Source organism: Hevea brasiliensis, chromosome 5 (assembly GCF_030052815.1).
Source record: "Hevea brasiliensis isolate MT/VB/25A 57/8 chromosome 5, ASM3005281v1, whole genome shotgun sequence".
Taxonomy (NCBI): Eukaryota; Viridiplantae; Streptophyta; class Magnoliopsida; order Malpighiales; family Euphorbiaceae; genus Hevea; species Hevea brasiliensis.
In genome coordinates, this window is record NC_079497.1 from 81,838,077 (window position 1) to 81,910,165 (window position 72,089).

General features: G+C 35.5%; 1 protein-coding gene across 2 annotated transcripts; it reads left to right on the top strand.

Annotated features, from left to right (window-relative positions):
* Positions 1-24,617: 24,617 nt before the first annotated feature.
* LOC110654185 (probable E3 ubiquitin-protein ligase RHC1A) lies at positions 24,618-38,807 on the top strand. 2 transcript variants are annotated; one of them, XM_058147208.1, is made up of 3 exons: positions 24,619-24,764; positions 31,875-32,211; positions 37,491-38,807. In XM_058147208.1, the coding sequence occupies exon 3, from the start codon at positions 37,589-37,591 to the stop codon at positions 38,507-38,509; it is 921 nt and encodes a 306-aa protein (XP_058003191.1). In that variant the 5' UTR covers positions 24,619-24,764; positions 31,875-32,211; positions 37,491-37,588; the 3' UTR covers positions 38,510-38,807. The 2 variants fall into 2 exon arrangements, with proteins under 2 accessions (XP_021665781.1, XP_058003191.1); XM_021810089.2 differs by lacking the exon at positions 31,875-32,211 and having other exon boundaries at positions 24,618-24,764.
* Positions 38,808-72,089: the final 33,282 nt, after the last annotated feature.

Consider the following 72,089-nt stretch of genomic DNA (forward strand, 5'->3'; position numbering starts at 1 on the left):
TCATTTAAGTCAATTATTGACATTATAATTTATTTGAGGTTCCGAAAATTTTTAAAGAAAATCCGGCAGAGTACCGGCTAAAAATGGAGGAAACAATTCTTCGGAACCTGTGAAAAATACTTCCAATAATCATATTCAATCATCTCAACTCAAATATCACAATCTCCATATTTTTCAATTTCATTTCTCAATCATTCATCTCATGTGATAATCATGTACAAGTCACAGATAGATATTCACTTTTCCATTCACAAATACAATTCTCATTATTTACATGAACATCAAAATACATTACATAAGTTCAATTACATATGATAAAATAAAAATTAGTTACAAAATACCAAAATGAAACCTAGTGTCCTACCAATGCACTGTAGAAGGTGAGGTGACACGGACACTATGCAGAGCTGCAGGATGGTCTCACCTAGTCTACGGTCTACTGGGCTCTCGATTAGTATCTCCAGAACCTACGCGTGGCAAAAGTAACGCGCTAAGCAATAATGCTTAGTGGTGTAATAATAAAATAAAAGGAATAGCAGAAAATAAATATGTATTGAATGTATCGATGTTTTACTGGTTTTGTTCTTGTTATAATCATTTATTTTGTTAACTTTATCCACTTTCATTCTTTTGGTTGCCCAAGTAACCTATACTGGACGACTGGACTAGATAAACGGGTATACTGGCGCTGGGTATCTAGTACCTCGGGCCGTCACACCATCGGTCACGTATGCATCTCCCGGCAGGCAATGTAACGACTAATAAGTCAGAATGACCATAGGCACAAGGCCAAATATCAACACAATGTCAGAATGGCCAAAAGCCATGAAATCACAAAATGGCATAATACCATGTGCAGTACTGCTAGCTGAACCCTATTGGCATGCCAAACTATCCAAACCAATCTTGTTAGGTATACTAAGGCATTTGATACTTTTGAATTCTTCAAGAATTTCAAGTTTTGGTGTCACTATTCACTTCATTGGTTAACAAAAATGTTGACTTTTGGATAGAAAATAGGTACATTGGTTTTAACACCCCCAATGTACCATATTTTGCATTCAAAACTTGTTGGAATTAATCACCAATACCATTTCTAAGCTTAGAACTAAGGGAGCAGAATTTTCAGTTTTTGTACCCTAACTTTACTGTTCCATTAGTGACTGTTACAGTGGGAATTTGAGGAAATGGCAAACATGAAAGTTGTTCCTTATTTTGTCTAGTAGAATTTCCTTTTTTGAATCACTCCATTTGGAGTTTTGTAACTCCAGTTATGGTCCAAAAACCACAGCTGGCCGGATTGAAAAACTGCAAAATTGACCATATCTACAGTGCAGTGAACAGTGATTGCCACTGCCTTGTTGGATAGGTTCTGGTCATAATTTGGGGTAAGTTTCTTCATGAAAGTTGTTTGTCTATATCTTAGCTTGTTGCTGTAAAAATTTCAGGTCAATTGACCCATTCTACAATGAGTTATGGCCAATGAACAATTACTGTTCATTTGGTCATTCTGCAGATTCTGGTTGTAGGGTATCCGGATTGGGGCCAGTTTTTGGTCCACTTGCTTTGGTCTTTTGGGCATGGTTTCTTCAGAAAAATTGTGCCATTATGTGTCTAGTTTCATGTCTAATTGGCCAAATACCAATTAAACCTACACAACCAAAGATATGGCAGTCCAAACAGGCTGGACTCACAGCCTCACCTGCTGCTGTCACTAGGCAGCCTACCAATTTGGTTTATAACACTCTAGTTCACTTCAAATTATGGTCAACTTACCTCAAATGGTCACTAATTGACCATTAGAATGTTCACTCGTCATTTCATAAGCCAAGTCCAAATTTCACTCCCAAAACCCTAATTTCCCATTATGATTCACACCACACACCTTAGTTAACACTTTCATTCCTTATATATATATATATATATATATATATATATATATATACACTTTAAACACCCTCTCTAATCCACTCTAAGCCCATCTAAACCATCAAAGTCATAACCCTCACTAGGAAGCTGAATTCCATGGTATACATACACATGAGTTTTAGTCCATTTACTTCACAATTTCATATTAATTTCAAGTCCCTAACATGGAATAAAAGAAATATATGCATAAATAAGCACTAACCTCTTGTAGGGTAGAATTTTCCAAACTTAAACTTCACTTTCTTTCCTTTTCTAGGCTGCCAAACACTTTCCCAAGAGGTATGGACAAGTTTTAATGAAAGGTGTCTAGGGTTTAGTAGTGAAACAAAGAGAGAAAGGGAGCTTTGGTTGAGAATCAATGGAGGGAGAGGGGAGAAGGGTTTCAGCTGGCTGATGGAGAAGAAGAAGACCAGATTTTTTTTTCGGTCTATTTTGACTCTTTTAAGTGTTTTAAGAATACTTGTTAACTTGTGATTGGTTGGGAGTAAGATAATGACATCATGTGATGTCATTATCCCTAATTTTCTTTATTTTTCTTTTCTTTTCATCTCTACTCATTTTCAATTTAATTTTTAGTAATGTTTATTCATATTTTATGTCATAATAATTATTTACTTAACTGGACAAGTCGGCCAAAAATTGTCTCTGAAGGCGAAATAACCAAAATGCCCTCCGTTTGGCTTAACGGGTCAAAATTGTCTGTACCGATTGAAAAATTTTTCTAAATATTTTCTTGGCATTCTAATGCCATAGCAACCTCAATGACCCTTCTCTGGAGTCCCAAAAATTATTTTATGAATTTTCTCTCGGGTCTAGGGCTCCTAGTTGCGAGAACCACAACTTCCCATTGGGTTACCCATCGCTTAGGCACTGGCTCATTTGACTTAGTTGTATTTTATTTCTAAAATTTTTACTAAATTTTTCTTATTAATATTTGAGTTAATTATGGTTCCTCACTTTAGTTTAAATATTTTTCCGGACGTTCTAGCTGTCCGGACCGACACTGGTCATCGGAACAGTAGAATGTACGGAGTTGCTATAGGGAGGGTGTTACACCTGAGGTGTAAGCACTAGCTAAAGCACTTGAATAGTTTAAGAACCTACAATTGCATCTGTATGAGTCATAGGATTAATACTTCCAATAATCTAGGTGGGACTGTCACACCCTACCCCTCCGTAAGGCATAACATGATCCCGTAGTATAGCTAATGAATTACCAACTTCGTCTCCTGATAACCCATTAAATACAGTACAAGGGATTTTAAAACTTTTCTTACTTCTTTTTACAGTGGCGAGCACTATTTACAGGTGTTAAAAAATTTTTTGAACTGAAGTAAAATAGCTAACACATTTGAATAATTAACAATTTCTACAAAAATTTTCGCAGAGTGCCCTTTGTAATTTGAATAAAACAGTTCTTCAAAAAGCTGTAAAAAGCACTTCAAATATATTTCTCAATCTCAAACTCCAACATCCAAATCAACATAATAAGTTTCTCAACATTTGTCTACTCAATCCACAATAATTTTCCAGTGTTTTCAAAAGCTGAGATAAAAGAAATATATCATAATATTTACAAACCAAAATAATTTACAAATTTAGTTTACAACTTTGATATACAATTTTAATTTACAATTGCTCAAAACCAAGAATACTATATATATACAATGAACATACATTACAATACAAAATGTAAAATATGGTATACTCAATATACCCGATGAACTCTCAATATAGCATTAGCAGCCTAGTCTGCTGCCCTGTCAGTCTGTCTACCTGCGACAACAATGAAAAGCTATCGCTGACTAAAATTTACTCAGTAGTGCACAATAACAATTTGAAATGCGATATATAAATATTTTATTGACAATTCACAAATCTGATAATTCACAATTCCATTTCACAATTTACAAAGTTCATATAACACAAATTTGATCAAACAATTGAATAACACAGTTTTGCCAATCAATAACACCATTTGATCAAATAATTGAATAATACAGTTTTGCCAATCAATAACACCATTTGATCAAATAACTGAATAATACAGTGTTGCCAATCAATAACACCATTTGATCAAATAACTGAATAATACAGTTTTGCCAATCAATAACACCATTTGATCAAATAACTGAATAATACAGTGTTGCCAATCAATAACACAATTTAGGCCATGACACAATTTTTCCGCACATGCTGTGTTGTACACCACGACAAGGCACACTTACCCCAATAATCGAAATCAATGAGGGAGGAAGCTAGCTAAATAATGAGTACTCATCCACACTCACCTCAGACTAGCAAGTCAAAGAGGGAGGAACATAATAATAATGTCATGCCAAGTGTGAATCAAAACAATTCCAAATCACAATATTTCATACAATTCCCAAATCACATTTTATCTCAAATATTTCATTTGCAAAGTAGGCAACACAATAATTTCCAAATAAGATTCTCAAAGCCAAAACAATAAAAAATTATTCATAACTCATTTCTCTAAATAAATTTTCTAGTAAAAGCAGTGAATATAAAAAGTATTGTGCACAGACACAATTTAAAACTATAATGTTCAAATAAATTTTTAAGTAGAAAATAAGAAATCAAAATTATTGTGCACAAACACAATTTAAAACAATAACATACAAATAATTATAATTTATTTCAATTGAAAAATTCAAAAGAAATAACTATTGTGCACAAACCTCTAATACATGCCTCTTGGCCCTGACTCAGTGTTCCTTATGCTTCTCAATATCCTTTTCAACTAAAACACACAATTTAAAGTATTTCAGTACTCAATGAATTTGTTTCTAACAATAAAATCCAATATTTAAATTTTCTTGGTACTATTCCCTTCAATTCATTTCATTAGTCAACCTATAATATTGACCCTTGATGCACTCTAAGTGAGTCAATTCTAATGTTACCAATATGTCACATTTAATAGCCTTTTAGTGTTGGTATATGTTACCAAATTCATTTTCAAGTATATTGCATTTTATTGCAATTTGTCGGATTTCGGTATACTAAATTGACCTAGCCGGATGACCTAGTTCCCTCTTTTTTCGGGTTTCCGTCCAAACTACAAACTTATAGGTCTATGTCTTATTGCACGCGGGGCAAAGTTTTAGGTCATTCTGAGTTGTGTAGACCAAGTTATGGTCAATCTACCAATGCTGGATAGAATGTACCAAAATGGTAGCTTTATGTCATTTTTAGGTCACTTTTGGTTCAGCCAGTTTTTGGACCTGAACTTGTGCAAGCTATTTAGCTTGGCTCTGGCCATTTCTGGGCTTTGGTGTCTTCATAAGAATTGTAGATATATGTCTCAACTATTCATGGTAAAAATTTCAAGTCAATTGGACTTGTTTTGAGTGAGTTATGGCCAAAACACTAACTAATGCCCAAATGGTCAATTTTCAGATTTTCAAAGCACTAATCCGGATTTGGTCATTTTTCAAGTCACCTTCTAAGCAGAATTTTGATAAGCTTCTTTCATGAAAGTTGGCACATTTTGTGCCTACTTTTACCTCCAATTGGTCTTATACCAATTGGAGCCACACATTTAAGGTTTTAAGCCAAAACATACATTGCTCTATTACACATTGTTCATCACTCATCAATTACACATCTTATGCTTACCAAGTTAACTCTTCCATGTCATTTCTGTTTTGTACCTTACCATTAACACATTTCACAACACATTTTTGGTCATTTTGGCAGCTTATAATCATTCTCAATATGCACACTATAAACCAGAATTTTCTAAGTCCAATTACAACAATTAAACACATGAACGCACCTCATTTACATGTCCAAATTCAAACCTTAATATACACATACATGCTGCAATCCATAGCAACATAATTCAACAATATAATTCTATAAATCAAACCATGAAACAACACATTTTGATCATCTTCATAAGGCTTCCACAAGTTTACACACACCCATTAATTTTCACTTTCACTTTTCAAGCTTACAATTCAAACATTACACATGGGATTCAACTTCAATACAATTAAACATTTCAATCATCATTCAAATCAATATTTTCATGCAAGAATAAACTGTTCTTATTGAAGTTCCATAGCTGCCAAAATGTACCTCTCCATTAACTCATCAAACTTCAAAAATCATTCCACAAATCAACTACCCACAACACCCATTCAAAGTTTAATGAAACAAGAATTAAAAATATATACTTACCACTTTTGAAATTCTTCAGAACCTCACCAAAACTTAATTTTCTTGCTGCTTATCTACTGTCCAAGTTGTGTAGAACAACTTTAGTAAAGGAAAATGCAAGGATCATGGCTTGAAGATGGGAGAGTGAAGCTTGCATGGTTGGCCATCCATGGAGGTTTTGAGAGTTTTTTTTCTTCAATTCGGCAAGGTGAGAGAGGTTGAAGAAGATGAGTGATCTGTTGTCCACAATATGTTTAATGGTCCACTTTAGTGGAGTTAGTGGAGCACTAATAGAATTAAAAGCATTTTTTTATGTTAAACTTCCATAATTTGCACATTTTCCTCCTATCTTTTGCTATTTAGATTTTGTACCACTATTTTAATTTTTCATGACATTTTCAAGTGTAATATCATTTATTTTTAATGGAAATTTAGGTCAAAAGACAACTCGGGGTGTCAAATGACCACAATGCCCCTGTTCGGGTTGCATTCTTGATTTTTTGGTAACACTGAGTTTTATCGTTTTCTCGATTTCTCGTTTTTCTTTGTACTAATTAATTAATTTTTCTTTGATCTTTCTAATGATATTTATACTTCAATAGACATTTATTTAAGTCCTACAAATATTTTCCAGGGTTTTCCGCGGTCTAGAGCTAGTCAACGGTCAACGCCGTAACTTCCCGGTGCGGTCACCCATCGCTATGGTTCTCGGCTTATTTAACTTGGTTACATTTCATTGCTATTATTTTTCCTTTGTTTTTCTTGTCTTTTCTTTTCTTGTATTTCATTATTCTATGTCTCCTCACTAATATTTAAATATAGTTCTAGGCCTTTTAGCTATCCGGACAGACACTGATCACCGGAGCAGTAGAACGCACTATTGAACATAGGGGTGTTACAGGGAGCACCTGTTCTACCATCAAGATGGCTGACTTGTACCGATGCTATGGATTTGCCTGCCATCTACTCATCTCTCTTATGAGGTGGCTAGTACCTTTTTTCAGTTTGAACTCGGCCTCCATTAGTATTGGTTTGGGGGTTTATGGCAAAGACTGCCTTTTAATATCCCCCAGCACTCTCGGATGTTGAATCGAACTCCTCTGGCCTAGGAACTTGGCCATCAGTAAGTAGCATAAAAATTAGAATGTTATAAACTTAGAAGATTTCTCCACACGATGAATTAATACCTTTTACCAAGCATTTGTGATAGTTGATGCTAGTTTTTCTATATTAAAAACATTATTAACTATCCCACCCTGCTCCTAAATTGGATCACCAAGTAAGGTAAGTAGAGTCTCTGTTGCATCTAGAATCTATACTTCTTCTCTTTATTATGGTTGCCTCTTGAATTGTTTCACCATGAGTAGAATCTGCAAATTTACACCATGTCACACCCTACCCCTCTGTAAGGCATAACATGATCCCGTAGTATATCTAATGAATTACCAACTCCATCTATTGATAACCTATTAAATACACTACAAGGGATTTTAAAAACTTTTCTTACTTATTTTACAATGGTGAGCACTGTTTACAGGTGTTAAAAACCTTTTTGAACTGAAGTGATAGAACTAACACATTTGAATTATTTGGAATTTCTGTAAAAATTTTGGCAGAGTGCTATCTGTATTTTAGATAAAACAGTTCTTCAGAAAACCTGTAAAAAAACACTTCAATATATTTCCAAATCTCAACTCCAACATATATCTCATCACAACATATTTCTCAACTCAAATCCACAGTGATTTTTCAAAGACTGAGATACAAGAAATATAATACAATTTTTACAAGCCAAAATAACTCATAATTATTTTACAACTTTAATGTACAATTTGAATTTACAACTGCTCAAAACCAAGAACACTATGTACATATAGTGGTCATACATTACAGTACAAAATGCGACATGTGGTATACTCATTATACCCGATAATCTCTCGCTGGATGTACTAGCAGCCTAGTCTGCTGCCCTGTCCGTCTGTCTATATACGACAGCAATGAAAAGCTATCGCTGAGACAATGTCTCAGTGGTGCACAACATTAACCAAATACAACTTTAAATCACAGTTCATAAATCATATAAATGATAGATACGTAAAACCATAGTTAAATTCAAGACATTGAATGTCATAAAGAATTTAACACAATATCATAATAAATCTCAGTAATCAAAACGTAGTTAAATTCAAAAGACAGTGAATGTCAATAAGAATTTAAACTCCATTTCACAAATTATCAAAGCTCATAATAACACAATTTAGTCGAATAATTTAAGAATACAGTGTTGCCAATTCATTCACAACTTAAGCCATGACACAAATTTTCCGATCAATGCCGCGTTGTACACCACGACAAAGCAATCAGAACCCCACTAATCGAAATCAATGAGGAAGGGAGCTAGTTATATAATGAGTACTCATCCGATCACCTCAACTAGTAAACCAGAAAGGGAGAAAAATAAATGATCACGACTCCATAAATGGAGAAGGAAAATAAACGATCAAGACCCCATAAATGGAGAAGAAATGATATGATACTGTCATGCTAAGTGTGAACACAAAATCAATTCCAAACATTTTATTCAAATGATTCGTGAGAATCCAATAAATTTCTAAAGTCATAAATTCATTCACAAAATGGCAACACAATTCATAATTAACTTCAAATTTTCACAAATCACACTAAATCAATTTTTTCCACAGTTTCAAACTATTTACAATGCTTTTCAAGTAATAAGTATCCATTCAAACACATTTCCATAATTGAAAACAATAATATACAAATAGTCATAATTTATTTCAATTGAAAAATTCAAAAGAAATAACTATTGTGCACAAACCTCTGATAACTGTCTCCTGGCCTTGACTCAGTGTTTCCTTCTCTTTCCCTGAGTCTTTGCTAACTGAGAAACACAATTTAAAGTGTTTCAGTACTCATTTAAACTGTCTCTAACGATAATGCTTGATAAGTAATTCACTGAATGCTATTATTTGCTTAATCAACCTAATATATCGACCCTCGATGCATTCTAGGTAAATTAGGTTTTAATGTTACTAACATGTCACATTCGATAGTCTTTTAGGATTGGTACTTGTTACCAAATTCATTTACGTGTATACTGCATTTTCTTGCAATTTGCTGGATTCCGGGATACTAGTTTGACCTAGCCGGACGACCTAGTTCCCTCGGTTTTTGGGTTTCGGTCTAAACTACAAACTTGTAGATCTATGTCGTATGGAATGCGGGGCAAAATTTCAGGTCATTCTAAGTTATGTAGACTAAGTTATGGTCATTTTACTATTGCTGGTCAAATTGCATCAAAATTGGTCACTTTAGGTCACTTTAGGTCATTTTAGGTTCGGCCAGTTTTTGGACCCGAACTTGTGTAAGCTGTTTGACTTGCTTATGGTCATTTCTGGGCTTTGGTGTCTTCATAAGACTTGTAGATATAGGTCTTAACTATTCATGGTCAAAATTTCAGGTCAATTGGACATGTTTTGAGTGAGTTATGGCCTAAACACTAACTGTTGCCCAAATGGTCAATTTTCAGGCATTATTTGCACTTAATCCAGATTTGGTCATTTTTCAAGCTATCTTGCAAGAAGAATTTTGGCAAGCTTTCTTCATGAAAGTTGGCACATTTTGTGCCTAGTTTCACCTCCAATTGGTCTCATACCAATTGGAGCCACATACTTAAAGTTATAGGCCTAAAACACAAAGTGCCTTATTGCATTTTTTTGCATACACATCAAGGATCACTTTTAACACTTACCAAACTCAACATTCAAACCAATTCTGGTTGTACCACAACCTAAACATAATTTACAACATATTATAGGTCATTTTGGCAGCTTACAATTACATTCAATGTGCACCAACAAGTGCAGAATTTGTCCAACTGAATTTGCAACAATTCAATCACCAATTCATGCTCATTTACATGTTCAACTTCACACCATCATACATGCACTCAAACTGCCATAACCCCTATCACAAATTAATATCATTATTTCATAAACCAAGCATGAATTTCAGCATTCCTCAAGAGTTAACAAACTGCCACAATGGTACATTTACATTCCATTAATTTCCAAGCTTTAAATTTCATTTCACATTTACATATACTAAGTATACATCACCCAAACAATTTCCTACACAATATACATTTAATCAATCATTTAATTCACCATTTACAAGCACAAATAAACTGCCTTCAAGGTGTTTCCATGGCTGCCAAAAGTACACATTCCCATTCAACATCAAACCTCAAAAATTTCTTCATAAATCAAACACCCATAACATCCTTACAAACTTTAACAAAGCAACAATAAAAAACTCAAACTTACCTATGGATGAGACTTCTTAAATCTTCTCCAAAACTTCTTGAAATTGCTATCAAACTCTTCCTTGTGATGTGGGGATAAACTTTAATGAAGACAAGTAAAGAAAGTGTAACTTGAAATGGGTGTAAGAAGTCATGCAAATGGGGCGGCCATGGGAGGTTTGAAAGCTTTTGGATTTTCGGCAATGGTGAGTGAATTGAGGAAGATGAAGATGTTGAGTGATGTGGCTATCCACTTAGGTGTAGATAATTCCCACTAACTCTCCACTAATTTTATTTAATTTTTCTTTGATATTTCTAATGATATTTATACTTCAATAGGGGTCTATTTAAGTCCTAAAAATATTTTCCAGGGTTCCCCGCGGTCCAGGGCTAGTCAACGGTCCACGCCGTGACTTCCTGGTGCGGTCACCCATCGCTAGGGTTCTCTGCTCGCTTAACTTGATTGCATTTCTTTACTATTATTTTTCCTTTGTTTTTCTTATGTTCTCTTTTCTTGTATTTCATTATTTTATGTCTTCTCACTCATAACGAAGTGTAGTTCTAGGCATCCTAGTCATCCGCATAACATCGGTCACGAGAACGATAGAACGCACTACTGAACATAGGGGTGTTACAATTCTTCCCCCCTTAAATAAATTTCGTCTCAAAATTTTACCTAGTATTAGTCTCTGAACAGTTGTGGGTGCTGTCTCCTCATATACTCTTCACATTTCCAAGTAGCTTCCTGGCCTGAATGATGGTTCCACAGCACTTTAACCAGGTGTATCTGTTTATTCCTCAGCTGCCTCACCTCATATGCCAGAATTTTTATGGGTTCTTCCTCATATGAGAGGTCTGGATTTACCTCAATCTCTTCAACTGATAGTACATGAGATGGGTCTGATCTGTACCTCCTTAACATGGACACATGGAAGACATTTTGTATCCTTGCTAACTCTGGAGGTAATGCCAACCGATATGCCAAAGGACCCACTCTTTCCAGAACCTCATATGGTCCGATGAAACGAGGACTCAGTTTCCCCTTTCTGCCAAATCTCACAATCCTCTTCCAAGGAGAAACTTTGAGGAATACTTTATCACCCACTGCATATTCAATATCTCTTCTCTTCAGGTCAACATAGGACTTCTGACGGTCTGATGCAGCCTTAAGTCTATCTCTGATCAATCTGATCTTTTCCTCTGTCTGCTGAACAATCTCTGGCCCAATCATCTTCTTTTCACCTACTTCATCCCAACATAAGGGAGTTCTGCACTTTCTGCCATACAAAGCTTCATATGGAGGCATCCCAATGCTTGATTGGTAGCTATTGTTATAAGCAAACTCAATTAAAGGCAAGTGTGTATTCCAACTACCTTCAAACTCAATCACACAAGCCCATAGCATATCCTCCAATATCTGAATAACCCTCTCGGGTGGCCATGCATGCGTGGGTGGAATCTTTGTCTTTGAAGTTCAATCTAGTTCCTAGGGCTCTTTGAAGACTACCCCAGAATCTAGAAGTGAACCTAGGATCTCTGTCAGATACAATTGATACTGGCACTCCATGCAATTTTACAATCTCATATATGTACAATCTGGCCAATCTTTCCAGGCTATAGTCCATCCGAACTGGCAAAAAGTGAGCAGACTTGGTCAATCTGTCAACTATAACCCATACTGCATCATGACTACTCTGTGTCCTTGGAAGTCCTGTAACAAAATCCATAGTTATCCGTTCCCATTTCCACTCTAGTACTGACAAAGGATGTAACAAACCAGATGGAACTTGATGTTCTGCCTTTACTTGCTGGCAAGTTAGGCATTTGGAAACAAATTCAGCTATATCTCTCTTTATACCTATCCACCAGTAATGCTCTTTCAACCCTCTGTACATTTTAGTTCCACCAGGGTGCATAGCAAAAGGAAACTCATGTGCTTCCTTCATAATGACTTGTCTCAATTCTACATCACTAGGAATGCACATTCTGCCCTGATGTAGCAATAAACCATCATCTTTCACAGAAAATTCAGGTTTCCTGCCCCGCTGGACTTCTCTTAATAGCTTCTGATATTTAGCATCATTCTGAGCAGCCATTTTGATCTGATCAATCAACACTGGTTGTACATGCCATGCAACTACTGTCTGTCCCTCATCATCAATCTCTAAACTGGCATGCTGTGCTTTTAATTCATATACCATGGACAAAGGAGAAACTCTGAAACTTGCCATAGTCTTGCGACTTAAGGCGTCAGCCACCACATTTGCTTTCCCTGGCTGATAGTCTATTAAACAATCATAGTCTTTTAATCAATTCTAACCATCTCCTCTGCCTCAAATTCAATTCCTTCTGGGTGCCTAAGCACTTCAAGCTCTTGTGATCGGTGTAAATGTAGCATTTCTCCCCATACAAATAGTGTCTCCAGATTTTCAGAGCAAAAACAATAGCTGCTAGCTCCAGATCATGTGTTGGGTAGTTCCTCTCATGCGGTTTCAGCTGGAGTGATGCATAAGCAATGACATTCCGATCTTGCATCAGTACACAGCCTAACCCATTGTGAGAAGCATCACTATAAACTGTGTATTCTTTACCCGGAGTAGGTAAAGTGAGGACTGGAGCTTCAGTCAAACACCTCTTCAACTCATCAAAACTTTGCTGGCATTTATCTGTCCACTGAAATTTTACATCTTTTCGAAGCAGCTTGGTTAGTGGAGAAGATAACATAGAAAACCCTTTCACAAACCGACGGTAATATCCAGCTTGTAACACCCACATTTGCATAGCCTGGTATATTTCACTATTCCGGTGACCGGTGTCGGTCCGGACAATTAAGAGGATTAGAACCATACTTAAGACAACTAAATAAGCCATAAACACAAATAATTAGTAATTGCCAATTAGTTAAGTATAAATAAGAAAAACAGAACATAAGAAGTTAAACGAGCCGAGAGTCACAACGATGGGTGACCGTCTCGGAAACGACTGCGAAGTCGTTTTAAACTCAAATTTCGAACCGTAAAAAGTGACGCTGCGATCCTTAGGACCCTCATGAACACAGTGGAAAAGAGAAAATCATGAAAAAGAACTGTTAAGCCAGTCAAATAATTAGGTTAGGGAGCAGGAAGAAATATTGGATTATTTGCAAACCGGGATGAACCGGCGAGGGGCAATTTGGTCAATTGATCCCGAGAGCTGACTCCTGACCTAACTGTCAAATAAAATTGGGGAAAAGAAAATTTCAGAATCGAGAATTAAATTGAAGAACTAATAGAAAAATATGAAAAAAGAAGAAGAGAAAAATGAGAAAAGTAAATGGGTGATGACATCATGCATGACCTCATGCATGATGTCATAAAAATATTAATTAAATTATTTATTAAATTACATTTTATAGTCTTCCATAAGCCAAGTTTATAAAATAAAAGAAAAGAAAAAAATAATTAAAAGTCATCTTTTTCATAAAAAAAAAACATGACTCTTTCTTTCCCTCTCCCAAAGCTCACTCTCAAACCTCCATTAGAGCTCTTAGCTCAAGCTTTATACACCCTAAATTAACCATAAGTTCCCCTAAAATTCTCCACTAAACCTCATCCTTGCATCTTGAAGAGTATAGAGGAGCAAGAAAAAGAAAGAAAATTGGTGAAAAGGGGAGTTAGAAATTGCTACACAAAGGTTGGTATTCTAACTCTTAATTTTCTGTTTTAAGTGCATGTTTAGTGACTTAAATGAACTTAGGAACTAAGGAAATGAAGAGAAATCAATTATTGAAGGACTAAACTGAATTTCGGCCTGTTGAAGGGGAGTATGATTTTGTATGGTTTGATGGAGTTAAATGAGTTTAGAAGCTTTATTTAGTTGATTGATTAGGATTAAAACCATTAAATGTAGTTAAATACAATAATTTAGTAATTTAGGGTTTTGGGACTTAGGGTTTGTGAACCAAAAATGTAAGAAATGAGTAAATGGCATGTTTGACCTATTGTGAAGTGAAAAATGGTCAATTGTGACCAAATGAGTTGTGTTTGAATTATTAGAAGTGAAGTCAAATTCGTAAGGTAAATGGTCATGCTGCTGGCAGCATGACCAAACCAAATTTGAAGGACCAAAATGGAAATTTTACAAGTCCAATTGATATGCCACCAATTGGGGATGAAAATAGACATAAAATGACACAATTTTCATTAAGGAACCATGCCCAAAAACTGAACCAAACCTAGTGAACAAATTGACCAAAGTTGAGTAAGAGCAGTCTGCCACTGCACAAACTGACTAAATGAACAGTAACTCATAACTCGAGCTAGGCAGGTCAAAATGACCTGAAATTTTAACAGTAATTAGATAAGATATAGATCTAAAACTTTCATGAAGAACACCAACCCAAATTATGCCATTAACCTAATCAAATTATTGAGAAAAGTTGAGTTACTGAACCTGCAAAACTGCAGATTTCCATTTGAACAGTAAAGTTCCAATGGCTATAACTCTCTCTAGAAAACTCCGATTTAGGCGATTCTTGAACTGATGAAAACCTAAGACATAGTAGAACATTTCGTATGAAGGAAATTAGACCAAATTATGGACTTAACTTGATCAAATTACTGAACGAATTTGGATTAAAAATCTGCTAGAACCAAAATAGCAGTATGAACAGTGCATGTGAATAGTAACTGTATTTTGGCCATAACTTGAGCTAAAAAACTCCAATTGGGGTGATCCAAAAATGAGAATACACTTAAGACAATAAGGAACATTTTCTGTGAAGGAAGGTTTGCCAAATTCTAACAGTAAAAGGACCAATGAAACAGTGCAACTTAGGACTCCAAAACCGAAAATTGGCAATTTTGCCTAAAAGACCTAAGCTTTAAGAAAATGACCAAAACGAACAAAGTTAATGACCAAAATATGGTATGTGGGTGAAGTTGGAGTTCCCATACCTATTAAGCCTTAAAAAGTCAACAATTTAACTTGAATAGTATAGTGAATAGTAACCCGAAACACAAAATTTCAAGAACATCGAATTTAGCACGTTAGAGCTAGGTAAAAGTGAAGTTAAATTTATTATTGGATTTATGCTAAGTTATGGTACTGAAACACTACGAAATTTGTGTGTTTCAGTGGAAAAGAATACCGGGACAGAACCCGAGGAGTCGAGTCAAGGCCAACAGGCGACTCGTTTGAGGTTTGTGCACAACTAACACTTTTGTTACTTTTCAATTCCAAATTCATTTGAAATAAATTTATTGTATGATTTATGATTTTGTTGTGTTGAGAATTTTAACTTATTGAATATAAATTTTCTTATGCATTTAAGAATTTATTGCATTGTTTTGAGGATTGTAAATTTTAAGTTTGATGTGTTGCCAACCTTGAGCATGAATTTATGATGATTAAATATGTTGATTTGTAAATACTTTGTAAATAGAAATTGTTTTAAATATGATTTGAAACCACAGTTGACATGACAAAATATGTTGTGAATTCTCATTAGCTTGTCTAGTGAGATAACTCCTCCACTTGATGGGGCGAGTTTCTTCCTCTCTGGCTTGCCAGTTGGGGAATGATGTGAATGAGTACTCATATATACTAGCTAGTCTTTGTTTCTCCCTTTTAGCCTCGGTTATTGGGAGTATGTGAAATGTCATGGTGTATAACACGGCATCTATTCGAATTTTGGGTCATGGGTTCGACTATGTGTATTGTTGGCAACGCCCTTTAAATTATGCATAATTTGATAAATTGTGATTGAAATAAATAATTTGTTAATAATTCAAAAATTTTTGCATTGTCTCAGAATTTAAAAGAAATGTAAATAAATAGTTACTATTTGATCAAAATGTTATTCGAATGAATAATTTGCATGAATGAAAAATGTTGATTTCTGAAGGTCATGGATTTTGAAGAATTTAGAAATTTTAAAATTCTATTTGTTATGAATTGTCAAGCATAAATTGTATTAAGTCTTAAATTATTAGTTTGTGCACCACTGAGTTCACCACTCAGCGATAGCTTGTTATGCTGTCGCAGATATAGAGACTAGAGGAACAGCAGATTGAGCTGCTGAGGACAGGAGAGCCACCTGCTAGAAGTTATCGAGTATAATTTATACCCGATAACTGTAAATATTCATTTTGATGTATGTATTGCACGTAATTGTATGGACATGTAAAATCGGTCTTGAGCAGCTTGTACAAAGTTTGTATAAAGTTGTAATATTTATTGTAGTTTGAAATTCTCTTAATGTAAATTTTGTAATGATGTATCTAAATTGTTTTGTTTCTAATGGAATATGAATGATATTGATTGACAGTATTTTGAGAATTATTGAACTTGTGAATTTGAGAAATTGATTGAGATTGAGTATGAAATTGAAGCAGTTGTTGAGAAAAATTTTTAGAAGTGCTTTTTACAGGTATTTGAAGAACTGTTTTCTCAAAATACGAGAGGAACTCACAAAATTTTTATAAAATTTGCGGAAAAAGAAAATGGGCTAAAATTTCCAACTAGATTTAATTTAACTAAATGTTTTAAGTACTTATTAGAAAATGCTCACCACTTGTCAAAAATAAAAAAATTGTTTTAAAATCCCTTATAGGGTACTTAATGAGTTATCGGTAGGTGAAGTTCGGTAGTTCATTAGGTATTCTACGGGATCATGTTATACCTTACAGAGGGGTAAGGTGTGACACAGCTAAACCCAGAAAACTGCGAATTTCTATGATGTTCCTGGGCGATTTTCAATTAAGGATAGCTTCTATCTTACTAGAATCTACCTTGATCCCTTCAGCTGACACAACATATCCCAAAAAGGAGATTTCTTTCAGCCAAAATTCACACTTCGACAATTTGGCGTATAGCTGTTTCTCCCTTAAAGTCTGCAGTACAATCCGCAGATGTCTGTCATGCTCCTTTGCATTCCTCAAGTATATCAAAATGTCATCAATAAACACCACCACAATTGATCGAGATATGGTCTGAGGATAGTGTTCATCAGATCCATAAAAGCAGCTAGAGCATTTGTTAACCCGAATGGCATTACTAGAAACTCATAGTGGCCATACCGAGTTCTGAAAGCAGTTTTTGGAATACTCTGCTCTTGTACCTTCAACTGATAATAACCAGATCGCAAATCAATTTTGGAGAATACAGTTGCACCCTTCAACTGATCAAACAGATCATCAATGCGAGGCAATGGATATCTGTTCTTTATTGTCACCTTATTCAACTGCTGGTAGTCAATGCATAAGCGAAGAGTGCCATCTTTCTTCTTAATAAACAATACTGGCGCTCCCCAAGGTGAAACACTAGGGCGGATAAAGCCCTTTTCAAGTAGTTCTTGTAACTGTATCTTTAACTCCTTCAACTCTGCTAGTGCCATTCTGTATGGCGTTATGGAGATTGGATCCACACCAGGCATAACATTAATTTCAAACTGCACTTCTCTTTCCGGAGGTAATCCTGGCAATTCATTAGGAAACACATTTGGAAAGTCATGTACTGTAGGGATGTCCTTCAATGCTGGACTCCCCACTTGGGTGTCTACCACATGTGCCAAGTATGCTTCACACCCCTTTCTGATCATTTTTCTGGCTAGTGCAGCCAAAATGATGTTTGATGGCAATAACTGCCTCTCCCCATGTATTACCACATCACTGTACTAAGGGAGGCCAAAAGTGACTGTCTTCAGCCTACAGTCAATCATAGCATGATGCCTAGCTAACCAATCCATGCCCAAGATGATATCATAATCTCTGAAGGGCATTTCAATGAAATCAGACAGAAAAGTGTATCCTTGGATCACCAAAGGATAATCTCTATACATTCTATTAGCCCTGACCTCCTGTCCTAGTGGACTTGTTACTAGCACCTCAAAGTCCATTTTTGTACATGGAACAGCAATGCAATCAATGATGCTAGCACTCACATAAGAATGGGTAGAACCCGGATCAAATAACACAAACACATCTTGGTTAAAAGTCGAGAAGGTACCAGCCACAACATCAGATGTCTCGGCCTCTTCTCTCTGTCTCATTGCATAGATTCTGACTAGAGCACTGTCTTGCTCTAAATGTTTCACTGTGCCTTGGCTACCTGCTGGGCTACCTCTACCCCTGCCTCTACCTCTGCTGGGTGGTTGTGAACTTCTGGTGACAGGGCTCTGAACTGACCCTTCTGCAGTAGTAGGAGGTGGTCCAACTCTGCGACTACTAGTGCAATTCTTGGCAAAGTGTCCTGTGCCTCCACAGTTATAACAGGCTCCAATAGCCTTATAGCATATCCCACCATGATATCTTTCACAAGTTTCACATTGGCGGGAAGGGTAGGAACCTCTGGTACTCTGCTGACCAGATAGAGGAGGTTTTTGTCCCGAATATCTTCCCCTACCCGACTTCTTGCCACCTCTGCCATGTCCCCCATGATTATTCCTCTTTCCAGTAGGACCACTGGAACTCTGTTCTACTGATTTTCCCTTTTTCTCTGTCTTCTCTGATTTCTTTTTCTCAGGAGCTGCTTCAGACTCAATTCTTTCCAACTCTAGGGCTTGAGAAACGAGTTCAGAGAAGTTAGTGTGTTTGAATCCGACCACTTGTAATCTGATACTGGGCTTCAAGTCGGTTTCAAACCTCTTGCATCTCTCCCTGCTGGTAGCAAGTAAATTTACTGCATAATGGCTCAGGTGAGAAAATTCTCTTTCATACTCAGCCACTGATCTGCTCCCCTGTTTTAGACTTAGGAATTCTTGTAGCTTCTGGTCTACATAAGCATCGGGGACATATTTCTGTCTGAATTCCCTGAGAAAATCATTACATGTTAGCACTGCAGGTTCTACCAGAGTGTGGGGAATGGTTTTCCACCAGTCATAAGCATCCCCCTGTAGCAAAGATACTGAGTATTCAAATCTGAGCTCCTCTGTCCAGTGTACTTTCTTGAATACCCTATCCATCCTCTCTAACCACTGTTCAGCTTCTAGAGGATCTACTGTCCCCTTGAACTCTGTAGCCCCACACTTCATCAATTTGTCATACTGCCTAGTAGGAGACTATGGTTATACCACTGGTGTCTGTATTAGGACTTGAGTAGTCACATTACCAGCCATTTGTTGGAACATTGCAGCCATCTGCTGAGCGAACTGAGCGGGAAACTGCGGTAATGAAGGGGCTGGTGCTGTTGAACCACTGACATTATGTAGGGCTGGGGCATCCCCTTGCACCTCAGCCTCTATAGATTGATCGACTGAACGATCACCCTCTTCCATGGTCAATGCGAGGATTTTAGATCTCCTGAACAAATAACAGAAGGAGATTTCCTCCCGTTAGTGCATATTTATAATGTAATGTACTGTATGTATCAAACAATGATATTGAGCAGTTGTACTATGAAGAAAGAATATTCAAATAACAGGTGAAAACAGAATTTAAAAACTAGCTCTGATACCATAAAAACATGTCACACCCTACCCCTCTGTAAGGCATAACATGATCCCGTAGTATACCTAATGAATTACCAACTCCATCTACTGATAACCCATTAAATACACTACAAGGGATTTTAAAAACTTTTCTTACTTCTTTTACAGTGGTGAGCACTGTTTACAGGTGTTAAAAACCTTTTTGAACTGAAGTGATAGAACTAACACATTTGAATTATTTGGAATTTCTGTAAAAATTTTGGCAGAGTGCCATCTGTATTTTAGATAAAACAGTTCTTCAGAAAACATGTAAAAAGCACTTCAATATATTTCCAAATCTCAACTCCAACATATTTCTCATCACAACATATTTCTCAACTCAAATCCACAGTGATTTTTCAAAGACTGAGATACAAGAAATATAATACAATTTTTACAAGCCAAAATAACTCATAATTATTTTACAACTTCAATGTACAATTTGAATTTACAACTGCTCAAAACCAAGAACACTATGTACATGCAGTGGTCATACATTATAGTACAAAATGAAACACGTGGTATACTCACTATACCCGATAATCTCTCGCTGGATGTACTAGCAGCCTAGTCTGCTGCCCTGTCCGTCTGTCTACCTGCGATAGCAATGAAAAGCTATCGCTGAGACAATGTCTCAGTGGTGCACAACATTAACCAAATACAACTTTAAATCACAGTTCATAAATCATATAAATGATAGATACGTAAAACCATAGTTAAATTCAAGACATTGAATGTCATAAAGAATTTAACACAATATCACAATAAATCTCAGTAATCAAAACGTAGTTAAATTCAAAAGACAGTGAATGTCAATAAGAATTTAAACTCCATTTCACAAATTATCAAAGCTCATAATAACACAATTTAGTCGAATAATTTAAGAACACAGTGTTGCCAATTCATTCACAACTTAAGCCATGACACAAATTTTCCGATCAATGCCGCGTTGTACACCACGACAAAGCAATCACAACCCCACTAATCGAAATCAATGAGGAAGGGAGCTAGCTATATAATGAGTACTCATCCGATCACCTCAACTGGTAAATCAGAGAGGGAGAAAAATAAACGATTACGACTCTATAAATGGAGAAGGAAAATAAACGATCACAACCCCATAAATGGAGAAGGAATGATATGATACTGTCATGCTAAGTGTGAACACAAAATCAATTCCAAATATTTTATTCAAATGATTCGTGAGAATCCAATAAATTTCTAAAGTCATAAATTCATTCACAAAATGGCAACACAATTCATAATTAACTTCAAATTTTCACAAATCACACTAAATCAATTTTTTCCACAGTTTCAAACTATTTACAATGCTTTTCAAGCAATAAGTATCCATTCAAACACATTTCCATAATTGAAAACAATAATATACAAATAGTCATTATTTATTTCAATTGAAAAATTCAAAAGAAATAACTGTTGTGCACAAACCTCTGATAACTATCTCCTGGCCTTGACTCAGTGTTTCCTTCCCTTTCCCTGAGTCTTTGCTAACTGAGAAACACAATTTGAAGTGTTTCAGTACTCATTTAAACTGTCTCTAACGATAATGCTTGATAAGTAATTCACTGAATGCTATTATTTGCTTAATCAACCTAATATATCGACCCTCGATGCATTCTAGGTAAATTAGGTTTTAATGTTACTAACATATCACATTCGATAGTCTTTTAGGGTTGGTACATGTTACCAAGTTCATTTCCGTGTATACTGCATTTTCTTGCAATTTGCTGGATTCCGGGATACTAGTTTGACCTAGCCGGACGACCTAGTTCCCTCAGTTTTCGGTCTAAACTACAAACTTGTAGATCTATGTCATATGGAACGCGGGGCAAAATTTCAGGTCATTCTGAGTTATGTAGACCAAGTTATGGTCATTTTACTATTGCTGGTCAAATTGCATCAAAATTGATCACTTTAGGTCATTTTAGGTTCGACCAGTTTTTGGACCCGAATTTGTGCAAGCTGTTTGACTTGCTTATAGTCATTTCTGGGCTTTGGTGTCTTCATAAGACTTGTAGATATAGGTCTTAACTATTCATGGTCAAAATTTCAGGTCAATTGGACCTGTTTTTAGTGAGTTATGACCTAAACACTAACTGCTGCCCAAATGATCAATTTTCAGACCTTATTTGCACTTAATATGAATTTTGTCATTTTTCAAGCTATCTTGCAAGTAGAATTTTGGCAAGCTTTCTTCATGAAAGTTGGCACATTTTGTGCCTAGTTTCACCTCCAATTAGTCTCATACCAACTGGAGCCACACACTTAAAGTTATAGGCCTAAAACACAAACTGCCTTATTGCATTTTTTTGCATACACATCAAGGATCACTTTTAACACTTACCAAACTCAACATTCAAACCAATTCTGGTTGTACCACAACCTAAACATAATTTACAACATATTATAGGTCATTTTGGCAGCTTACAATTACATTCAATGTGCACCAACAAGTGCAGAATTTGTCCAACTCAATTTACAACAATTCAATCACCAATTCATGCTCATTTACATGTCCAACTTCACACCATCATACATGCACTCAAACTGCCATAACCCCTATCACAAATTAACATCATTATTTCATAAACCAAGCATGAATTCCAACATTCCTCAAGAGTTAACAAACTGCCATAATGGTACATTTACATTCCATTAATTTCTAAGCTTTAAATTTCATTTCACATTTACATATACTAAGTATACATCGCCCAAACAATTTCCTAAACAATATATATTTAATCAATCATTTAATTCACCATTTACAGGCACAAATAAACTGCCTTCAAGGTGTTTCCATGGCTGCCAAAAGTACACATTCCCATTCAACATCAAACCTCAAAAATTTCTTCATAAATCAAACACCCATAACATCCTTACAAACTTTAACAAAGCAACAATAAAAAACTCAAACTTACCTATGGATGAGACTTCTTAAATCTTCATCAAAACTTCTTGAAATTGCTATCAAACTCTTCCCTGTGATGTGGGGATAAACTTTAATAAAGACAAGTAAAGAAAGTGTAGCTTGAAATGGGTGCAAGAAGTCATGCAAATGGGGCGGCCATGGGAGGTTTGAAAGCTTTTGGATTTTCGGCAATGGTGAGTGAATTGAGGAGGATGAAGATGTTGAGTGATGTGGCTGTCCACTTAGGTGTAGATAATTCCCACTAACTCTCCACTAACTTTATTTATTTTTTTTTTGATATTTCTAATGATATTTATACTTCAATAGGGGTCTATTTAAGTCCTAAAATATTTTCTAGGGTTCCCCGTGGTCCAGGGCTAGTCAACAGTCCACGCCGTGACTTTCCGATGCGGTCACCCATCGCTAGGGTTCTCGGCTCGCTTAACTTGATTGCATTTCTTTACTATTATTTTTCCTTTGTTTTTCTTGTATTCTCTTTTCTTGTATTTCATTATTTTATGTCTTCTCACTCATAACGAAGTGTAGTTCTAGGCATCCTAGCTGTCCGGACAACACTGGCCACAGGAACAGTAGAACGCACTACCGAACATAGGGGTGTTACACACCAACTTCAGTAAGACTTCCCTTTGTGTCCTGAGACCTGATGGTTTCTTTACTTCAGGTTTTCAGAGGCATGTTGGTGCTTGCAAAAATAATGTTGTCAAATATTGAAATGAGACCTTAGTCCTATTGAGCGTGCCAAAAATTATTTGCTTATGAAATAATTTGGCTAGCTAATAGTTTAGGAAATGTGAGCCTACTAGATACTAAGTGTATTAGCTATAGCTTTCTAACTTCTATCAAACGATTGTAGGAACTTGACTCGATTGAACGTAGTTTCGTTAAAATCTCACACAGATTCAAATAGTAAAGTAAATGGAAATTGCATTGATTGCTAAAAAAATTGAGTACAAACCTTGAAAATTAAATGCAAGGCTTGAAAAATTAAAAGATAGATAAAATAAAAATAAATAGATTACTGTAGTCCATTGTTATTGTTGTTATTGAATTGGTTGGTTGGGGGCTTGGAACATTGCATGGCATAAAATATTTATAACAGCACCTACTGTTGTTTGAAGGTTTTGGATCTAGCACCTTTTCATGTAGCACATCTTAGCAGTTACTGTAACTCCCCTGTATCTACTCATTGACTGCTGATAACATGTCCAATGATTTGATAAATTAACTCTTTATAACTTCCTTTAGCTGAATATCCGATAATTACCAAAATAATTAATAAGTATTTATTTCAAGCCTCATAATTAAATTTATACAATTAAATTAATTAAATTAAAAAAATTAATTTAATTAATTATAGGCCTAAAAAAATTAATGAGCTGATTTAATTATTTTTGGTGCAAATAAAAGTAATATACAATTATAATAATTTATTATGATCATGAATAATTAAATTTAATTGATTATTAAAAATTAATACAGCAATTTATATTATATATGAAAATCAACAAAAAAATACATATAAAAAAGTTAAATAAAGAATATGGAAAATGAGCATAAACAATGTGTGCGTTGCAAAAAAAAAATGCTATTTATATAAAATGTGATGCATTTAGTCCATAAAAACTATTAGTTATTAAAGTGTGTAAAATTTAGATTAAAATTAAAATTTAAAATTAAGATAAATTATAAAATTAAAAAATTAAATAAAAATTATAAAAACGTGTAAAATTTGAATTATTTTTTTCCTATTAAATACATGATGCGAAAGACGAAACGAGACAAATAATGAAATAAATACATTTTGTGCATTAACCACCGCGTACACTTTAGGATAAAAACCACTTTTTCTTCCGGGAAGTCCATTAGGGTTAGACTATGCTCTTGCTCCCTCACAAAGTTCGCTATCAGATCCTATAGCTCTCCTAGAGGTAACGGAAAATTCTTTTCTTTAATTCATTATTCTTTCTTCCATGATCACGATTGTTAACTTTGTACCATCGATTGTTAACTTTGTAATGATTCGATTTATTAGCTCATAATAATCTTGTTTAATTGATGATTGATTGATAAGGGTTTTCTTGCAGAGTTAGTTTGAAAATGAAATTGAATGCTATTTTTTTTTTTTTAATTTTATGAGGAAATTAGGACCCATGCTTATTATTTTGTTTCATTTTTATTTTTATTTTCAAAAATAATCAAAATTTCTACCATGTAATTTTGTAATCCTTATGGGTGTATAATTCCTCTCTGTCTCTCTTTCTTATGTTAGACCAATTCTTTCATGGTTTAAAGTGGGCAAAGGATTCATTCCTTGCTTTAGAGTTTTGGAGTTGACTTTTTAATGTGGTCTTCATTTATAATTGGTTTGAGCTTGACAGCAAAATTGGGTGATTTTAATGTGTTGTTATGGTATTTGAAGCTAGAATTTCATATTTTAGAATTGACTGTCATAGAAAAGGATAATAGAATAATTAATTTTTTGCTTTGCCACCTCTTACACCTTTGAGGCTTTTACCCTTGTTGATGATTTATTCTTTATGATGGACTTTTTCTTTTCTATTCGATTTTATTCAAGGATCCGGAGAACTCATAGATTTTTTTTTTAAATTTTTTTTATGGGGTTTATCCTATAGCATTTGTGCATCTTTCATAACTTTAGCATTTTCATAGCATTGTAATTAACATATCCACTTTGTGAAATGTAATCTTCATTTTGCATTTTTAACTTTGTTTTTAACCCAAAAAATGATTGGGAAAATTAATGTAATTAACAGTAATTAGACTAGATAATAGATTCCCTTTCGTAAGTAATCACTATGGGCAAATTCAAGAAATTTAGGAGAATAATTGTGTGGTGAGGGAATATTACTTAATTATTTACTTTTTTTTTTCATTTTTTGTTCTATAGAGGGTGAAGCTTACCCCACATTATTATCTTTCGCTATAGATAATGGAGTTCTCTGAAGTGATGTGCTTTTTTGTAGTTGTGGTGTTGGAACACTTGGGTGTTGAACTCCTAGAAGAATAATTTAAGATATTATCTGTTCAAAAAAAAAAAAAAGGTGTGTATGAATGTAGCTGAGAAAATAACTTATATTTCGATTGTTGGCGTTTAATTTACCTCTCAATATATGAAACTATGAAAATATTTAGATTGATAATAGCTTAGTTTATATTTATTGCTGAATATAAAAAAAGTCTTGACAAAAAATAATGAACTTATTGGTCCTTGGTATTAATGAGTTTGTGTTTATGCAATTCTCTTATAGGATCTTTTCCTTTTTAATGAGTTTGTTCAGATTTGAAAATCATTTTAGTTTTTACTTTGATTGGGAAGACATTTTTTTTAGAAAATATTTTGTTATAAAAATGGTGCTTGAAAAAGAAAGGTATTCCTCCATTGCAAAAAAACACTTTTGTCTTTTTCTTATATATATATATATATATATATATATATATATATATATATATATATATATTGGATTTAGGAAAATGAGAAATTGTAGCTGAACTTGACTTTCCAATATTAAATCATGAGAGCAAATAACCAATAACTTTATGAACATGAAATTTTAATTTTCAATAAATTCTTTTAACTTTGTTAATTGCTTTATACACCACAACTGATAATATTTATGGTTTAATAGTCGGTTAATTGTAGGCTTATGACAATATGTACTTCGAATATGTTTGAAAATCTTAATTGGTATATGTATTTTTTTATGTGCGTGCGCATGTTTTCTCTTCCATATTGACAATCACAAAGGTTAATTCTTTTCAATTCAATTTGTTGTTTTCCTTTCTGAAAACTTAAAACAATATTAATATTGTTTAATGAATAGAAGCATTTCCTCCCCATCCGTTAGCTTCTTTCCTAAAATTCATTGCAATTGTTTTCCCTTGGCCATGACATATATCTACCATTGCCAAGGCAAGACCATGTAAGTCTTCTATGATTTGATTTGATCCAAATGCCTCATTTACTCTACCACTAGTCACATTCCATGTTTTTGTCTCTTCTTACCCTACAAACTAATCAATTGTTTTGGTAAGATTTGTTTTTAGGACAAAACAATGTGCAATTTAAGGGAACCTAGTTGGGTTTTGTTTAGAATTTTGCCTTTTCTTCCTCTTTAATAAATTTTTATATGTGTGTCTGTGAATGCAATCTCACTTTTGTTTTAAATCTTTTCGAAGTGCTTAAGGCGGAGAAGCAACTTTTGTTTGATTCAATGTCTATTTAGACTATGCAGTTAGAAATATAACTTTTTTTTTTTTTTTTATGGTTCTTACAAAGTTTTAGAAACGGATTTGAGGGAAAAAAAGTAACTGTTCTGGCTTTTTCTGCTTCGTTTGTGGGATGTTTGAGTTTGGGATCAAAAATATTGAAACTTATTCTCAATGATGGTAAGCTCTTTTTTATTTGTCTATGAGAAAAACAAGATGCCCTATCCTACTGTGTCGTGGTGGGACATCCCAAATTGTGGACTTTTTATTACATATGTTGGTATTGGAGTTAGTATGGCTGTGTGGGTTTTTTTGTGGGGAATAATTATGTGGATAAATTTTCTAATCATAGTTATTAAAATTGCAAATTTTTGAGGATTTAACCCAAAATCTTTTAGAATGGAGAAAGAGAATCTATATAGCCGACCTCAAATATTTTGGATAAAAGTTTAGTTTGTTGAGTTGAGTTGAGTTATTAAAGTTACAAGTACACCAAAGCGAAAAACCCAATGGAGAAGAGGAGCGGGGGATGGGGGTCTTGGAGCCTGTGCTTGATGTGCAAGGTTTGCTCACTCCCAAGGGGCGGATCTAGATGGAAAGGAGTGGGGATATATATATATATATATATATATATATATATATATTATGAAAAATTAATTCAAAAATTATTTAGTGACTCCACTCAAAAATTAATAATAAAAAATAATGATTCATTAAATCTTTTCTTTTCTAAAAAAAATAAATATATAAAAGTTGAAGTACTATCAAATAAAAAAACAAATTAAAAAGATTCTCTATATATTTGTGTGGAATGTTTAGTCAATTGAAATTAAAAAAAAATCTTCTTAATATTATATTCTAATGAAGCCTTAATTATTCTCTTTAATGTTACTTTTCGTCTTTAATTTTCTCATTTTCACATTCACAAGAATTACAACTTTTCCTCTCATTTCTTCTTTTATTCTTTTTTTTTTTCATTATCTATCAATTGCCTTTTTTTTTTTTTTTTAATTTTTGTGAGAAACACAATATAATTATTTTAAATATGGGTTATAGGTTTCAAATAAAGAGATATCATGACAAAATTGGCATTGATATTTCGCGAATGTTAAAAGAGCAGTTTTTGCAACAAAAATTGTGAAGACTTGACTAATAAATCGAATGAGATATCTTTAGGTTACATATCTTGAGAAAGATATTTTTTTCGTTTAAATTAAGTATAATAAAATTTTGTTGAGCACACTAACTCAGGCCCTACGCACTCCAATGAGAGGTTAGGTGCAAAAACATTAAAATTTGTGTGAGAAAATAGAACAGAAGAAGAATATTGAGAATAATTGAAGAGCTTGATTATTCCTTCAAGCCAATGGTGTCAATTTATAATCTGTACAGGACAACTAAATAAGAAATACAATCCTAATTAAATACGTAATTATAGCTACGATTCTAACACATAAATATATTAATACAATCACTACACATACACATATCCTAGCTATTTATGTTACATATCTTAACACTTCTCCTCAAGCTGGAGCGTACAAATTATATGCTCCAAGCTTGTTACAAATGTATTCAATCCGAGAGCCTCTGAGAGATTTTGTCATGATATCTGCTAATTGGTCATTTGAGCTAACAAAGCTAGTTGCAATATACCCAGATTCAATCTTTTGTCTGATGAAATGACAATCCACCTCTATATTTTTGGTTCTCTCATGAAACACTGGATTAGAGGCAATGTGACGTGCAGCTTGATTGTCACAGATTAGCTGCATTTGTTTAAGTTTCCCATACTTCAACTCTTGGAGAAGTTGTTTCAACCATATAAGTTCACAAGTTGCCAAAGCCATAGCTCGATATTCTGCTTCTGCACTTGACATAACAATCACATCTTGCTTCTTACTTTTTCAAGAAATCAAATTACCTTCAATCATAATGTAATATCTTGAAGTAAACCGTTTGTCTGAAGGAGAACCTGCCCAATCTGCATCTGAGTAACCAATAATTTGTGAATGACCCGTCTTCATATAATAGGCTTTGTCTTGGAGCTCCTTTAATATATCTAAGTATCCGAATAACTGCATCCCAATGACTACTACATAGTGCTTGAAGGAACTGACTGACTACACTTACAGCAAATGAGATGTCTGGGCATGTTATTGTAAGATGATTGAGTTTTCCAACCAATCTCTGGTATCTACTAGGATCCTCCAATGGCTCTCCCTGCTCAGGAACAAGTTTGACATTTGGATCCATAGGAGTATCTGCGTGTCTACAGTCTAACATGCTCGTCTCTGTCAGTATATCCAAAGCATATTTCCTTTGAGAAATGACAATACTTGTCTTGGATTGTGCCACTTCAATTTCTAAGAAATATTTTAGCTTCCCAAAATCCTTAGTCTGAAAATGACTGGACAAGTGTTGTTTGAGTTTTGAGATCCCAACATGATCATTTCCTGTAATAACAATGTCATCAACATAAACAACGAGATAAATGCACTTATCATGGCCATTATGGTGGAAAAATACTGAATGGTTAGCTTCACTCCGAGACATTCCAAATTGTTGGACTACAGTACTGAACCGTCCAAACCATGTTCTCGAAGATTGTTTCAAGCCATATAAAGAACGTTGTAGGTGACACACCAAACCAGACTCCCCCTGAGCAACAAACCCTGATGGTTGCTCCATATAAACTTCCTTAGCTAGCTTGCCATGTAAAAAAGCATTTTTGATATCCAGTTGATGAAGTGGTAGTGATGGATGGCAGCCAAGGAAAGAAAAAGGCGAACCGAGACAATCTTAGCCACAGGAGAGAAGGTATCACTGTAATCGAGGCCAAAGATCTGAGTATAGCCCTTTGCAACAAGGCGAGCTTTAAGTCTATCAATCTGGCCATCAGGCCCTACCTTGACTGTATAAACCCATCGACAGCCAACAGTAGATTTGCTCTTCAGTAGTGGCACCAAATCCCAAGTGCCATTGTTATGGAGAGCAATCATCTCTTCAACCATTGCATTACACCATCCTGGATGTTCCAAAGCTTCTCTAACAGTCTTAGGTACAGATACATTAGACAAAGTGGTGACAAAAGTATAGTAGGAAGGAGACAAACGATGATAACTAACAAAATTATAAATAGGATGAGGATTTTGAGACGAACGAATACCTTTTCGAATGGCAATGGGAGGAGTTGCATCCTCTGTTAAAGGCGAGATTGGAATAGGTGAAGATGAAGGAAGGCAAGAGTCACCAGGAGCCGGTGTTGTACCTGTATCAAGCAAAGAAGCATCAATGATGTTTGTGGCAGGATGAGGACGACATGAGTAGACGTGTAGAGGTGGTGGACTGATTGGTGGTGGAGGAAGAGTAAGAATTGGTAAGGCGGTGGGGATAAAAACCTTGGATGCGGTGTTGGAGGAAAAATAGGGAGATGTTTCAAAGAAGGTTACATCAGCTGACACAAAATATTTATTTGTAAGTGGATTGTAGCATTTGTAACCTTTTTGAAGTCTAGAATATCTCAAAAAGACACATTTTATTGATTTGGGCTGAAGTTTGTCTTTGCCAGGAGTGTGATCATGAACAAAACAAATACAACTGAATACACGCGGGGACCACTGATGGGCATCTTGGTCAGGAAACAAAATGGAATGAGGACTCTGATTCTGCAAAACAAAAGAATGCATTCGGTTAATTAAGTAACAAGCAGTAAGAATAGCATCTCCCCAAAAACGAAGAGGAACATTATGGTGAATGAGTAAAGTGCGGACAGTCAACTAGATGACGATTCTTTCGTTCGGCAGCCCCATTTTGTTGAGGGGTATAAGCACATGAAGTTTGGTGAGTAATACCCTGAGAAGATAAGAAATGAGTAAAGGGAGTAGATAAATATTCTTTTGCATTGTCACTACGAAGTATTTTAATAGAAACACTAAATTGATTACGTATTTTAGTAGAGAATTTTTGAAATATAGAGAATAATTCAGAACGAGTCTTCTTTAAAAATAACCAAGTGCAACGAGAATAATCATCAACAAAAGTAATAAAATAATGAAATCCCAAAGTTGTACTGACACGACTTGGATCCCAAATGTCTGAATGGACAATCTCAAACATGGACTTAGCTTTATTATTGACTCGCTTGGGAAAGAAAACACGACTTTGTTTCCCAAGTTGACAGGACTCACATTCAAAAGAAGATAAACTAGAAAGACTAGGAACTAATTTTTGCAATTTGGCAAGACTCGGATGACCCAGACGATTGTGAAGAAGATCAGCGGAAGTGGTAGAGGCAAGAGCAACTGGAGAATTTGAAGTAGAAAGATGTTACGACCCTTGTGACTCACATCCTACTTCAATCATCTTTCCCGTACTCCGGTCCTGCACAACAACAGAGTCGGCTGTAAAGGTAACAGAAAAATTGAGATTTTTAGTCAATTTACTAATGGAGATTAAATTATATGGGCATTCTGGAATGAACAAAATTGTGGTTAAAGAAATAGATGGAAAGATTTTTAATTCTTCTGTGTCCTTAACTAAAGTTTGTGAACTATTAGTCAAAGTAACTTTAGACAAAACCGGAGGAGAAACTAGAGATAAGAAAAGACTTTTGTTACCAGATATATGATCAGAAGCACCAAAGTCCAGGATCCATTGACCCGTGAGCGAAGACTGTGTTAGACAAGCTAAGGAATTACCAGAATGAGCATCGCTAGAAGATTGTTGTTTGGCTTTTTGATATTGCAAATACTCCTTGTAATCAACTCCAGTTAATAGGATAGAATCTGACACCTAATCTTTTTCATCAGGTAATGGAAGAGTACAATTTTCACCGGATTGAGCCATATGAGCAGTTGATTGGCTCATATTATTTGACTGAATGGGGCGTGGTGGTCGACCATGAAGGGCCCAACAAGTGTTTCGAGGGTGATTACTCTTATCACAATAAGTGCAATGGAGCCTTTTACCCTTGCCTCTCTGATAAGTACCCTATCTCGGTTGGTTTCCACTTTGTGCAGCTAAAACTAAGGATTCAATTTCGGAGAAATTATTCTTATTGAGTGAGATGCATAGAAGCCTGGCAGATACATCCTCTAGAGTGGGAATAACCGGACTAGTTAATATCTGGTCTCTAACAGAATCAAGGTCAGGTCTTAGCCCAATCAATGCCAAAACCATGAAGAACCTGTTCCGCTGTTGCTCAGAAATATTATCAGTACATGGCATGATAGAATTAAATTAATCTTTCAATGATTCTACCTGTCTCAAATAACTAGACATATCTTGTTGATTTTGCTACAGATGAACCATATCTGATACTACCTTATAAATATGCTGCACATCATTTGTATATAAGGTTTTCGCCTTAGTCTAGACTTTGCAACAGGTTTTACAAGACTGAAAAATATTAAGTAATTTTGGGTTTAGAGAATGCCACAAGAGACTGCATAATTGAGCATCAATCTTAGTCTAATTAGCTTTATTTGTTAAAGCTATATCTATGACATTTTTAACTAAGTGGTCATCATACCCCTGCCCCATAAACCATAATTTCACTGATGCAGCCCAAGACATATAATTTTGACTTCCTACTAATTTAACAGTAGTAACAGCGGGTGAATCACCAATGGAAGAAAATATGGGTTTGGGAATCTCAGAACCTATTTGGATATGGGTGTGAGAATCTCAGAACCTGTGTTGGAGGCTGTATTGGAGGACTCCTTAATCTCAGACATGTTGGCAAGAGAAGCACACTGAAATGTTGCTCAGAAATACGTCAGAAAAGTCTACTGTATGAAGAGGTAGTGACAAAAAAAGTGAGAAACAGGTGACGGGACCAGTGTGGTTGAAGCTGATCCTGGGCTGGGTAATGCACTCGGCTAGGATGTAACAGCCACGAACTCCCAGAAAGTGACCGGAAAAAGAGGGAGGAACAGGACTCTGTTTCAGATTTCAAATCAGACCCACCGAGGGCTCTGATACCATGTGAGAAAATAGAAAAGAATAAGAATATTGAGAATGATTGAAGAGCTTGATTATTCCTTTAAGTCAATGGTGTCAATTTATAATCTGTACAGGATAACTAAATAGCAAATACAATCTTAATTAAATACATAATTATAGCTACGATTCTAGCAACTAAATATATTAACACAATCACTACACATATACATATCCTAGCTATTGATGGTACATATCTTAACAATTTGCAAAATAAAAATCAAAATTAAGATCAAAGATCTATTTCAAATTAATATGTAAGCATTATTTAACCAAATTGACCAAAATTAGCAAGCTTCAAAGCATCAATTAAAAGCTAATCCAATTTTTTAGGAATAGCAAATCAAGCGACATCTTTACATGCAAGACATATAGATGATTTAACCATGGGAAATGTCTAGGGTAGGAATGACTAATTTTTTCTGTTATTAGTTGATATTTCAATTTAACATAATTGTTATTTTTATTTTATCTATTATTTATTATCCTAGGAGAAGGATAAGATTGTTATTTTCAGAGATTGTTATTTTCAGTTTATCTAATAGTTGTTATTATCCTAGGAGATAAGGATGAGAATAAATATATAAATGTCAACTCTAATCTAGTGTAACAGAAAGATTATGATCACATTAGTAAATGGAGGAGATACAATCCTTTTACTCTAAAAGATCGTAAGGTTCTCTTCAACATGTCCTAAACTACTGTCAACATAGGTCATAAAGGAAGAACAATTAAGAATAAATTCAATGGGAAATCCAAACCTGGATTTCCCCGTGAACAGTCTCGTGACTCAAATGAAAGAATACCTTTGAGTCAATAATTGCATTCCTATAATTACCGATTGGTTGCTAATTGACTAATCCAATCATAGGACTAAATTACTGCCTAATTTCCTTATTGATTGAGATCTTCGGAGTTGCCATTATGCTAGTGAGACTTGTTTAGAATCCCTCTCAATTTGCCATTTGTATGCATCCAGTGTGCCACTTCTTTGGTTTGGTCTGTCACTTCTGCATTCGTTTTTTGCCTCTGCCTCTTGTACGTCGTCCCTAATGTTTTCCTGGTGTTAGGCCTATATATTCACCCGTTTTTGAAAATGAGTCTGTCCACAAGCGAGAAGTTGGGGAACTTTGAACTCATGTATTGCATGGTCTCCCAAGAAGCTTATGCAGGAGATTTGCCTTGGCATTGTGCTAACAATTCCAGTTTATTCCTGAAGTATTGAGTATCCAAAATTGCTTGAGGGTGGTTGGTGGATGTTTCGGTGTAGGTATTAGGTAAGGCGGATGTGATTGAGTTCCTGGGTGACAAAATGGAATACATGGTGGATCTTGCAGTTTGGTGGCTGCGAAAGTAAGCGTGTTCTGGAATTGATTTTCTGGATTATTGAGTATGGTCCATAAAATTTGTCAGCAAGTTTTCCATTCGGACATGTGGACATTGCATGTTGTCTATAAGGATGGAGTTTGAGTACTTGATCAACAATGTTGAAGTGGACTTCCCTGCATTTCTTGTCATGGAATTGTTTCATCTGGTTATGGGCTTTTCTCAAGTTGTCCTGCAAGAGAGCTATGATTTCATCTTGTTGGATTAATTCAATATCCGCTGCCTCCACTTTGGACATGCCGGGATAGTAAGATTTCAGGGCAGGTGGTGGCTTGCCATAGACCACTTGCAAAGTGATCATTTTGAGGGATGACTGGAAGCTTGTATTATAACAAAATTTGGCCCAAGCTAACCATTTCATCCATTGTTGAGGTTGGTTACTTGTGAAGCAGCGAAGGAAAGTTTCAATGACGTGATTCACCATTTCTTTTTGCCCGTCTGTCTAAGGATTTGGTGCTATAATTTTTAAATAATTCTGTTATGTATCTTGCCTGTAACGTCCTTCGAAATAGAGAAATAGGGAGAGAAAGAGGTGGAAATAGACTAGGTTAAGAAAACAAATAGAAAGGGGAGAAGATTGAGATAATTAGAGAAGAAAGAAGACAATTCTTTTTATTGATTCTTGGAATGAATAATTACCGGTAATACTAGCTTTTCCCTCCATTTCTAACTACCTACTAAGTAATTCTTTCCCGCGAAAACTCCCTCTCATCAGCTCTTCTTCTCCTCTGGTATGGTATGTAACAAATTTCTTCTAGAAGGTGCTGATGAAAGTGGCATCCCAATCGCTAATAGTTAACTCTGGCAGGCCATAGAGTTTGACAATATTGTCAAAGAAGAGTTTGGCAACACTAGTAAGGATTGTCAAGAGGTATTAAATGACAGTATTTGGAGAATCTGTCCACCACAAGTACATTCTTACCCATAGACTACAGTAACCCCTCCACAAAATATATAGAAACATCAGCCCAAATCTGATTGGGTATTGGTAATGGGCTGAGTAAACTGGCTGGTCGAAGTGTTTCAGATTTGTGGCGTTGGCATTTGACACATCCTTGAGCAAACTTTTTAACAGTAGCCTTTAGACACTTGAAGAATTCCTGAGTTTCTTGATGGAGGGTCCGTTTGTTGCTCCATGGATAGTTTATTGAAATCACTCCTGGTGAGCATTATGGATGGCTTCAATAATTGGAAGAATATTGGAAAGCTGGGGTCCAAGAAGGCCTTGTTTGTGTGCCTGGTGATTTGGTTTGTTACTGCTGGGTGCTGTCCTTCTTTACCTTAATTCTATTCATTGCTCTCTTGAAGTGTTGATGCTGCTATGCACTCTGTATCTATGGCAACAAAGTAAGTTGAGTCTATACCAAAGCTCTCTTGACGTGTTGATGTTGCTATGTGCTCCTGTATCCCTGGCAACAAAGTTGAGAAATGGAGATAGCCTTAACTACCATTTTTTCTTCAAATTTTCTGTTAACACATCAGCCATATTGCTTGATTTTTCGGGACAGTACTTGACAGAGAAATTGAATCCCAGCAATTTAGTGAGCCATTTATGTTGAGTTGGTGTCTCTAGTCTTTGGTCTAATAAATACTTCAAGCTATAATGGTCAGTTCTGAAAATTTTTGCCCCACAAATATGGTTGCCATTTCTGTATGGGCTTGACTACACCCATCATGTCCTTTTGATTCACTGGTAGCCCTTGATGTTGAGTTGCTAAGGGTCAGCTAAAATTGTGAACAATCCTCCGGTAGGACCTGGGGAGCCCAAGAAATTTGGTTGTTTTCATTATGTGATTTGATTTTGTTTTGATTTTCAAGGGTATGGTTAATTTGGTTTGGTTTGATTATATTTCTTAAAATAACTGTTAAGACAGAACCGACTTATTTATATTTGACATGTATAATAGATATACAAATAGAGTGGTAACATATTGTTTAAGATATGAGAAACCCATTCTATCCTCTATCCCAATTCCCTGATCCAAAAAATCTAATCCAAAAGTTCTCCTCTCTCTCTCTCTCTCTCTCACAGTGACACTTATAACCACTTTGTCACCTGCCTACCTAGCCTGAGTCGATGCTTCTCCCTGTTCACCTAGCCTGTGTCGCCCCACCATTGTTGCTGCTTCTCACCATTTTTTCTTGTTGTAGTCATCTTGCTGTGCAGATTTGAGTGACAATGCCAGATCCCCTTGTGCTAATCTCATAGAGTCTGTTTAAATCTGAGTGACATCACCAGGTTTCTCATCTCTATCATCTTCCTTATATTTGTTCATGTTTTGGTGAAGATTCTCTCTGGATCATGGCAAAGAGATGTTGGTTCTTTTGAGATGTTAATTGTAGAATTATTCCCCTACTGTTGTTCTCATTTTGGATTGTGTTTTAATGCCTCTTAGATATGCTATTCTGGTTCATTAAGCTAAAAATAATTGGGTTTTCTTTCTTGAAAAAGTTCATTTTGCTGAAAAAAAAAAAGGATTTTATTTCTTGAAAAATTTTCATGATAACGAAGTGAATGAGGCTGCTAAATACAAGAGGGTATAAGATACTTTGCTAAATAGGTAATTCGGTTCTGTTCAGTTTAGGAATGCCTCCCCCTCTTCTCGACCTACTGACCTGTTTTAGTGCCTTTGTAACTTAAGCTCTAGTTTGTGTTATGGTTGTGGAACCAGGTTGATGGCATGAGCCATTGATGCAAGGGGTTTTCTAATCAAGGAAATGGGAGCTGTGGAATTTTGTTGTTTATTGGTTTTGGTAGGATTTGGTCTCTGTTTAGATCTGTTGTCAGCTTGCACCTTCATACTTAAGCAAGTAGTGGTTGACAAATGACAACTAGGTTTTTGAGGACCGTTTAGTTCTCTTTTGAATGAGGGAAGAAACAAATAAATTGCTAATGTCATGGAGGTTTTACTAATTTACGTCTTGATTTTGATATTACTACAGCAAATCAATTAATACTTGTGCAGAACTTTTTTTACTGTTTCTTTGTTGGAATGCTTTGGTTTGGTGACAGTACAATTACTGCATTTTTATTGCAGATTGTTAGCCAATACATAACAGATAACAGTTTAAAGCCTGAGTGCTTGCAACGATAGTCTGTTAGAGATTTGAGACGACATTTAGGGAGGAGACGAGAATGTCAAGTGGCAGAAATTCCCATTGGTGTTATAGATGCAGGAGGCCAGTTCGGCTGCGAGGGCGAGATGCAGTATGCCCCTATTGCAGTGGAGGATTTGTGCAAGAACTTGATGATATGGTGCAATTCAGCCCTTTGGATTTCTTTGGATTGGAGAGTGACGATGATCGTGACCAAAGATTTGGGCTTATGGAAGCTTTCTCAGCCTTTATGAGACAGCGATTGGCAGACAGAAGCCATGACATCAGAATGAGATCAGATTTGATTCCTGAACATAATCCAGGGTTTGGCCCTCTGTTGATTTTTGGTGGCCAAATTCCTTTTAGGTTGTCTGGAAATGGTGGGTTTGAAGGTCTCTTCCCTGGGGCTCCTGGAATAGCTCTAACACGAGGTAATGCTGGTGATTATTTTATTGGCCCTGGACTGGAAGAATTGTTTGAACAGCTTTCAGCTAATGACCGGCGGGGCCCTCCCCCAGCATCCACATCATCAATTGATGCAATGCCTACCATTAAGATTACCCAGAGGCATCTTCGTTCTGATTCACACTGTCCAGTTTGCAAAGATAAATTTGAGTTGGGAAGTGAAGCGAGGCAGATGCCATGTGACCACATATACCATTCAGATTGCATAGTCCCATGGCTAGTTCAGCATAATTCATGCCCTGTTTGTCGTCAGGAGCTACCGCCACAAGGATCGAGTAGTGGCCACAGTTACCAAAGCTCAAGTTCTCGAAGTAGAAGCAACAATTACAGTGGAAGAGAGAATGGCAGGGAAGGAAGACGGAATCCATTGTCGTATTTGTGGCCATTCCGCTCGTCTAGTTCTAGTTCGAACCATGATGAGACAACAGGAAGCAGTTCACCAACTGTGCATGAAAATAACCACCAGATGGGGTATTCAGGATGGCCTTTCAACTGAGGAATTCTGAAAAATGCTATGATTTCTGTGTTCTGTGATCATAATGTTGCGTCCTCGTTACTCGAGCTAATTGATTGGAGTGCGTGGTTTGAGACCTTGAAGTCTACTAGTCTTGGAGTCTCTGTTGAAAAGTAATGGTGTCTTGTGTTTCTTCTGCAACTTTTTTTTACTGTAAATGACATTTCTAAAGTGCTTGATTACTTCTGCTTGCAAATGCTTGCTAGGGTTTATGGTGGTTGGTCCGGATGTATTGGCTTGTTTTTCATCAGACAACAAAAAGTGCACAAAATTCTTACCATCATAGTGGGTCGTGTCCTTTTGTTTCATAAAGCGGTAGCTTTCAGTATGAAATATGAAATTACAAATGGTTTGAAGTGGATGGGTAAAGGGTTTAACTATAAAAGAACTCTTGATGTGTGAAAAATTGAGATTTCAAAGGAGTAAAGTGTTTCCGAAAAAGTGTTGTAATGATAATGGGTTTGCGTTATTCAAAGCAAAATTACTTTGTTCGATTTGCTGTTGCCAGCTATTAAAATTTTATATAGCTTTGCTATTGGTGATCAGCGTCGACGGCCAAAGCCTCCCTTTTTATCTTCTTTTCTCTGTTCCATTGGTTCTAGCTCCTTACTTTGATAATGTGCATAATAATAATAATAATAATAATAATAATAATAACAATAATAATAATAATAATAATTTAATGAAAAACGTAAATTTATTTTACATTAAATAATATAAAAATACCAATTATAGGTTTAACATTCCTTATTTAAAATTTTTAATTTTAATTAAAATTATAACAGATGTTGCGAAAAGTGTGATAATCTAACGTAATTTTACAATTTAACTTATAATATTTTTGGGAAACGATATTATCTTTCGTAAAGTAGTAAATTTGGTTCACGTGAAATAAAAAATGTATATAATAACTTTTAATATTATAAAAATATTAATTATAAATAAAATTAAATAAAATATTTTTATCTAATATTTTACATTTAAAATTAAGTAAAATTAAAACATTTTGTAGTAAATTTTAAAATATTGTGAAAATTGTGATAATTTAACATAATTTCGCAACTCAACTCAAAATATTTTCATGGAATGATACTATTTCTATAAATTATGCGGGTGTATGTAATTTTCGTACTACTTTATTTATTTTAACATTTTTCATATTTAATGAATTATTTGTGACAATTAATGGATGACCTGTTGTAGAATGTAAAATTAATGTTATATTTATAATTAAAAATACCATATGTCAAATATTAATAAATTTACTTTGTTTTAAATCAAATAACCACAGAAATTCCTATGATGTGTCACTTCACATAATCGCTATTTTACAGTCTATTAGAAGAAAAATGTTTTTTTTTAATATATATAAAATTAAAGTAAGTTAATTAAAGGTAAATTATCAAAATATTTCTATACTATTAATTTCATGAGTAAAATAAGTAGAGGTTTTAAAGATTTTCAAATTTTCAAAATTTTAACCTTCCTAATAAACTTGAGGATATATTGTTTGTGCCTTATGCGAGTTTATATTATTAATAATTTGTTTTTCGTATATGAAGATATTATATTGGTTGAGATATTTTTATATATTTTGGATATTATTTTGGTCTTCAAAATTTAATTCTTGTAAATATAATATTTATAAATATATTTTAATTAAGATTATTTCTAATTATAATTAGTATAATATTTTAATTCCTATTTTTTTTTTAAATCATTTCCTGTTGCAGTTGGCTTAAAATTTCTTTGGGAGAAATAGTTGGTTTGCTTCCACACGATAATTAATTGTGGTACAAAATTTTATTATTAAAATCTTAGTAAAATTTGATTTATTGGGTTTAAATTTACAATATATATATATATATATATATATATATATATATATATATATATATATATATATATATATCCACATTTTTTTACTAAATTTACTAAAATGATCAAAATAAAATAGTTTGTGCAAATTTAATAAAATTACTTTTTTTTAAAAAAATTAAAATAGGAAAAAGTTCAGAGATTTTTAAAAGGCTAATAAATTTCCAATTATAGTTAATAATTCAATTGTTATATTCATTTTATAATTTCTCTATTTACATCTTTGTAAATATTGTTATTCCTCCAAGAAAAAAACTTGAAATTTGAAAATTATTGTTTTCTTTAGAAAAGAAATTCAAATTTATCTTGAAGTGGGGCATTCCGACTTAAATTCTATTTTCTAAAGCTTACTTTAGTTTAAATTGTTGTGTTTAAATATCGGTGAAAAAAAGGCATTTATTATATATATATATATACTTTTCTTCAATGCTCGCAATCAGTCAATTGTTCGAATTTTGTTGATGGAAGCCTTTAGAATTTCAATGTCGGGTTTAAGGATTTTGTTTTTTGGTGTTTGGATTTCATGGATCCCATGTTGTTGTTAAGCTTAATGTTGTTACATAAAGCCTTTGGTCAACTCGTAATTTGCTACTATGGCAACAAAAACACTCCTTGCCTGAAGATGTTGTGTCTGCAGCTGTTGGTTTATTAGCAGATTGGCAATCAGCTGAATTTCCACGTGAGAGTCAAGGCATGAGTAGAAGCCAATAATATTATAATATTTATAGACACTATATTTTGGTCGACCCTCAAATGCATAATTTAATATTCAATTTTCTTTTAAAGTTGTAATGAAGTTGTAATTTCAAATGTTTTCTTGAATTGATTTTCCATCTTAATGTTATCCATTCCCAACTAATTACCCGATCACAAGTCACAACAATGGTTTGTCTTCAGAATAATTTGATCTCACGTTCAAGTTAGGTTGTTTTTCAATCTCTTCGTCGTTATTCGTCTCTATTCGACATGTTCGGATCGATATTGGATGTTCGGGCCATCCGATTTTACATGCTATTGTTTTTCGATCTCACTGTGTTCAAATAACTCAAAATTCCAAATTGCATATAGTTTTGTGATCAGGTATCTCGCTCAAATTGTTCAAACATTTCTTAACAAAGTTAATGTTTTATCCGATCCCTAAATAATTGTTCTGATCCTAATAAGTTATTTTGATTATGATCCAAGCTCAAGTCATTTTCAAATCTTTACAATTTTACAAATCACTCTTCAAATGTTTCAAAGTTTCAGTCGATATTCGGTCACAGCACCATCTGATCTCATGTTCATGTGTAATGGTTTTCCGATCTCGTTAAGAAAATTGGGCATGAAAAGACTTAATTCATTTCAAAATAGAAAATATACAAGTCATTCGGCAGGAGGGTCTCCCCTAACCTGCTCTTCAGGTACATTTTCAGTTTCATCATTCCCTCTCTCCTCTCTCTCAGGCTCCTCCTCTCTATCATCTTCAGCTCTTGGAATGAGATCCTCCATCTAGGAGAAGTCTTCCTCAGGATAGCGCTTCAAGATCACCATGAGCATTCACATAAGCACCAGCCTCTCTCGTCAGGGCCTCTTCTTCATTCGCCTTGATCTCTTCAGTAAATCGAGTAAGATCGATAGATTGGCAATCCCGAGCATCTTCAAGTTCCCGCTCTAGTTCAGCTATCCTTTCTTCGTAAGATTTCGTCCGATCTTCTATCTGGGCGATGTGGTCCTGAGCAGTTGAGAGTTGGGCTTTAGCGGTAGCTGCATCATGGACCGTCTTCGGAATCTCCTGTCTCAAGAGATGAGCCTTTTCTCTGATCATATGCTGGTTCGCAATAGTCTCTAAACCCAAGCTCATCGTCTGAGCTAGGAGATCTTCAATGCTATCCTGGGCCATCCTATTTTGGTCTTCATGAAAACAGATAGTAGCGCCCAGGATCTTGGTTAGATCAGAATTGCCCCAAACTGAATGTTTCCTTTCTAGAGAATGAATAAGGACCTGACCACCTCGAGAGAGTGTCCTTACGACTGGTCGGGAAGGCCCCCCTTCTGCACTTGAAGAGACTGATGGAGGTGGAGGTTTGGCTTGTCGAGGTGGAGAAGGAATAATCTCTACCCCCCGAGGTTGGCTACTCTAAAGGTCAGAACGGAGAGCTCGGTACTTCTTCCAAGTCTCGCCTCGGTGTTTGTGTAGTAGCAACAGCAGTAGCAGCAACTTTCATCTCCCACACTTTCTGGGCGAGCTCCCTCTTTCGCTTGCAGCTTTCCTTTGCACTCTCGCCTCCCGCCATACCTGCACAAAGAACAAGTTGGTGAGATCACCGAAATTAAGAGACTAAGAATCTAGATTATACCGATCTCGGGGTTGAGGTCAGAGAGTTGCAGCTCGTAGTCCTAACAGGCGATCACTTGCATTAACCACCATTTCAGTTCGGCCATAATCGCATCCAAACATGAGTACTTATGAGTGGCTGCCTGATCCTTTAATTCCTTCACTATGGCGTCCTCGTCCTTATTTAGGGCGATCTTCTTTGGTACTGGAGGAACCAAGTACTGCCAACTACGTGGAATGCCCTCAAAGCCATTTGGGTCCTTGCTCCTCAGTATGAAAAAATGATTTTTCCAGTTCTTTAATGAGGAAGGGAGATCGGTGAAGAGCCTGCAGTTCGGCTTAGCTTGGAAAAACCAAAACTCATCGTCTTTTCGCCGAGCGAGCCTATGCAACTCAGCAAAAAACTTCACCGTGGGCTCGAGCATTTTAGCTCGGCATAAACCTCTAAAGGCCACTAGAGTCCGCCAGGAGTTCAGATGCACTTGGGCTACACAGGCATGATGGAACTTCATAATGGCTCTATAAAATTTGTTAATGGGAAATCGAAGCCCGGCTGTTAATTATTCTTCATACACCATGATCAGGTCAGTTTCTTCAAAGAAATGATCGACTCGAAGATCACTATGACATCTGATAAGTTCGAAGGAGTCAATCAGAAGGTTGTACTCTTAGCTAATAGACCGGATATCAGTCTCCTTGAGGATCGATGGCAACTCGTCCATGGGTAAGTTCTCTTTCCTTGAAGACGATGCTTGTTTTGACTTGTTCGCTTGATCATGGACCAGGACGATGGCCGTAGAAGGTTCAGGTCACTCACTCGGTCTGGCTACATCACCTTCGTCCGATGTCCACGAAATGTGAACAGAAGGAGGATTGGCAGCTCTCTGACCATCGGTACCACTCATTTTCGAAGATAAAGATAAAATTGATCAAAAAAAGATTAAAACTCTTACCAGAGTGTAAATTGATGCTAGAAAACTTTAGAAAGCAAGAAAGAACATCGTAGTTGCTCAAAGAATGTCAAAATGGCATAAGTAGGCAAATGGCCAATACTATTTCCTATTTATACCTGCCCGAGCATTAAATGCTCACGAAGCCCCAAGAGACGCATCGGTTAATGGGATTGGACTGTTTTTATGACTCATCGAAGGTGAATTCCAGAAACGTGGCAGGTAGATCGGATATTTAAAGAGTGGTCAAGAGAGATCAGTCGATGAGTGTGAATTGTGAAGATCAGATCGGACACAGTCATAAGAGATCGAAAAATAATGCAATGATGAAGTAAAATAAACAATCAATTTTGAATAAATAAAACTTTATTTCATTTCCAAAAGATTAGATTACATCACTTGGGTGATCTTTCAAGATCAACAATTATAAATTTTCCTTCACTACATTCTACCTATCTTGTTCCTGCAGTTCAAACCACTCTCGATTTCAAGATGCCGTTCAAGAGATACATGGAGATCAGGAGGGTAGCTCTCGTCAACTATCGCAACGACTACGGGAGGCTCGATATCATTGACCAGAACCAAGCTACGATAGGGACCCCCAATATGGTTGGGAGCCAAATGAACTTCAAGAGGCGGTCATCGATATTAATATTGAAATTAGTGGTCCCTTTGTAAGAGATCAATCTGCAAGCCATACCGGTAAACCGATCCGAGATCAGCACGATAGTCAGTTTCGACTTTGATCGGTCAATTAGACCAGTTCCCTCACCATCATCAGACGATGTCCTCATAAACTTCTGATCACTGGGATTGTCCATTTTCAGGAGATGGACAAAGAAAACATTCAAAAAAAGATCAAGGTGGTTATCGTGAGATGAATTCTGGCCGAAAAAGCCAAGAACGGGAAAATAAAACATTGGAAATTCACTAGAGAAGGGAGGTTGTGAGTATGTGAAGGACAAAATTCTCCTGCAAATATATAAGGCCTTGGCATTTATTACGTGTAGAACTCGAAGCGGTTCATCAGTAATCGGAGGATTTATTGCTTTGACTGGTATAGGTCGAAATCAAGAAATAAGAGAGATCGGGTAAAAAAAGGAACAACCTATAGAGATCGGAGGTGATGGAGGAGTCCAAACGTTCCCAATCATAACTTTTAATTTATGAGTTTATCCCCTTGCCGTTGGATTGCAGGCGGTTAAAGCAGCCCAGTACATTCTAATATACACCGTTGATCATAATTGTAAGGACGAATTTGAAGCCCTTAGATCAAAAGTAAATAATTAATTCGACACCTTTTGTTCCCAACCTTTGGATCCATTTTGTAAGGCGTGGCTCCTAACCGTCAGATGAAAGGATAGAAAATTGGAATGCAATCCTTGTTAGTAGTATGCCCTAGAGCATATCATTTAGTATGTATCTTGTACATATTTTTATTAATAAAAGGCATTTCCACTTTTCCGTTTACATAATATATTTATGTGTAATAGAAAAGGTCCATTGATATTTTGTTAGAAATATTATTCTTAAGTTGTTAAGAATATGAGTGACAATATTTCTAGCACAAAGTATCATAAATAGGTTCACAATCGAGGATACTTCATAATAAGGACATGACTTATCGTAAAGATTGTATTCATGTTTGTTCCCAAGTTATTTATATGAGATATAAATAAGATGGAATGGTGAGTCTCATGCCATATAACAAACATGATAAGCACTTATAAATGATAAGTAGGCCGAACCAGTGACACTTATGACAAGCACATGGAGTTTACTCTTGTCAATGTTTTGTCATAAATCATATCAGTGCATATAATCTTTAGACCTGAGATAGCACAGTTATCTTGTATATAGGTAGTTTGAGTTTGATATTGCTTTCATACTTGTACTATGTATGGGTATATGGGTATGTGTTGGCTCCTACTAGTTATATATGGAGGTAGGTGTTGATCAAGATGGAATCTGTTCCTCTAAGTAAATAGAGATAAAATCCTATGTTCATTTAATTGTTCTTGATGTTTCAAGTTCCTGGCAGACAGATAGATTTATTCAAAAAGAGTTTACGATGAGAAAATCTTTTTAATCAAGAACTGGAATTAAAAGAGAACATAATATTCATAGCAAATGGAGTTTGACATAAACCATGACTCCAGTTTGAGTTGGGATTTTGTAACAGAGAGATTCTAGTGCATGGTAACATATGATTATAGGTTCATTTAAGATAAACCTTATTACTAATTGGGTGGCCATGGCATGCTATGCTAGGTGTTAACCATGGTCTATGAGGTTCATAAAATGATTTAGAGAAATCATTTATGGTAAGAAAGAGTTCTGATGATATTAAGAGTTGATATCATGTCTCATTGCCAATTAGTGATGAGCCTAGTAAGTCACACACATACACAAGTTATCACCTATTTAAATATGATTTAATTAATTAATTAAAGAGTTTAATTGATTAATTAAATAGGTTTGGTTTGCAATTAAATTGCAAAGTCTCTAGCATGACTTGAAACCAAATCTAGATTATTGGATGTATAATATAAGTTAAATTTATATTTAAAGTGTTTAAATATGAATTTAATTAATGAGAAATTAATTAATAGAGATTAATTAATTAATTTATATTTGATATAAATTAATTAGAAGAAGAAAAATAATTATTTTGGATTGAGAACTCAAAATTAAGACACAGGGGCATTTTGGTCATTTTGCAGTGTGACACGTGGCATCATGAGATGGTGACACATGGGATTACACATAAGCTTGCCAAATGTTTTTTTTTTTTAATCATGTAAGATGATTAAAATCAAGATTAAATATAGGTTTGACACTTGGCACAATGTGATTGGGTCACTTAAACCTAGAGCTAATCAAAAGGTGACATGTGGCTAGGGTTTAATGTGTTAACCTAGCTATTTAAGTGTGGTTATGAAAAGAAAAAATAACCAGCAGCCTCTCCTCTCATTTGTCACGCCACTTTGAGCCTCTCCAGCTATTTCTCTTCATCTCTCATCAATTCAAAGAGATTAGCCATCAATCTCTTGAATTAAGAACACTAGAAATTGTTTCTAGTGTCCTGTTTACATCTCTAATCTCTTAAAAGGCAGAACTTGAATTTCTAATTAATAGAAAAGGCTTTAGAAGCTGTTCAAGGGCTGCCATAGGTGTTCTTGGTGTGGACAAGCTAGAGGGACAACATCTGGTGTCCTGAAGACGAATCTCAAAGGCGCAGACACGTTGCAGTGCATCAAGAGGTTAGTGTAATCGTTCTTGATTTAATCTAGGGTTCTAAAATTAATCTGATTAATTTTAAAATCTTAAATGGCAAATACAGATCCAAAAACATATTAAAAGAGTTTTAATATGTTGTTTATCATTGAAATCAAATAGATAAAAATAAATCTTTCATGGTGCATGTGACCCTAGGTGAAAATTTTTGAATTCAATGGTATAATCTTGTGTTTTTCACGCTTTCGTTCCTGCAATTGGTATCAGAGCCACTATATTTGCCATTTAGATTGTTGATTATATGATTTAATTGTGTGATTTGATCATGAGATGATAGATTCATTGCTGGTTGGATCAAGAGGTGTGGCGGCACACATGGTGAAGCCACCATTGGTGGCGGTAACAATGGTTCCATGGGTGGTTCAAGGTTTGGCTTTTAATTTTGCAATTGTTGTATGATCTAAGGCCTATTCTTTGACTAATTAAAGTGTTTAATTAGTTGTTTTAATCACACAATTAAATTATGATTCAAATCAGAATTTTAAAAAATTGTTTGAATGTGATTCAAATCTGAATTTTTAAAAGTTGTTTGAATGTGATTCAAATATGAATTTTTAAAGTTGTTTGAATCATATTTAAATCTGATTTTTTAAAATTGATTCAATAAAATTCAGATCTGATTTTTTAAAAAATATTTGAATGTGATTCAAATATGATTTTTTAAAAAATGTTTGAATGTGATTCAAATCTGAATTTTTGAAGTTGCTTGAATGTGATTCAAATCTGAATTTTTAAATTTGTTTGAATGAGATTCAAATCTGAATTTTTAAATTTATTTGAATCATATTCAAATCTGGATTTTTAAGTTGAATATGAGATATTCAATTTAATTTAAGTATGTATGTTTTATTTAATTGTTAAATAGTGATATGCATGATGGATGATCATGGACTATAAAAGACCAATGTGATTGGATTTATTTCTTTTATGTTTCTTTGGGATTGTAAATTAATTAATTTATTTTAATTTATTTTGGGCATGTATTATTAAGTTTGTAATATTTTTTGGGTTGTAATTTCATTTATTTAAGTTCTTGTAAATTCGCCTTGGTATGCCAAGGATTACTATGTAATATTGGATTGCAAGAAGTTCAAGGAGGTCAAGAGTATTGGTGGGACCAGTGGGAGGAATTCAAGATCAAGTGTTGATTATGTACTCCTTCAGCAACTCTTGTAAAATGAATGAATGAAATGCACCTAGGAATGCCCTAATTCAATTCTTGGTGGCTCAGAATTGAATCCCTTAGAAAGTCCATGATCATACCATATTTACTGCTTATCCATGAATGCATGAGATGTATGGGAATGTATGCAATTATATGATATATGCATGCTAAATGGATAATGTGCAAAGTGAGACCTTAATAGTAATTAGGATGGCTATAAAATCTTCCAAACAAATGATTAAGTTGGAAATGGTATAATTAAAGTAATTATAACATAAGCCCTCCATTGGGGCAATTATTTTAAGAAATTTTAAATAGTTGCATGAGATGTAATTAATTTAAGAGATTTTCTTAAGAATAATTGTTAAGCATGAGATGTTGTAAATATGTAAATAGTTTGGTGGCCAATATTGGATGTACCTGAGGACATTAAAATTATTTGCATAATTACTGGCTCAATGGGATCAACATAACTAATGCAAGATAAGTCAATAATGGATGTACCTGAGATTTTGAGCATTAGGGGCTAGGTAAAGGATTGAACCTCACATGAGATGTGATGGGCAAGGAGTTGCTCACTTATAGTTTATTGTAATTCCAATAATGGATGTACCTGAGGATGATCAATAGAATTATAAGAATTCAATCACCCACTAGAAATCCATCCAACTAGGATTTTCGTTTTCTACTTTGGAAGTGTAGGATTCGCTAAGTTAGTGGGAGGACCAATTTGATTAAAAGACCATAATCATTTTGGTTAATTACATGATACATTTACTAATTAATCTGGTTATTTTCTGCAGTTAATTTTCTCGATAAAAATGAGCACAAAACAACCACCACCATCCAATATCCTTGCAAGCATACTTGATCACAATAGGTTGACAGACCAAATCTATCTGATTGGCTAAGAAATTTGAAACTTGTCCTGAACCTTGAACATATAGGATATGTTCTAGATTCAAATGTTCCTGGTCCCTTACCTCCAGAGGCCACACAAGAGGAACATGAAACTTTGGACAAGTGGAAGGAGCATGATATGAGAGCTAAGTGTTACATGCTTGCTTCCATGAGTAATGAGTTACAGAAGCAACATGAGAACATGCAGAGTGCGAGTGAGATCTTCCTTCACCTACAAGAGTTGTATGGTGAGCACACAGAATGCTAGGTATGAGATATCTAGACAAACTATTCCGTATGAGGATGTCCGAGGGATGTAATGTTGGGGATCATGTCCACAAGATGATTCGGCTGATTGAGCAGTTGGAACATCTTGACTTCAACATGGATTTCCAACTACAAACGGATTTGATCCTTCAGTCCCTTCCTGAGTCTTTTGGGAATTTTGTGACAAATTTCCATATGACTAAACAGGAATGCACCTTAGCTGAATTACTCAACATGCTGGTTATTGCCCAAAAGAATATGCCAGGCAATAAAGGAAAAGAGATAGCTTTGGTTGCATCTTCTTCTGCTGGAAAGTCCAACAAGAAGAAGGGCAATAAGAAAAAAAAACCTCAGATTCCTGGTCCTTCCAAGAAAATAGCTAAATAGAAAAGGAAGACTAAAGCTGATGGAGGCAAAGGAAAGTGTTTCCATTGCTAACATGAAAGTGTTTCATTGCCAACAGGAAAGTGTTTCCATTGCCAGTAAGAAAGTGTTTCCACTGGCCAGAGTATAGCAATCTAAATGAATACAATGCCATGGTGAAAACCAACTCAAGTTCAAAATATATTTGGCACTTAAGGTTATGTCATGTTGCAAAAGATAGGATTGCAAAATTGGAGAAAATGGGGATTCTATCCTCATTGAGCTCTGAGCCTACTCCAACTTGTGAATCTTGCCTTCGGGGCAAAATGACTAGATCACCCTTTGTTGGACAGGGGCTAAGAGCTGAAAATATTTTAGAGCTAATACATAGTGATGTATGTGGTCCATTTAAAGAAATGGCTAGAGGGGGTTTTCATTATTTTATTACCTTTACTGATGATAAATCAAGGTTTGGATATTTGTATTTGATGAAATACAAACATGAATCTTTTGAAAAGTTCAAAGAATTTAAATCTGAAGTAGAAAATCAAACAAGAAAGAATATTAAAGCTCTTCGATCAGATCGTGGAGGTGAATATTTGAGTACTGAATTTGATGAATACTTGAGAGAGCATGGCATTGTTTCTCAGCTGACTCCTCCAGGAACGCCACAGCTGAATAGTGTATCTGAAAGGAGAAATCGTACCCTATTGGATATGGTACGTAGTATGATGAGCTATACTGATATGTCAATCTTCTTTTGGGGATTTGCATTAGAATCAGCTTTGTATATTCTGAATAGGATTCCATCAAAATCAGTTTCTTCCACACCTTATGAGTTATGGCATGGAAGAAAACCAAGTCTTAAGCATGTTAAGATTTGGGGTTGTCCAGCTTATATCAAAAAGCTGAACACTAATAAATTGGAGACCAGATCAGAAAAAGGTCGATTTGTTGGATATCCAAAAGATAGTTTTGGATATTATTTTTATTTGCCTACTTCACAAAAGATTGTGATAAGTAGAGATGCCACATTTCTTGAACAATAGTTTGTTCAAGAAGGAGGCAAAGGAAGGCAAATAGAGTTAGAATTGGAGAATTCTGACCAACCAACAGATCAGATGGATATAGATCCATCTAGTCAACCAATACCCGTTGATGAAACATCTACAGCTATTCCTCGTAGAACAACCAGGGTATCTCACCCACCAGTGAGATATGGTTTTCTTCATGAAGAAGAACAAGAGTTGTCTACTCATGAAGAAGTAGATCATGGAGATGATCCACTTACCTATGAAGAAGCTATATCAGATATAGACTCTTCAAAATGGATTGATGCTATGAAATCCGAGATTGATTCCATGTATAAGAATCAAGTTTGGGATCTTGTTGACCCACCTGAAGGTATTATACCTATAGGGAACAAATGGGTTTTCAAGAAGAAAATTGGTTCTGATGGAAAGGTAGAGACCTATAAGGCAAGGCTAGTAGCGAAAGGGTTTCGCCAAAGGCAAGGAATCGACTATGAGGAGACTTTCTACTTTGTTGCCATGCTTAAATCAATTAGGATTTTATTAGCAATAGCTGCGTACTATGATTATGAGATTTGGCAGATGGATGTCAAAATAGCTTGTCTCAATGGATACATTGAAGAAAACATTTTCATGGAACAACCTAAGGGATTTGAATCCCAAGATGGTTCCAAGGTATGCAAGCTAAAGCAATCCATTTATGGGTTGAAACAAGCTTCGAGGAGTTGGAACATCCGTTTTGATGAAGCCATTAAATCCTTTGGTTTTATCAAAAATGAGGATTAACCATGTGTATATAAGAAGGTTAGTGACAAGGCTATCACTTTCCTCGTCTTATATGTGGATGACATAATCGTTGATGGGTAATGATACGGTATGTTGACGACTATAAAGGTATGGTTGTCAAATACATTCTCCATGAAAGACTTAGGGAGGCAACCTATATTCTTGGGATTCGCATCTATAGAGATAGAGCGAAAGAATAATTGGTTTATCCCAAAGTCTATACTTGGAAAAGGTGTTAAAGAGGTTTAACATGCTTGATTCCAAGAGAGGATTGTTACCAGTGAGACATGGTATCCATCTTTCTAAAGAGATGTCTCCAAAGACACCAAGAAAGAGATAAGATGGCCAGATTCCATATGCTTCGCTATTGGAAGTTTAATGTATGCAATGTTGTGTACTAGGCCTGATATCGCATATGCGTTAGTTTGACTAGCGGTATCAATCCAATCCAGTTTAGAACATCGATAGCGATCAAGAATATCCTTAAGTACTTGAGAAGAACTAAGGATTTATTCTTGATTTATGGAGGTGGAGACTTGCAATTAGATAGTTATCTCGATTTCGACTTCCAATCGGATATCGATGATAGAAAGTCTACCTCTGGATATGTGTTCATTTGTAATGGAGGTGCAATCGGTTGGAAGAGTTCCAAACAGAGCACGATTGCAGATTCCACTCATCGAGGTCGAGTATATTGTCGCATCGATGTCGCAAAAGAAGTCGCTTGGATAAAGAAGTTCGTGATGTAACTTACAGAGTTCCTTCCATTGAGTCGCCAGTTCCACTACACCGTGACAATAATGGAGCAATCATACTGAGCTAAGGAACCAAGGTCTCACCGTAAATCCAAACACATAGAAAGGCGCTACCACATTATCGAGAAATAGTTGGGTGAGGCGATGTAGCCATGCAGAAAATAGCATCACCGAAAATCCAGGTGATCCATTCACTAAGCCTATGTCACGACTCTCGCTTAGACCGACATCTTGAGAAGATAGGTCTAAGATATTGTAATGAATGGCTCTAGTGCTAGTGGGAGATTGTTAGTAGTATGCCCTAGAGCATATCATTTAGTATGTATCTTGTACATATTTTTATTAATAAAAGGCATTTCCACTTTTCCGCTTACATAATATATTTATGTGTAATAGAAAAGGTCAATTGATATAATGTTAGAAATAATATTCTTAAGTAGTTAAGAATATGAGTGACAAAATTTCTAGCACAAAGAATCATAAAAAGGTTCACAATCTAGGATACTTCATAATAATTACATGACTTATCCATAAAGATTTTATTAAATATTGTTACCAAGTTATTTATATGAGATATAAATAAGATGGAATGGTGAGTCTCATGCCATATAACAAACATGATAGGCACTTAAAAATGATAAGTAGGCCGAACCAGTGAAACATATGACAATCACATGGAGTTTACTCTTGTCAATGTTTTGTCATAAATCATATCAAGGCATATAATCTTTAGACCTGAGATAGCACAGTTATCTTGAATATATGTAGTTTGATTTTGTTAATGCTATCTTAATTTTACTATGTATGGGTATATGGGCATGTGTTGGCTCATACTAGTTATATATTGAGGTAGGTGTTGATCAATATGGAATCTGTTCCTCTAAGTAAATAGAGATAAAATCCTATGTTCATATAATAGTTCTTGATGTTTCAAGTTCCTGCCAGACAGATAGATTTATTCGTAAAAGAGTTTCGATGAGAAAATCTTTTAATCAAGAACTGGAATTAAAAGAGAACATAATATTCATAGCAAATGGAGTTTGACATAAACCATGACTCAAATTGAGTTGGGATTTTGTAAATGAGAGATTCTAGTGCATGGTAACATATGATTATAGATTCATTTAAGGTAAACCTTATTACTAATTGGGTGGCCATGGCATGCTATGCTAGGTGTTAACCATGGTCTATGAGGTTCATAAAATGATTTAGAGAAATCATTTATGGTAAGAAAGAGTTCTGATGATATTAAGAGTTGATATCATGTCTCATTGCCAATTAGTGATGAGCCTAGTAAGTCACACACATACACAAGTTATCACCTATTTAAATATGATTTAATTAATTAATTAAAGAGTTTAATTGATTAATTAAATAGGTTTGGTTTGCAATTAAATTGCAAAGTCCCTAGCATGACTTGAAACCAAATCTAGATTATTGGATATATAATATAAGTTAAATTTATATTTAAAGTGTTTAAATATGAATTTAATTAATGAGAAATTAATTAATAGAGATTAATTAATTAATTTATATTTGATATAAATTAATTAGAAGAAGAAAAATAATTATTTTGGATTGAGAACTCAAAATTAAGACACAGGGGCATTTTTGTCATTTTGCAGTGTGACACGTGGCATCATGAGATGGTGACACATGGGATTACACATAAGCTTGCCAAATGTTTTTTTTTTTTTAATCATGTAAGATGATTAAAATCAAGATTAAATATAGGTTTGACACTTGGCATAATGTGATTGGGTCACTTAAACCTAGAGCTAATCAAAAGGTGACATGTGGCTAGGGTTTAATGTGTTAACCCAGCTATTTAAGTGTGGTTATGAAAAGAAAAAATAATCAGCAGCCTCTCCTCTCATTTGTCACGCCACTTTGAGCCTCTCCAGCTATTTCTCTTCATCTCTCATCAATTCAAAGAGATTAGCCATCAATCTCTTGAATTAAGAACACTAGAAATTGTTTCTAGTGTCCTGTTTACATCTCTAATCTCTTAAAAGGTAGAACTTGAATTTGTAATTAATAGAAAAGGCTTTAGAAGCTGTTCAAGGGCTGCCATAGGTGTTCTTGGTGTGGACAAGCTAGAGGGACAACATCTGGTGTCCTGAAGACGAATCTCAAAGGCGCAGACACGCTGCAGTGCATCAAGAGATAGTGTAATCGTTCTTGATTTAATCTAGGGTTCTAAAATTAATCTGATTAATTTTAAAATCTTAAATGGCAAATACAGATCCAAAAACATATTAAAAGAGTTTTAATATGTTGTTTATCATTGAAATCAAATAGATAAAAATAAATCTTGCATGGTGCATGTGACCCTAGGTGAAAATTTTTGAATTCAATGGTATAATCTTGTGTTTTTCACGCTTCCGTTCCTGCAATCCTAACCTTCAATTTTGACCCTCTTTAATTCTAGAACGTAGGATTATGTCCTTTTGGATCCTAACCCTTCATTTCCTCCTACTGAAATCTTGACCCCCTATCTCCCAGCACCCATCTCCTATAAATACCTGAATGCAATGCTATGGAGGGAGTGGTGATTATTAAGGAAAAACCCTAGAATTTTGCTATAGCTTCATTATTTTCATTCAGAAACTCTCAAGGTTTTTAGAGACTTTAGGAACAAGTTTTCTAAAGAATCTTATTGTGAAAGCTATAGGCCTTGCAATCCATACCCTGAACAACTGCGCACCATCTTGAAAACTCAATCACTGGCTGTCAAGAAGATCTCATTTCAATCACTTGTGACTCCTCAAAATCACCTTACCGTCTCAGTTTTAGTGGCTCCGAATTCACAAGGGCATCGATAATAGCTTACTCATTATTTCAGCCTTTTCTACAGGTAAGTGCTCAACTTACCATTCTCAAATGTTCATGACAACGTCTTTGTTAGATTCTTCGTCACAATGAATCTTCAGAATAAGTTTACATTGAATTAGACTTATCTCATCTTCTTTGTGACATTCACGAGTTTTACCTTTTATCTTTACGTTGTCCTTAATTTCTTTATGTTATTTTGTGTAAAAAAAAGGAATAGTTCAGGACACTGATATTCTGTAAGTACCATAAGGAGTACAGACAGGAAATGACAATATGGAGATTCCCGATCAGGATAAAAATGATTAGGAATAGTACGAACAAATTAAGAGGTTAGCTACTCAGACTAGCTCTGAAAACAGGAATGAGGTCGGGATTCGGGATTAAGCTCAGACAAGAAACCTCCAAAATAAGATATCTAAAAGACTCCAAATAAGGAGTCGTAATAAGCCAAGGAGAGTTCGGATAAATAAATCATGAGATCGGAAATTAAAAATCTGGGATAATATGAAAAGCGAGAGGCAATGTGAGCGACGCTCTCATATCTAATAGGGTCAAACGAGTTTGGTCTCACGACCAAGACCTTCTAAAATTCACTTTTGACGAATTAGGAAGGGACCAAGAGAGAGTCCTTTCCTGAATTTTCTCAACAAAAGTTCTACTATATACATTTTAAGGGATCAGGAGAGAGTCCTTACTCGAATTCTCCTATTTGAAATTCTAATAAAATAACACAAAGAGATCAGGAGAGAGTTCTTACCCGAATAACTCTAATAAAAACATTTTAAGAGATCGGGAGAGAGTCCTTATCCAAATTCTCTTAGCTAAAACTCTAATAAAAATATTTTAAGAGATCGGGAGAGAGTCCTTACCTGAATTCTCTTAGCTAAAACTCTAATAAAAATATTTTAAGAGATCGGGAGAGAGTCCTTACCTGAATTCTCTTAGCAAAAAATTCTAATAAAAACATTTTAAGAAATCAGGAGAGAGTCCTTACCTGAATTAGTTGACTATAAAAAACATTTTAAGAGATCGTGAGAGAATCCTTACCCAAATTCTTTGAGCTAAAATTCTAAGAATATTTTAAGAGATCGGGAGAGAGTCCTTTCCTGAAATTAATATTACTAACACATAAATACCGAGGTATATAATATGTGAGCCGAGAATCCTCCTCATTCATTACGAATCTTTACGGGCCAAATAATACCTCTTTAGAATTAGAGTCCTAATTCAAAGTGGGAGAAATTAGATAAAATATGTAACAAGCCAAATAAACAAAACACCAATTCACTATAGGGTCTTCCCATGCACCTGTGTTCTTAGGAAACCCAAAATGGTAAGAAATTAAAATCTTCTTTTATCGATAATAAGAACCAACATCGTGACTCCAAACCCCCCAAAATTATCAATCGTAAGTTAAAGAGCACATCGTTAAATTTGCCGACCCTCGTTAAGAGACGAGGTGGGGTGCCTAACACCTTCCCCACCTATGAACGGACTCTGAACCTATAATCTCTGTTTCGAAAGTGGTTTTTAATTAGTAATGGTTTTCTTTAATTTTTCTTAAAATTAAAGTGGCGACTCCTCACTTTTTCCACTTCGGTGAGAATCGTCCAGCTACTGCAAAACCCTTGTGATAACTTGGCGACTCCACTGGAGACCATCCACAAAATAACCCTAGTTTAGAAGTCCAAAGAGAAAATTTAATTATGTGCTCTTATAAATCGATAATTATGGGGGTTAACTTATAGAATCAAAAGTTTTAATATTTTGATTATTACTATTTTTTCTAACCGTTTTGTTTGTTTTGATTGTTTCATTTATTGCAGTAATCCTTGCCTAAATTCTCTCGAATAAGGAAAAGGTAAATGTGTCCCTTCACACACTGGTCACCTACACGATGTCCTCACACACTTTAGCCCTATACGTGGGCTTTCTTACCCTTTAGGAAGTAGGAGGGTGTCATCTAGTGGTACCTGTGGTGTAACACCCCTCACCCGACTACAATGTAGCCGAGCAAGGCGTGCTACATTCGGTGCTGGAGCACCCTAACTTACCTTACTTTATTTCTTTAAAAATTTTGTTCTCGTTACATTTAATATCGATTATTTTTCGATGGAGAAACTAACGGAGTTTTTCCTATTTTATTATCATTTGACGTGTTTTACTATTCACCTATTTGAAAATTTTAATAATATTTTACAATAAAAATCTCATCAATTATTTTCATAACCATCTCATAATTCATATCTCATTCATATATCTCAATTTCATATTCATTTCCATGCATTATCTATATATTTCAAATCTATTTTCAAATCCATACAATCTCATTTATGCTCAAATCACATAAGTAAAATTTTCAAATTTCATTAATTTACATAATTTCATAATTTACATGATATATAAATTAATTACATATGAAAAAGCTAATTTATTAATTTACATCACATTTCTATTAATTAACTGTTCAGAATCTACATTATAATACAATATCTAGCATTTTATACAAAATACAAAATATGATCTATATGGCTCCTATCTACATGCATTGCTGATGAGGTGACAACCTTGAATACTTTAGATACTTCTGCAGATCTGGACTCCAAAAATCTTAGTCAAAGTACCTGCGCGAGGAAACAAATCCATCGCGCTAAGCATTGCTGCTTAGTGGTGTAATAATATAACAAGAAAATAAAATATACAAATAAAGAAAGAACGAAGCATAATTTGAATATTTAAGAATCAATTTAATTTAATACAATGTGTCTAATATTAATTATCTTTTATTCTAATTTGTTCCGCTTTGGAAGCGTTTAATTCCTAAATTCACAGTGATAATGTACAATATATAGAATTAATAAAAATACTCAGTTTATATTCATATGGCAAGAGAAGGTACATTTAAAATATTTAGTTACGTTATACCTATTTTTGCAACTCTTTTATCATTTTACTTAACAATTTTTATGTGGTTTGGATCATTTCATAATTCTAACTAATTCTTTTGAAGTCTTATTAACTCATTTATTTGATTTCTAATATTTTTAATTACTAATAGTCTTAATTTATTTCAATAAATTACACTGCCCAAGTAACCTACGACAGGCTAACTAAACTAGATAACGGGTCGTATGCACTGGACATCGCGGTGCCTCGGGCCGTCATACCATGGGACGCAGAACGTCAACCACGTATGCAGTCAGTATGGCTAAAAAGCCATGATAACACAGAATCAGACATAAAAGCCATGAATGCGGGCATAAAGCCATGAATACGGGCACAAAGCCATAAATACAGGCATAAAGCCTTTCCCAGTACTACTAAAACAATACCCTATTGGCATGCCAATCTATCCAATCTGACACATGTGTCTAGGCAATACAAGGGCACATAATATCATCAAATATTAAAATATTGTGTTTTATGACTTCATTATTTCATGATAAATTTCAATTATAATTCTTACATTCATTTGATCATTTATGTGATTACAATTCACATCAATTATCCTTTTATACCATTGTACTCAAAGTACTTTTCCTTTCTACAATAATGAGAACTAATGTCTCATTCATACATTAATATGATTCATTTATTCATTTATTATGTCATTCATATTGATCAAAATTCAAAACAATGGTTCTCATGTACCATTGTATTCAAAACATTTTTCCTTTCTCATTTATACATTCAAAAATCTACTTATATAATTACAAATTTTATATTTCAAGTTGAGTTACTAATATTTTATGAATTCTATTTGTGATGGGCATATAAGCCCTAACTATCTATTCACATCAATTAGGTGACTTATTTTTCATGTTTCAAGTAATCCATGAAATTTCATAGATTTCAAATTTATGGCCTTAATTTCCCTTTAACAATTTTGACTAGGATGCATAGTCCACATTTGTCATACAATTCTAAGCATTTAAGCTTAGAATTGGTTCTAGGTCTTCATCTTAATTTACTAATCATTTTGATTACTATTCACCTTACTAGTCAACCAAAATATTGACTTTTTCATACTTAATGGATATACTAATTCTAATTACACCAAGATCCCACATTTTGAGTTTTACATTTGCTAGTATTAATTGTCAATTGCAATTTAAAGTCCCCTAGATGCATTTCTAAATTTTCAGTTTTGATTACCTAAGTTTACTGTTCCATTGGACAATTTTACAGTGGAAACTGGGCTAACTATTCTTCATCAAAATTGTTCCTTATTGTGTCTTCTTTAATTCCCTTTTTGAATCACTTCATTTGGAGTTTTGTATCTCAAGTTATGGTCATTTAACCATAACTGGCCGGAGTGACCTGTACCCAGATTTTCTGGGCAATTTGGTTCTGCCAGATTTTGATGACCTAAGTTTGGTTGGCAATTTGGCTAGGTTATGGTCAGAATTTGGATTTGTGTTCTTCATGAAAGTTGTAGGTCTATGTCACAGCTAACTGCTGGTAAAATTTCAGATCAATTGAACTTGCCTACACTGAGTTATGACCATTTGAACAAATACTGTTTATTTGGTCATTTTCCAAGGACAACATGTTGGTTACTCGGATTGGGGCAGTTTTTAGGTTATCCTAAGTTGGTTTTCTGGGCATAGTTTCTTCACAAAAAATGTGTCATTATGTCCTAAGTTTAATTTCCAATTGGTCTCACACCAATTGGTGTAACCTAACTCTACTTATGGTCACATTTAGGTACTGGACTCAAAGTCCTGAAAATCCTACATGAACACAACACTTCTAATACCCCCCATTCCACACTACTACCAACTTCAATCACATTCAATACACTTCAAATACTCCATAATTAATCTCAACACATCAATTTATCAACATAACTTCAAATTCCCAATTTAGTAAAACCTAAATCAATTTGGTGCAACTTCAAAATCCAAAGGAATTGATAGCACTAACCTTGTTCCTTAGCTTCACTCAACTTCAATTCAACCTTCTAATCAATAAAAAACTTGAAGCTCCTTCTTGGTCCACCTTGGCTGAAATTCCTCTTGCCCCAAACTCAATTTCTTTTGGTTTTCTTGAGTGCTTTCTACTAATTAGGCTTTAGTTTAGGGTGGGCTATAATTTTTCCAAGAAAAAATTTGGTTGAGACTTAGGGTTTTAAGGTTTGGATTTTGGGTTTTAATGGAGAATTTTAGAGAAGAAGGGAAGAAGTGGACGGGAAGAAGAAGGGAAAAAGATGCAGATTTTTGTTCAATAATTAACCTATATAATAATTAAATATTTAATGGCAATATGTTAAATAAGTAGAATGGCAAATTTGAAATTATTTTGAAGTTTATAATCATTATAATTTGACTTTTCAATAATTATTTTTAATTTTCACAATTTCAATTAATTAAATTAATTTAGCTTCATTAAATTAATAATCATCATTTTTTGTCAATATTGGACCCTCAAATTTAATTGACCAAATTTTGCATTTACTGAGTTGTCAGTTTATCTTTCTTTCTTCTTTCTTTTACTCATTTTTAATTTAAATTTCATCAATATTTATTCATATTTTATGTCATAATAATTATTTACTTAATTGGACAAGTTGGTCAAAAATCATCTCCGAAGACGAAATGACCAAAATGCCCTCCGTTTGGCTTATTAAGCCAAAATCATCTGTACTGATCGAAAAAGTTTTCTAAACCTTTTCTTGGCATTCTAATGCCATAGAAACCTCAGTGACTCTTCTCTGGAGTCTCAAAAATTATTTCATTAATTTTCTCACGGGTCTGGGGTCGGTAACTGTCTTTACCGATACTTTCCTATATGGTCACCCATCGCTAGGGCACCGTCTCATTTAACTTGGTTGTATTTTATTTCTAGAATTTTTCCTAAATTTTTCTTATTATTATTTGAGTTAATTATGGCTCCTCACTTTAGTCTAAAATATTTTTCGAGACATTCTAGCTGTTCGGACCAAAATCGGTCACCGGAACAGTAGAATATATAGAATTGTTACAGTGAGGGTGTTACATGTGGGTTTTACTCCGTTAGTATCCGTGAAGACTTTTGCTCAGATTAGAACTTGTTTCACTTATTGTGATACCCGTGGACTTTTCTCGTTAGTATCATAATGGTGAAATGAGGTTCTACTATTTTCAGTAGGGACAATTTGGGGACCTGTGGTTTTAGAAAATTAGACCTTGAGCTAAACCGTCACTTAAGTCAAAACCTATAGTAAACCATCCTTGAGGGTAGGACCATCCAATTAGATAGTCCCTACCCAGTGTTACGGTTTCCCTATCTTAGGACAAAAGGGACGTACTTGGTTTCACCTTACTCTGTTTGTGTCTTTTGACTTTTTTTAAATAATGTGAGGGTGATTTTGAATCATACTGCTAGGATAGTCTAAACACTTTCCTACTTTGATAGGAATATAGATATTGTCATGCTAGCAGTATAATTCAAAATTACCTGAATTTATTCTGCTAACTTATTTCCTTCGCAGGTATTATAAATTGGTGTCTGCCAAGGGTAAAGAAAACTTTAAAATGACATCTTTGAGTCAGTCAGCTGATAAAATTTATGAATGAATAGTGCAAATCCCGTGGGATTTATCCTTGATAGAGCTATGCGAAAAGATGTATACGCCATATGAATAAGTATCATAGCCACACATATGCCTCGTCATTCACGGTTGGACTATCGAATGATGCCATTATAAATAATGATGTAATTTACCCTCGGCAGACACCATTTCACCAATTACTTGCCGCAGTATCCTTTGATCAGTCAAAACTTTGGTCACAATAAAATTATTTATGAAAATAAAAATGATAATACACTTACTCCATAGGAAACCAATATTGCTCCCAACAAAGCAAATTCAATCCTGCAACCAGTTGTACCAAGAAGAGTTTACTTAACAAGATTCCAAATGAAGAGGATAATGGAAGAGCAAGAACAAGTATAGAACTTATAGGGGCAAGTTTCAAAATTAAGGGAATAGATCTCAGAGTTAATGAAAATGATGAGAGAAATGTCCCAAAGTAAAGAAATCACCCGGCCAGCAATGGAACCAAATTTACTAGTAATTCCCCCATTTACAACAACAATTGATTCTCATGCCTAAAAGCTTGATGACCAAGCCTCAACTTCTTTCACCTTCCAAACTCTCATCCCTAACCCAACAATTGCCTTCAATCCAACATTCCCAAGCAGTGAATTACCTGTCTCCTATCACCAGGCTGTTCCGAATGCAAAATTTCATCCTCCAGCACCAATCCCTTCAGTTTACCTTACAACTAATTTTCCAATTGGGGGAGTAGCTCAAGCAATAGGAGGAGAAAATAGAGGAAAGAAAATGAGAAGTTATCTACTCTAGAGGAAAGACTAAGAGCTATTGCAGGGTTAAATATGTGTGGCTTAGTTAATGTGTCTTCACTGAGATTAGTGCTAGATGTAGTGGTACTGCCAAAATTTAAAGTCTCAGAATTAGACAAATACAGCGGAAGCTCTGATCGGCACATCCATTTGGCCACCTACATAGCCAAGATATCCGCTCTTACAGAAGATGACAGACTGTTAGTACACTTCTTTCATGAAAGTCTCACAGGGGCAGCCTTGCATTGGTACATACAATTGGATAGGAGTAGATTATGCTCCTGGAAGGATTTGGCAGATGCTTTCCTCAAATAATATAAATTCAATTGTGATGTCACCCCCACACAAAGAGACCTCCAAAACTTGGTACAGAGAGAAAGGGAGAGCTTTAAAGAGTATGCCCAGGATGGAGAGAAAAGGCAGCTGAGATTTATCCTCCTGTGATGGACAATGAACTTTGCTCTTTGTTCATTAAGACTTTGAAGGTCCCATATTTCAATTTGATGATTGGGAACACTTCAAATAACTTTTTTGATATCATTTAGAGGAGGGAAAGGATTGAAGCAAATCTCCAATTGGGGAGATTACAAGAAGTAGTAGGGGAGAGTTATGTGAAAAAGTCTACTAATTTTGGGAAAAAGAAGGAAAGGGATGTGCACTCCATTTCAAAGCAGACTCACTTACAGCCATAAAATAATTTTTGCCCGTACCCTACGACCCAAAGTCCATACCCTCCAGCCCAAACTGCTTACAATCCTAAACCACTTGACCAAACTGCTCCTTTCAGACCACCTGTTCCTCAACCTGGTCCAAGACTGTCAAGGAATCATGATCCACTGTTACCACTCCCACTTATTGAAATCTACCATTACTTATTGGGTATCAATCAGATAGTGCCCCATCCCACTAGACCCCATTCAGCCACCATATCCTAGGTGGTATGATCCCAGCGCTAGATGTGAATATCATGGCGGGGTTGTGGAACATTCAATAAATAACTCTGGAGCCCTTCGAGAAAGGGTACAATCCCTGATTAGGAATGGGTGGTTGAAGATTGAAGGGAATGGCTCTGCTCCTAATATCACTTCAAACCCATTACCCCATCATGATACAGGAAAAGGGAACGATGCGAGTGTGATAGAATCCCAAGATGAGAACTTAATTACAGAAGTGGATCAGTTAATTCTGTACTTTGATGAGATTCTCACGATGGCAGTACTGGAAGGGTACACACATCCACATGGGCTTAACTCTGAAAATGATCAGTCGGGCTCAGGATGCCCTTATCATAATGGAGCAGCCAATCATGAGTTGCAGAATTGTGATGAATTCATGGAGGAAATCCGGAGGATGATATCACTTAAAATCTTGAGGTGTCAACTAAAGTCAAAAGAAGAAAAGGAAGTAAACACCACCATATATGGAGAAGACATCTCAAGATCTGCTCCAAAAATGGTTTTTTCTGTTTTCACCCCATCAACACCGCCAGCACCACCCCTGACAATCATACGTACCCCACCACAGCTGTCAGTTACCAATACCCATGCTGTGCCTTGGAATTATAATTTCCAATTTTTTACACAGAGTGCATCTAGTAGTACTTCCACTCCTACCCTCAACCATACCTACACTCAACCCATCACCACCCCTAAACCATGTTTCACCCCCCATGCTCACTTCAAAATGACTTATACGGGCCCCTCTAATGACTCTGCTCTCCAATTCACATCGAAACCTGCCCTTACAAATGACTTACCCCTACTAGATCAAGAAGTAGAGTTTATTACTAGAAGTGGGAGGTGTTACGACACTGATGAAAAGAAAAGTAAAGGGAAAGTAGAGGTAGGAGAGTCACCCAAGAATGGGGAAAAGGTGGAGAAAGTAGTAGAGAGGGGAGAATCCAGCGAAAAGAAAGAAGAAGATGAACTGCTGTTGCAAATCATGAAGCAGAGTGAGTATGACGTGATTGAACAATTAAAGAAGAAACCTGCTCGAATCTCCTTGCTTTTATTAATATTGAGCTTAGAAGTGCATTGCCATGCCTTACAGAAGGTTCTAGACTAAGCCTTTGTAACCCGTGACATCACACCGGGGCAATTTGAAAAGATAGTTGGACAAATTCAGGCATCCAATTTTGTCACTTTCTCATAAGACGAAATAGACCCAGCTGGCTTGAAGCATACCAAAGCTCTGCATATGACAGTTAAGTGTAAAGGATGTTTGGTTGCTAAAGTTCTTATTGACAATGGCTCGGCACTCAATGTCTTGCCCAACACAACTCTGGTAAGACTCCCGGTAGACCCATCTGGAGTACGCCAAAGTTCCATGATTGTGAGGGCATTTGATGGCACAAAGAGAGATGTGTTAGGAGACATTAACTTGACACTTCAAATTGGGCCATGTACTTTTAATGTTACATTCCAGGTAATGGATATTGAACCAGCATACACTATGCTGTTAGGAAGGCCCTGGATTCATTCAGCAAATGCGGTGCCCTCAACTCTGCACTAGAGGATCAAATATGTCATGAATGGCAAAATCATCATGGTAAGAGGAGAAGAAGCTATGCTAGTCACTAAGCCGCAGTCAGTTCCTTATGTGAAAACAACTAAACGATCCCTAAAGAGTTCATTTCAAGCATTAGAGTTGCAAGGAACTGCCCTGGGGGATAGGGGAGCTGCAGCCATGGTTGCAAAAGTGATGTTGAAAAATGGCTATGAAAAGGGCAAGGGATTAGGTGCAACCCTGCAAGGAATTATTGAACCCGTGTCAGCTACTCAGAGAAATGGTCGCTCAGGGTTGGGATATGATGAAGATTTTTTGACTGATGGAAGGTTCCGGATGAGGAACATACTCAGGAATCAGAGATTCGACAGATCACTCGAAATGAGGAAAAGCGTTCCGAAAATTGTAGATGTTTTTACCAGGCCGATCATTGAAAACTTAGAAGAAGAGGACGGAGAATCTCCCTTGGAATCATCTATCAATGTCCTACACCTGGATCCCACGCCCAAAGTACTGATCTCACTAACTACTGAGGGGCAAGAGCTTGACAATTGGGAAGCTGAGGATATCCCTATGTTTTATTTCGAGTAAAGTATATTTTATTACCAACACTTGATTCCTTCGTCCATGGTGTCAAGTGTGATTCTGTAAATGGACCTCTTCTTATCATTAAATAATTAACAAATTAGTAGCGTATTTTCCCAAGCTTTGTGTCCAATATTTTCTTTTAAAAGTTCATTGTTAAAATCCAATCTTTAATATAATCCATTTTCATTTCTTCAGGACCATTGACCAACCCAGCCATAATAATCCATTCAACTCTAAAACCCCTTATATTAACTTTGAGAGTCCCATAATCGCCATCGACATAAGTGATCCTGAAGAAGAGCCTGTGAAAAATCAGGGAGAAGCAGTTGAAACCACCTTGGTACCCTGTGGAGATGAAATGAGTACTTTAAATTTGGGGACGAAGGAAAATAAAAGGGAACTCAGAATCGTGAATAATGAAGAATTAGAAGACATGATTCAATTGTTAAAGGAATTCATCGACGTGTTCACTTGGGGCTATGATGATATGCCAGGACTGGACCCTCAGATAGTCATGCATAAGATTCTTTTAATTCCTGAAACAGTCCCAGTTAAACAAAAATTGAGAAGAATGAACCCTGACACACTGCTCAAGGTCAGGGATGAAGTCAAAAAGCAATACGATGCTGGATTCCTAGAAGTGGTAAAATACCCAGAATGGGTAGCTAATGTTGTTCCCATAATGAAGAAAGATGGCAGGGTAAGAGTATGTGTTGACTACAGGGATCTCAATAAGGCATGTTTGAAAGATGATTTCCCTCTCCCACATATAGATGTACTGGTAGACAATGCTGCAGGATTGAGGAGATGCTCATATATTAATAGAGCCTCAGAGTATAATCAGATCTTGATGGACAATGATGACAAAGAAAAGATTGCCTTTATCACCCAGTGGGGAGTCTTCTGCTACCTGGTGATGTCCTTTGGGCTAAAGAATGTAGGGGCTACTTACCAACGTGCCATGGTCACATTATTCCATGACATGACTCACAAAGAAGTGGAAGTTTATATGGATGACATGATCATTAAATCCAGAGGGATCGAAAGCCATGTACGGGTATTAAAAAAAGCATTCGAAAGGCTCAGAAAATATCTGCTAAAGCTGAACCTGGCTAAATGTGTGTTTGGGGCAAGATCAGGAAAGCTGTTGGGATTTATAGTAAGTGAGAAAGGAATAGAGGTGGATCTAGATAAAATTCGAGTCATCCAAGAGATGCCATCCCAAAAAATGAAAAGGGATGTGCATAGTTTCCTGGGAAAGTTGAACTACATTTCAATATTCATTTTTAATCTCACCGCCAAGGCTAAACCCATTTTCAAGTTACTTAAGAAGAATAATACCGCCAAGTGGGATCAAGCTTGTCAAGAAGCTTTTGAAAGGATTAAGCAGTATTTGTCAAATCTGCCAATATTGGTTCCTCCGGTGACAGGTAGGCCATTAATTCTGTTCATGGCAGTTCAGCAAAGCTCAATGGGTTGCATTTTGGGACAACATGATGACACTGGGAGGAAAGAAAGGGCTATTTACTATTTGAGCAAGAAATTCAACAACTGTGAGTCGAGACACTCATTCCTAGAAAAAACCTATTGTGCATTGGCTTGGACAACGAATCAACTCAAACATTACATGTTGAATCATCAAACATGGCTCATCTCCAGAATGGATCCAATCAAGTATATATTTAAAAGCCCATTCAAACCTGGAAGATTAACAAAATGACAGGTCATACTTTCTCAATATGATATAGTTTATACGATAAGAAAGGCAGTAAAAGGGAGTGTGATAGCTGATCTCCTGGCTAAAAACTCAATCAATGATTACGATGCCCTGGATTTTGAATTCCCAGATGAATATATTAACGCAATGGGTGATAATGCTGAGGGTCCAAATGATGTATGGGAAATATATTTTGATGGAGCTGTCAATTTAGCAGGTAATGGGATTGGAGAAGTGCTGGTTGCCCCAGATGGGAAACATTTCCTAATAGTTATTAAGTTGAGGTTCGGCTGCACAAACAACGTAGTAGAGTACGAAGCCTACGTGAGTGGCTTATAAGCTGCCATTGAAATGAAGATAAAGAAATTAGAGGTGTATGGGGATTCAGCTCTGATCATTTACCAAGTCAAAACAGAATGGCAAATTAAAGACCCAAAACTGATCTCGTATAAAAAATATCTCTTTGAACTAATCAAGGAATTTGAGGATATTTCTTTCACTCACCTGAGTAGGGACAAGAAGCAATTTGCTGATGCCTTAGCTACTTTAGCTATGATGACTCAGATGGAGGAAGGGCAAAAAATGCAGTTATTGCAAATCAAAGCAAGAAGTGAGCCAGCGTACTACTTTATGATCGAAGAAGAAACAGATGGCAAACCCTGGTATCCTAATCTCTAGGTTTACATCAAAAATAGGGAGTATTCTTTTAGGGCAAGCAAAAATGAAAGAAGAATGATAAGAAGATTATCAATGGGATATTTCCCTAGTGGAGAAATCTTGTACAGGAGAAGCTCCAATGGTGAGTTGTTGAGATGCTTAAATGCCAAAGAAGCAAGGAGAATTCTATTTGAAACCCATGAAGGGAACTGCGCTACTTATAGTAATGGGTATATGATGGCAAAGCAGATCTTAAGGTGGGGTTACTTTTGGACCACTTTGGAAAATGATTGCATTGAGTACTTTCGAAAGTGTCACAAATGCCAAATTTATGATGATCAGATAAATGTCTCGGCTCATCAGCTCTACAATCTCGTCTCACCATGGCCTTTTGCAATGTAGGGGATCGATGTAATCAGTCCAATGGACATAGGTTCATTTTGGTGGCCATCGATTACTTTACTAAATGGGTTGAAGCTACCTCATATGCTCCCATCACTCAAAACACCTTTCTGAAATTTCTTAAGAATAATATTATTTGCCAGTATGGTCTTCCTGGAGAGATTGTCACTGATAATACCAAGAATCTAAATGGTCAAAATATTCAAAAGTTGTGTGATCAGTACAAGATACGACATCTCAATTCATCGCCATATCGACCCCAGATGAATGGAGCTGTAGAAGCTGCCAATAAAAATCTCAAGTGGATAATCAGAAAAATGACAGTCACTTATAAAGATTGGCATGATATGCTTCCCTTTGCCCTTCATGCTTATTGGACTACGGTACGAACATCGATCGGGGCAACTCCATATTCGTTGGTTTACGGGATGGAAGTTGTTTTGCTAATAGAGGTGGAAATTCCTTCTTTAAGGGTTTTAAAAGAGGCAGAACTAGATGAGACGGAATGGGTTCAATCGAGGTTAGATCAGCTGAATTTGATAGATGAGAAAAGACTGACAGCAGTGTGCCATGGGCAGTTGTACCAAAGAAGAATGGCTAGAGCATTCGATAAGAATGTGCGCCCGTGCGAATTCCAATCAGGGTATCTAGTTTTAAAGAAGATCCTCCCGAATCAAAGTGATTCCTCGGGCAAGTGGTCACCAACTTATAAAGGGCCTTATGTGGTTAAAAAGGCATTTTCTGGTTGTGAACTCATCTTAATTCATATTTTATTTTGAGATTTATAAGAGAGCAAACAATCATCAGGTAACTGGTGCATTTAAGAAGTGAAAACCTACAAGGACGCTTCCTGCAAAGCCAGCAAAGGATTAAAAAAAAAAAAGGTAGGAGTGAAAACCTGAAAGGGCGCTCCTAGCAAAATGAGGAAAAGGAGGCAAAAACCCAAAAGGGCGCTTTCTGCAAAATGGGCGAAGGGTAAAAATCCGAAAAGACGCATCGAAAGGGAAAAAAAAAAAAGAGTGAAAACCTGAAAGGGCACTTCTAGTCAGAAACGGTAAAAAGTAAGGAGAGAGCCAAAAGAGTGCTGGAGAAAATCATGTGCCAAGCCTCGAAACTCATTCTAACCTTTTCTATCAATCGTTTATCTTTAGGATCTTGTTAAGTAAACTTTGTCTGGAAGAATACCTTGCATCAGATTTACTTTGTGAGCATTTAAGGTATGTATAATAGTTGGTTAAGTCAGCTTCATGTTAATTTTAATTTTTAGCTCTTTATTTCTTATTATCAACATCTGGATTCAAGATCTAAGGTGATTTTAATTCTTGGTATCAACCTCTAGGTTCAAGATCCAAGTTAATTTTAATTTTTAGCATTAATTTCCTATTATCAACCTATGGAATCAAGATCCAAGTTGATTTTAATTTTTAGCACTTTAATTTCCTGTCATCAACCTCTGGATTCAAGATTCAAGTTGATTTTAATTTTCAGCATTTATTTCTTGTCATCAACCTATGGATTCAAGATCTAAGTTGATTTTAATTTTCAGCACTTTAATTTCCTGTTATCAACCTCTGGATTCAAGATCCAAGTTGATTTTAATTTTCAGCATTTATTTCTTGTCATCAACCTCTGGATTCAAGATCCAAGTTAATTTTAACTTTCAGCTCTTGTTATCAACCTCTGGATTCAAGATCCAAGTTGATGTTAATTTTTAGCACTTTAATTTCTTGTTATCAATCTCTGGATCCAAGATCTAAGTTGATTTTAATTTTCAACATTTATTTCTTGTTATCAACCTCTACGTTCAAGATCCAAGTTGATTTTAATTTTCAGCACTTTAATTTCTTGTTATCAACCTCTAGATTCAAGATCCAAGTTGATTTTAATTTTCAGCATTTAATTCTTGTTATCAACCTTTAGGTTCAAGATTTAAGTTGATTTTAATTTTTAGCATTCTAAATTTCCTGTTATCAACCTCTGGATTCAAGATCCAAGTTGATTTTAACTTTTAGCACTTTAATTTCCTGTTACCAACCTCTGAATTCAAAATCCAAGTTGATTTCAATTTTTAGCAATTTTCAACCTCTGGATCTTAGTATCCCAATCGCCCAAAATATGGTTCTAAATCTTTACATGATTCCTATACAAGAGAATTTTATTATCTTTAATAGAAATTATGTAAAGAGGGGCAGCTGTAGACACCATATTTTGGTTGACCCTCAAATGCATAACTTAATATACAATTTTCTTTTAAAATTGTAATGAAGTTGTAATTTCAAATGTTTTCTTGAATGGATTTTTCATCTTAATGTTATCCGTTCTCAACTAATTACCCGATCACAAGTCACTTATCTGAACTCAATAATGGTTTGTCTTCAGAATAATTCGATCTCACATTCAAGTTAGGTTGTTTTTCGATCTCTTTGTCTTTATTCGTCTCTATTTGACGTGTTTGGATTGATATTGGATCTTCGGACCATCTGATTTTACATGCTATTATTTTTCGATCTCATTGTGTTCAAATACCTCAAAATTCCAAATTGCATATAGTTTTGTGATCAGGTATCTCGCTCGAATTGTTCAAACATTTCTTAACAAAGTTAATGTTTTATCCGATCCCTAAAAAATTGTTCTGATCCTAATAAGTTATTTCAATTATGATCCAAGCTCAAGTCATTTTCAAATATTTACAATTTTACAAATCACTCTTCAAATGTTTCAAAGTTTCAGTCGATATTCGGTTACAACACCGTCCGATCTCATGTTCATGTGTAATGGTTTTCCGATCTCATTAAGAAAATTGGGCATGAAAAGACTTAATTCATTTCAAAATAGAAAATATACAAGTCATTAGGCAAAAGGTCTCCCCTAACCTGCTCTTCAGGTACATTTTTGGTTTCATCATTCCCTCTCTCCTCTCTCTCAGGCTCCTCCTCACTATCATCTTCAGCTCTCGGGATGAGATCCTCCATCCAGGAGAAGTCTTCCTCAGGATAGTGCTTCACAAGCTTGGCCAGAAGATCGCCATAAGCATTCACAGAAGCACCAGCCTCTCTCGCCAAAGCCTCTTCTTCTTTCGCCTTGATCTCTTCAGTAAATCGAGTGAGATTGGCAGATCGGCAGGCCCGAGCATCTTCAAGTTTCCGCTCTAGTTCAGCTATCCTTTCTTCATAAGACTTTTTCCGATCTTTTATCTGGGCGATGTGGTGCTGAGCAGTTGAGAGTTGGGCTTTGGTGGTAGTTGCGTCCTGGACCACCTTCAGAATCTCCTGTCTCATGAGATGAGCCTTTTCTCTGATCATATACTGGTTCGCAATAGTTTCTAAACCCAAGCTCATCATTTGAGCTAGGATATCGTTAATGCTATCCTAGGCCATCCTATTCCAGTCTTCTTGATAGTAGTGCCTAGGACCTTGGTTAGATCAGGATTACCCCGAACTGAACGGTTCCTTTCCAGAGAATGAATAAGGACCTGAGCACCTCAATGGAGTGTCCTTACGACTAGTCGGGAAGGCCCCCCCTTCTGCACTTGAAGAGATCGGCAGAGGTGGAGGTTTAGCTTATCGAGGTAGAGAAGGAAAAATCTTTACCCTTGAGGTTGGCAGCTCTGAAGGTCAGAACGGAGAGCTCAGTACTTCTACCAAGTCCTACCTCGACGTCTAAGCAATAGCAGCAACTTTCATCTCCCACACTTTTTGGGCGAGCTCCCTCTTTCCCTTGCAGCTTTCCTTTGCACTCTCGCCTCCCGCCATACCTGCATAGAGAACAAGTTAGTGAGATCACCAAAGTTAAGAGACTAAGA

What these genes read in the sequence shown, in the direction of transcription:
- LOC110654185 (XM_021810089.2), top strand. Translation starts at nt 37,589, where the DNA reads ATGTCAAGTGGCAGAAATTCCCATTGGTGTTATAGATGCAGGAGGCCA.